Genomic DNA, 72,089 nt, shown 5'->3' on the forward strand with positions numbered 1-72,089 from the left:
GGTTTGGATTTCTTCATGGTTCAATCTTGGTAGATTATATGTGTCTAGGAATTTATCAATTTCTTCTAGGTTTTTCAATTTATTGGCATACTGTTGCTTATAGTAGCCTCTAATGATCCTTTGAATTTCTGTGGTGTCAGTTATAATGTCTCCTTTTTCATCTGATTTTATTTATTTGGGTATTCTCTCTTTTTTTCTTAGCCTGGTTAAAGATTTGTTCATTTTGTTTATCTTTTCAAAAAACCAACTTTTTGTTTCATTGATATTTTGTATTATTTTGTTACAATCTCATTTATATCTGATCTGATCTTTATTATTTCTTTTCTTCTACCAACCTTGGGTTTGATTTGCTCTTGGTTTTCTATACTTTAAGACTGTTAGATCATTTATTTGAAGTTTTTCTACTTTTTTGATATAGGCACTTATAGGTATAAACTTCCTTCTTACTACTGCTTTTGCTGTATCCCATAGGTTTTGGTATGTTGTGTTTCATTTGTTTCAATAAATTTTTCAATTTCCTTCTTAATATCTTCGTTGACTCACTGGTCATTCAGGAGCATATTGTTTAATTTCCATGTATTTGTATAGTTTCCAGAATTCCTCTTGTTATTGATTTCTAGTTTTGTTCCACTGTGGTCAGAGAAGGTACTTGATATTATTTCAATTTTTTGAATGTTTTAAGATTTGTTTTGTGGCCTAACATATGTTCTATCCTTGAGAATGATCCATGTGCTAAGGACAATGTGTATTCTGCAGCTATTGGATGAAATGTTAAGTAAATAACTATTAGGTTCGTTTGGTCTATAGAGCATGTTAAGTCCAATGTTTCTTTATTGATTTTCTGACTGAATGATGTGTCCAATGCTGAAAGTGGGGTATTGAAGTATCCAGCTATTATTATTATTATTATTTTTTTATTTTTTTTTTTGAGACGGAGTCTTGCTCTGTCGCCCAGGCTGGAGTGCAGTGGCGCAATCTCGGCTCACTGCAAGCTCCGCCTCCCGGGTTCACGCCATTCTCCTGCCTCAGCCTCTCCGAGTAGCTGGGACTACAGGCGCCCGCCACCACGCCCGGCTAATTTTTTGTATTTTTAGTAGAGACGGGGTTTCATCGTGGTCTCGATCTCCTGACCTCGTGATCCGCCCGCCTCAGCCTCCCAAAGTGCTGGGATTACAAGCATGAGCCACCGCGCCCGGCCTCCAGCTATTATTGTTTTGGGTCTATCTCTCTCTTTAGCTCTAATAATATTTGCTAAACTGGGTGCTCCCAAATTGGGTACATATATATTTACAATCGTTGTATCCCCTTCCTGAATTAACCCCTTTATCACTATATAATGACCTTCTCTGTCTCTTATTATAGCTTTTGTCTTGAAATCTATTTTGTCTGATATAGGTATAGCTATTCCTGTTCTTTTTTGGTTTCCATTTGTGTGGAATATCTTTTTCCATCCCTTTTTATTCAGTATATGTCTTTATTGGTGAAGTGTGTTTCTTGTAGGCAACAGATTATTTAAGGTCATGTTTTTTATCCATTCAGCCACTTTATATCTTTTGATTTTGCTTTCTGGTTGTTTTGTGGTCTTCTCTTCTTTCCTGTCTTTATTTTAGTGAAGGTGATTTTCTCTGGTGCTTTTTATTTTTTTGTGTATTCGTTGTATGTTTTTAGATTTAATGTTAGCATGAAACTTGCAAATACTATCTTATAACTCATTGTTTTAAACTGATGACAACTTGATGCTGGTTGCATAAACAAACAAGCAAAAAGAAAACTAATAAAAACTACACTTTAACTTCACCTCCCCCTTTTTAAACTTTTTGTTGTTTCTATTTATATCTTACACTGCCTATGTCTTGAAAAGTTGTTGTAGTTATTGTTTTTGATTGGCTCATCTTTTCATTTTTCTCCTTAAAACATGAATTGTTTACACACCACAATTATAATGTTATAATATTCTGTGTTTTTCTGTGTACTTACTATTATGTTTTGTACCTTCAGATGATTTCTTATTGCTCATTAACATTCTTTTCTTTCAGATTGAACTCCCTTTAGCATTTCTTATAAGGCAGGTCTGATGTTGATTAAATCCCTCAGGTTTTGTTTGTCTTGGAAAGTCTTTGTTTCTCCTTCATGTTTGAAGGGTGTTTTCACTGAATATACTATTCTAGAATAACAATTTTTTTTTTCCTTCAGCACTTTAAATATGTTATGTTGCTCTCTCCTGGCCTGTAAGTTTTCCACTGAAAAGTCTGGGGCAGATGTATTGGAGCTCCATTGTATGTTACTTTTTTCTTTTCTCTGGGTGATTTTAGGATCCTTTCTTTATCCTTGACTTTTGAAAGTTTGATTATTAAATACCTTGAGGTAGGTCTTCTTTTTTTTTTTTTTTCGAGATGGAGTCTTGCTCTGTCGGCCAGGCTGGAGTGCAGTGGTGCAATCTCGGCTCACTGCAAGCTCCACCTCCTGGGTTCACGCCATTCTCCTGCCTCAGCTTCCCAAGTAACTGGGACTACAGGTGCCTGCCATAACGCCCAGCTAATTTTTTGTATTTTTAGTAGAGATGGGGTTTCACTGTGTTAGCCAGGATGGTCTTGATCGCCTGACCTCGTGATACGCCTGCCTCGGCCTCCCAAAATGCTGGGATTACAGGCATGAGCCAGTGCACCTGGCCGAGGTAGGTCTTCTTTAGGTTAAATCTGCTTGGTGTTATAAAACCTTCTTGTACTTGAATGTTGATATCCTTCTTTAGGTTTGGGAAGTTCTCTTTTATTATCCCTTCGGATAAACTGTCTACTCCTATCTCTCTCTACCTCCACTTTAAGGCCAATAACTCTTAGATTTGCCCTTTTAAGGCTATTTCCTAGATCTCATAGGTGTGCTTCATTCTTTTTTATTCTTTTTTCTTTTGTTTCCTCTGTGTATTTTCAAATAGCATGTCTTCAAGCCAACTAATTGTTTGTTCTGCTTAATTCTGCCATTAAGAATTCTGATGCATTCTTCGGTATGTTACTTGCATTTTTCTTTTTTTCTTTTTCGAGACGGAGTCTCGCTCTGTCGCCCAGGCTGGAGTGCAGTGGTGCAATCTCGGCTCACTGCAAGCTCCGCCTCCCTGGTTCATGCCATTCTCCTGCCTCAGCCTCCCACGTAGCTGGGACTACAGGTGCCCGCCACTGCGCGTGGCTAATTTTTTATATTTTTAGTAGAGATGGGGTTTCACTGTGTTAGCGATGATGGTCTTGATATCGTGACCTTGTGATCCACCTGCGTTGGCCTCCCAAAGTGCTGGGATTACAGGCGTGAACCACCATGCCCAGCCTGTTACTCACATTTTTCAACTCCAGAATTTCTGCTTGATTATTTTTTGATTGTTTCAATCTCTTTGTTAAATGTATCTGTTAGGATTCTAAATTCCTTCTCTGTGTTATCTCAGATTGCTTTGAGTTTCCTCAGAACAGCTATTTTGAATTCTCTGTCTGAATAAACACATATCTCTGTTTCCCCAGGATGGTTCCTTGTGCTTTATCTAGTTCATTTGGTGAGGTCATGTTTTCCCAGATGGTCCTGATACTTATGAATGTTCATTCGTGTTTGGCCATTGAAGAGTTAGGTATTTATTCTATCTTTGCAGTCTGAGCTTGTTTGCACCTGTTCTTCTTGAGAAGACCTTCCAGGTATTTGAAGGGACTTTGGTGTTGGTATCTAAGCCATATCTACGGTAGGGCACACCTCAAGCCCAGTAATGCTGTGGTTCTTGGAGACATGTAGGGGTTCTGCCTTGGTGGTTTTGGATAAGATATGGAAGAATTCTCTGGATTACCAAGCAGTGACTCTTGTTCTCTTCCCTTACTTTCTTCCAAAGAAATTGAATATTTTTCTCTCTGTGCTGAGCTGCCTGGAGCTGGGGGAGTGGTGACACAAACACCCCCGTGGCCACCACTACTGGGACTGTGCTGAGTCAGACCTGAAGCCAGCACAGCATGGGATCTTGCTCAAGGCCTGCTGTAACTACTACCTGGCTACTGTTTGCATTTGCTCAAGGCCCTAGGGTTCTGTGATCAGCAGGTGGTAAAGCCAGACAGGTTTGTGCCCTTCTCTTTAGGGCAGCAATTTCTCTCAGGCCCTGGGTGGGTCCACAGATAGTGTCAGGGAGCCACCACCGGGAGTCAGAAACCTTAGAAATCTATGTGGTGCTCTATTCTACTGTGGCTGAGCTGGCACTGAAACCACACGACAAAGTCCTTCCCACTCTTCCCTCTCCTTTCCCCAGGCAGAGGAGTCTTTCCCCATGTCAACCATCATGACAGGCCCACAGGGAGCAGTGCCAGGCTACTGCCAATGTCCACTTAAGCATCAAGGACACTTTAGGCAGTTTGTGGTGAAGGCTACCAGTCCTGAATCTCTCCCTTCAGGGCAGCGGCTCCCCTCTGGCCCAGGGTAGGTCTAGAAATACTGTCTAAGAGCCAAGGCTTGGAATCAGGGATCCCAAGAGGCTGTTTGGTGCTCTACCCTACTGTGGCCAAACTGGTATCTAAGCTGCAAGACAAAGTCCCCTTTACTCTTCTCTCTGCTTTTCTCAAGCAGAAGGAGCCTCCCCTTGTAGCCACCACAGCTGTGAATGTGCTGGGTCACACCTGAAGCCAGCACATCTCAGAGTCTCACCCAAGGCTTACAACACTGCCAAGTATTCAGGGACCAAGAGCTCTTTAGTTAGAAGGTGATGAATCCTGCCAGGACTGTGTCTTTCCCTTCAAGGCAGTGGGTTCCCTTCTGGCCTAGGGTGTATCTGAAAATGTCATTTAGGAGATAGGGCCTGGGATGGGGCCCTCACAACTCTGCCTGGTGCCTATCCTACTGTGGCTGAGCTGGTATCCAAGTTGCAAGACATAGTCCTCTTTACTTTCCCCTATTCCCAAGCAGAGGGAAGGGGCGTCTTTTAGAGCTGTGAGCTGCACTGCCTGGGGTTGGGGGAGGGGTGGTGCAAGCACTCCATTAGCTGCCTCAGCTGGTGTCTCACTAGGTCACATGCCCCCCAAGTCTACTAGCTCTGAGCCCAACACAGCACTAGGACATACAGTCCTTGTGGCCTAGACTGCCTTTCAAGTTTATTTAGAGCACTTTAGCCCATGGTGGCCAGGCTTGCTGACACTCAGGTTTTGACCACTGGGATGGGCGATTCCCCTCTGGCTAGGGCTTGTCTAAATGCTCCCTCTGTGGGTGTCCGCTGAGTTCTGTCTGGCGTTGGCAGCACTGAGTTGCAATGCAAAGTCCCACAATTGCTGTACTCTCCCTCCTCCAAGCATACAGATTTCCTCTGCACAGTACATGTCTGCTGCTGGGGGATGGGAGAGGGGTAGCATGGCAATTCAAGACTGTCTTTTCTACCCTCTTCAGTGTCTCTTTCAGTGATATTAAGTTAAAACTAGGTACTGTGATCACTCACTTAATTTTTGTTTCTTATGAAGATGCTTTTTTGTGTAAATAATTGTTAAATTTGGTGTTCCTGTGGGGAGGATGATCAGTGGAGGATTTTATTCAGCCATATTGCTCTGCTTCCCTCCCTTTTTGTTTTTTGTTTTTGAGATGGGGTCCTGCTCTGTCACCTGGGCTGAAGTGCAGTGGTGTGATCATAGTTTACTGCAGCCTTAAACTCCTAGCCTCAAGTGATCTTCTTGCCTCATGATCCTGAGGAGGTAGGACCACAGGTGCATGCCACCATGCCCGGCTAGTAAAAAAAAAAAAAAAAAAAAAAAAAAAAAAATTGTAATAGATAAGGTCTTACTATGTTGCCCAGGCTGGTCTTGAACTCCTGGCCTCAAGCAATTCTCTCACATCAGCCTCCTGTGTAGGTGGGATTACAGGCATGAACTACCATCCCCAACTTAGTTTTGTTTTTGTTTTATGTATTTTGAAGCTCTGTTATTAGGTTCATAAATGTTTCAGATTGTTATGTCTTCATATTAAACTGACCCTTTAATCATTATTAAATTACCCTTTTTATTTCTGATATTTTTGTTTTAAAATCTTCTTTCTGAATTTAATACTAGCATTGCAATTACAATTTGTTTCTTGTTTTTTTTTGTATTAGCATTGTATAATCTTTTCCTATCCTTTTACTTCAAACTTCTTTGTGTTTTCATATTTACAGTGCGCCGCTTGTGTGCAGTGTATAGTTTGATGTTGCCTTTTTATCCAGTCTGACAACCTCTGCCTTTTAGTTGGAGTGTTTAAGCCAGTTGTGTTGAATGTGATTATTGAGATCACTGGATTTAAATGTGCCACCTTGCTATTGTCCTCTATTTATCTCGTCTATTTTTGTTTCCTTTTTCCTCTTTGTCTTCTTTTGAACTAATTGAATATTTTTAAAACTCCATTTTATCTTCTCTATTGGCTTATTAGCTAACATTTTTTGTTTTAATTTTTAAGTAGTTTTAGGGTTTTGTGTGTGTGTCTGTGAAGTGAGTGTATTTTTAAAGTTATCACTGTCTACTTTTATGTAATATTATGCCATTTCACATATAGTATGAGAACCTTACAATAATATTCATTCATTTTTAAACTCCCAAATTTGTGCTAATTTTGTCCTGCATTTTACTTAACATAGGTGTTGAAATCCCCATAATGTGTTATTTTTGCTTTAAACAGTCAGTTTTATTAAAAAAATAAAAAATTCCTCATATTTACCCATAGATTGACAATTCATGGTACTTTTCACTTCTTTGTGTCGATTCAGACTTCTACTTCACGCTATTTCTCTCCTGCCTGAAGACATCCTTTAGCATTTCTTATAGTGCAGGTCTGCTGAGGATGGATTCTTTCACCTTGTTAAAAGAAAAAATCTTAGACAAATTACATTTAATAGAGTTTAATTGAGCAAAGAATGGTTCAAGAATTGGGCAGCAACTGAAACAGAATAGGTTCAGAGAGACTCTAGCACAGCCATATGGTAGGAGGAAATTTATGGACAGAAGAGGGAAAGTGATGTACAGAAAACAGAAGTGAGGTACAAAAACAGCCAGATTGGTTACAGCCCTGCATTTGGCTTATTTGAACACACTTTGAACAGTTGGCTGCCTTTGGTTGTGTGGAACTCAGTGATTGGCTCATGAGTAGGTTATACATCCAGTTAGGTTAGAGTTCACTGTGTACAGAGAAACTGTTAGGCCAAACTTAACATGTGTAAAGAGGCAGCTTTAGGCTAACGTTAACAACCTTTTGCATGCTGAACAAGTTTTTGTGTCGACTTATTTTTTAAAGATACTTTGGCTGGCTATAGAATTATACATTAATTTTTTTTCTTCTCTTAGTTCTTTAAAGATGTGCTGCCACTGAACTCTGGTTTACTTTGTTTCCAACAAGATGTCTGCCATTATTCTTGTTCCTCTACATAGAATGTGGCTTTTTTTCTGTAGCCACTTTTAAGATCTCTTTTCTCATTGGTTTAAATCAATTTGACTATAATGTGTTTGGTGTAGGTTTATTCATGTTTATTGTGCTTGTTGTTCCTTGAGCTTTTTTAGTCTGTATTTAGAGTTTTTGTTAAATTTGGAAATTTTCTAATCATTATTTCTTCAAATATGTTTTCTTTTTCCTCCCTCCCCACTTCATGGTCTCCAATTATATGTATTTTGGTCACTTGAGGTTGTCCCACAACTTGCTGATGCTTTGTTCAATTTTTTCATTGTTTCATTTTGGATAATTCTGTTTCTGTATTTCTGAGTTTACTAGTATTATGTAGTTGCTCATCTGTTAATCTCATCTAGTGTATCTTAAAAAAAAACCCTCAGATATTGTATTTTATAATTCTCTGGGTTCAATTTAAGTCATTTTAACATTTTCCATGTTTCCATTTTCCAAGCTTAAATGTAAAGTAATTTCAGCATGTAAAAATAATTTAGATTTTTACCTTGTTGGGTGCTGATTATTTTGGTATTCTGTAGATATTCTTGATCTTTGTTCTTAGATGCACTTCAGTTACTTGGGAACAATTTCTTTCAAAGCTTGATTTTTAAGCTTTGTTAGAGATCAGCTTTTTCTCCAGAGATAATTTTGAACATTCCTGAAGCGATATCCTTCTAAGTACTCGATGCCCTGGGAATGTTATTCCCTCCACCGCTTTCCACCAGGCTCTTAGAAACACAAGCGATTTTCTCCTCGTTTGAGCTCTAGGGATTTTTTTTTTTTAATCATTCAGATGTTTTTTCCTGGCCCTTGGTTGGTTTCTCCCTGTACATATATTGATCATTACTTAGCTGAAGACAAAAATAGACCTACCCACAGATCTTCAAAGCTTTTTCTCTGAGCAGCTCTTTTCTCCACACTCTGTCCCGCCATCTTGGCCTCAGTGGACTCCCAGCTTCATCAGCTGAACTCAGACCACTGGGTTTTGCCTCGCTCTGCTTGAGCCTGTACACTTTTTCAAGGCAGTAAGCTGGGGCACTCATAGGGCTTACATCCTTTGTTAATAAGGGATCACTAACCTGCACTGCCTGATGTCCAATGTCTGAACCCCCCCGCCCACCACCCCCTACACACGTGCACACACACATATACATACTAGTTTTTTGTTGTTTCAGGTGGGATGGTAAACACAGTTCCTGTTACTCACTTTTGGCCCAAAGTAGAAGTTCAGTGTCATAATTTTTAGCCTGTGTTTTTTGGCTGTATAGTTTTTGCTGATAATATATTTTAGTTACTACAAAAAAATTGACCATATAAACACATTGCTAAGGTCCCTCCCAGAATTTTGGAAGGGGTTGGTACAAGTGAGGAGTTTCTGAAACTTAAACATTAGCTTCACAGTAAATCCCTATTTGGGTCTTATTTAGGAAAAAAGGAAGGACAAGAACTAGCCTCAATCCAGCCCAATCAGACTTCCCCCACGTGCAACGAGGCCAATGACAACCAATGATGGAGGCAGTGTTTACAAGGACCAATCTCTTGACGGATCATTTAAAAACTCTTTAAAGATTCAGGGAAACCACCCAGCCAGAATGTTGCTATCAATACCCGGTGGATCTACTGTGTCTCCAAGGTAAGGCAGCTTGGAGTCCAGGTGGCTCAGGAGGGGATAGAGATATGGGCCATCCATCCAAGAGATTGCTCACCTGCATGGAAGAGGTCTCACCTTACTCCTTGAGCTGAGTCTGTATTGCATGCCTATATATTTTTTGTCCTAGCTTCGAGTTTCTGTGAATTGCGTGGTGTGAGAGCAAGCTGATATCGGAAACTTGACAGGGTGACTATATTCAATAATAACTTAATTGTACATTTTGAAATAACTAAAAGAGTGTAATGGGATTGTTAGTAACACAAAGGACAAATGCCTTGAGAAGCTGGATACCCCATTTTCTATGATGTGCTTGTTTCGCATTGCACGCCTGTATCAAAACATTTCACGTTCCCCACAAATATATACATGTCCTAGGTACCCACAGAAGTTAAAAGTAAAAAAATTAAAAAAAAAAAGAAACTTGGATAGAGGTTAAACTGAGATACACTATAATCAGGATAATATGATTATAGAACAAATCATGAAACTAACAATTTAAGCTAAACAATTTAAATTACAGCTAACGACTTAGATTGTTGTCATGTGTATAGCTGGTGGTGCAAGGACAACTTTTGAATTTTGAAATTATATAGCTAGTGTGTTTCTTTTGAGAGTTCTCAAGGTTCATGAGCATGTAAGCTTTTCATCATTGTTAAGAATAATAATAAACAGTAATAAATTAATAGCGATAATAAAAAATATGTTCTTTAGCCATCTTCTCTGAAGCAAGAAAGGAATCTGGCAGCCTCTCAAAGAAACTGTGAAACCCAGGGAGGTGGGAGCAAGACTGCTGCTAACCTCTTTGGTGCCTTTGTGCAATTAGGAAAAAGTGCTGCCACTGGGCGATGCAACCTCATGGGTGCATGGCTTGGCAAGGGGAGCTCAGTTTGGAGTTCAGGCTCCTTTGTCTCCTGGACTGGGCAAGGTTGCGCAATAAATAGACTACAAAATTGTTGGTGAAGTACCGGTTGCAGGATGCTGCTTCAAGTCTCCTTCCTTCAGTCCTAGCCTCTGGCTGGCCTGTTTGGCAGGCAGAGGAATGACAGGTCAGTGAGAGATTTGTTGATTTAACAAAAGGATGAAAACTTGACTATGAAATCCTGAGCCCATATAAATATGCTGCAGAGGAATGAGAACAAACTGTCCACAAGCAACAGGATTTTAGAGCTTGAAAGGATCTTGTAAATAATGCAGTTCTTTCCTTTGTACCTTTACTTTACAGCTTTGGAATCCCAAAGCCCAAAGAGGAAGTGAGGAGCCCCAGGTCCCACCATTAGGTAAGCAGCAGAGTCTGGGAAGGACCTGGGTGTTGTGATTCTAGCCCATGTTCTTTTCATGACCCAGCATTCAACCATCAGCAATTTGTTTTCCAATATTTACCACTTTTATAAATTAATATATGAATAGATTTTCTTCCAGTGTGCTTCTTAGACTACAATTGATCTTGAAAATACACATAAAAATGTAAGTTCTCTGATTCAAGGATTACAGGACTTCCAAACATCATTTATAGTATTTGAAAAACTGCAATTTTAATTTCCATGGAAATTGTGGCTTCTAGCAGTAATAATTCCATTACTCTTGATGAACCAACTGAGTTAACACAATTTGTGTTCAAAGATGTCCTAAAAGGCTGATGTAACTTTATTATCAGTACATGACTTTTAAAACTATTATAGCTATTAAAATAAACAATGAGAACATCTTCTAACATCACTCTAATATGATTTCCTGTTCTTCCAGGTCAGGTGGCAAAAGTTTAATGAGGAATTTAATTGCTTAATGAATCAAATAGGTCGTGTTTTTGCTCCAAGGGTTGAGGTAACACTAGTTCAGATGAAATATTAGAGTTTGGGTTAGAGAGTTTTACCTTCGAGGAATAAGATGTGCTTTAGAAATCATTTTCAGGTCCTCCAAATACTTTATTGTGCATACCTTCATACCCTTACTAATTACTATGCATTAAAATCCACCAACCTTAGAGCTAGATTTCATTTTAGAAATATTTTGTTATCTCATTTTACCCAAATGGCATACAGTAGGGCAGCCATAACAAAGTACCACAAACATGGGGTCTTAAAACAACAGAAATTTATTCTCTCAAAGTTCTGGCTAGAAGTCTGACATCAAGGTGTCAGTAGGTCCACGCTGTCTCTGAAGGCTCAAGGGGTGAGTCTGTTCTATGCCTTTCTCTTAGCTTTTGGTGTTGTCAGCAATCCTTGATGTTACTTGGCTTATAGACACAGCTCTCCAATCTCTGCTTCCGTTGTCGCATGACATTCTCCTGGTGTGTGCCCTTGTGTATCTCTTCCTCTTCTTACAATGACACCAGTCATATTGGATTAAGGGCCCATCCTACTCTAGTATGACCTGATCTTAACTAATTATATCTGCAAAGACCCTATTTCCAAATAAGGTCACATTCGTAGGTACCAGGGGTTAGGGCTTGAGCATCTCTTTTTGGGGAACACAATTCTACCCACTGCAGCATGTACCCCTACTGCTTCTATGAATACAGAACTTTAGAGGCCGTCATTAATTACCAAAGCTTTCTGTGAGGCTCTTTTTGTTGGTAAAAGTAGGATGCAGATGCAGGGTACAGTCACATACATACACCATTACTGTCCTCAGAAGGCTTACAGTCTCATAAAAAAACTGATCGTAAATCAACCTGTAGCTATTCATTAGAAAAAGTCCTTTAAGGCTTAGTCCATTTGGACTGTTATAACAAAATACCTTAGATAGGTAACTTATAAACAACAGAAATTCATTGTTCACAGTTCTGGAGGCTGGGAAGCCCAAGATCAAGGCAGCAGCATTGATGTCTGGTGAGGGCCTGCTTCCTCATAGATGGCACTTTCTATGAGTCTTCACGTGGCAGAAGGGGCTAACAAGCTTCTTCAGGCCTCTTTTATTATATAAAAGCACTAATCCCATTCATGAGGGCTTTCCCTTCAAGACCTAATTATTTCCTAAAGGTCCTGCCTCTTAATCCTATTGCATTGGGGATTAGGTTTCAATATATGAATTTTGGGGAGACGCAAACTTTCAGACCATAGCATGTAGTGACGGGAAATGCCAGGAAAACATGGTTTACATAATATGGATGGGGGGCCTCTCTGAGGATATGACATTAAACTGAGACTTGAAGGATGGCAATGAGTCAGCCATGGGAAAGATAAGGAGAATGTTCCAGGTAGAGTTAACAGCAAATACTAAGGCCCCAAGGCAGGAAGGAGCTTACCACTTTCCAGGGACTAAAGGAGCAAAGAGGGGGAGATGACAGAAGATGAGATTAAAGATGTAGGCAGGGGCCACATCTTTACTCTTTAATTGCCTAATGGGCAATGAATAGCTTCCAAACTTTTTTACTGCAACCCTACAGCTAAGAAATACCTTTGACACACTACCTGGTCCATAGACGCATATATACACAACTGGACAGTAGATGGGAAGATAGTGAATCGTTGTTAGATTTTTTTGTTGCCTTTTGGAGGTAGCATCTCCGGATCTCAAGGATTGTGCATGGGAAGGTGAAAGGATTCCAGATGATGCTCAGCAACTGGGCTTGAGTAATTGTGTTGAAGGTGGTGCCAATAAATGAAATAGCCTGGAGGAGGAGAAGGATTTTGTTGGGGAGGGTGTGGCTGAAAATAAACAGTTCCATACTTGACATACTATGTTTAAGATACCTGGATAGTAGTAGGAAAGCAAACTAACTGGCTGTTTTCTTCTATACTCTCAACACTCAATGTAGAAAACTTCACATCAGGTCACAAAAATGTGTCAGGGTATTTCTACAACAACCAATTCTCCAGCAGACACCAACTGGGTGTCCTGAATTCAGCTCAATTCTGACACTCTAACCTAGAGTCAGATCCCACAGGTTAGGGCTCAGTCCCACAAGACAACCTCCTATTTCCGATGCCAGTTGAAAATCCCAGGTTGTGACTTGTGCTTATAATGACTGGGTACAAATTGGGGGTTCCCATGACCCCCTCCTCAGGTTCAATCATTTGTTAGAGCAGCTCACAGAACTCAGGAAAGTGTTTTATGTTTCCTGGCTTATTATAGAATACATCACAAAAGATACAGATGAATGGCCAGGTGGAAGAGGTGGCGTGGTGGCACACATCTGTAACCCCAGCACTTTGGGAGGCTGAGGCAGGAGGATCATTTGAGGCCAGAAGTTTAAGACCAGTCTGGGCAACATAGCAAGACCCTGTTTCTATTTAAAAAATAATAAAAAGTTAAAAAATGTATAAAATATATATAAAGGAAGAGATGCATAAGGCAAGATATGAGTAAGGTGTCTTGGAGCTTCCATACCCTCCCTGGGTGTGCTAGCAACCTGGAAACTCTCTGAATTCTATTCTTATGGTTACTATGAAGGCTTCATTATGTAGGCATGAGTGATTAAATCACTGGCCATTGGTGATCAACTCAACCTACAGCCTCTCTCCCCTTCCTGAAGGAGGGTGGTGTGGGGGTGCCGAAAGTTCTAACCCTCTAATCACATGGTTATTTCTCCTGGCATCTTGAGGCTCTCCATTAGTCCCCAGCTGGGGATCATCTCGCTAGCATATAAAAAGATACTTATAACTTGGGAAATTCCAAAGGTTTTAGGAGTTCTGTGCCCTGAAACTGGAAGAAGACCAAAATATGTTATTTCTTCTTATAAATCACAATATCACAGTTACTGAAGTCAAAACCCCAGAGATTATCACTTAAATAAAAGGAAGCAAGCTTCTTTTGCTTCTGTCTTGTTGCATAGCTCTGAAACCCAGTCCTGCCTTTTGTAAGAATGAGTGAGTGTGTGTGTGCACATGTTCTGTGCTGAAGGGCTTTTCTGAGGTAAAGCGAAGTTCATGAGCCAAGGCTGAGCTGAGCTGTCCAAATTGGTTTCAGCTGACGGCCTTTGTTAGTGGAGTTTGAATTCCTGCTGTCTGTCTTGTTATTTTTTTCATTTTCTTTCCAAATTCATTTCTGGAGCTTGGGGCCTCAAAAATAACAAGTTGTTAAAATGACTGAGTATGCTGTCTGGCTCCATCGAGCCCAACTTCCCCCGCTATGTGTCCTAAGCAGGACTGTGAGTCCTTATTTTCCAGATCAAGCTCAGGGGAGAAGTGGCGGGGAACCAGGTCTGTTGATCCTCGCTCAGCTGGGGGAGGAGGGTGAGGCAGGTGGGGAGGAGGGACATGAAGGTTGGGAGGGCAAGAACATGGAGGTAAAATGGTGAGTCAGAGGCAGGTGGAGATGCTGGCAAATCCTGGCTTATGTTCCAGAGCATTCTTTAGCACTCTTAAGATGGAACTGAAGTCTGGAATTGCAGAGCGGAAGTCTTTCGGTAACAGAGGCCTCTTTGTTCTGGCTCAGATCCTCCTGGACCACAGTCACCTGAGGAAGCCTGCCCCACACAAAGACAAGACCTCGCCACACAGCATCTGTCTTCTTCAAGATCTTCCCCCACCAAGGTGTGTCTCCAGACCAAAACCACAGTCAGACTGAAGCACAGCTCAGTGCAGAGGAAATACTGAACACAGAGAAAAAATGGCAAGGCCCTAAATAGTAGGTTCAGCAGGCTCCAGGGGCCGAGTGTGGAAGTGGATATTGAGGGCTTGGAACTGGTGTTGGGAAGAATAGAAGGGTGGGAAGGTGAGAATTTATGCACATGGAAGCCCTCCCAGCGAAGACACCTGGGCCCATCCTCACTGGTGCCCGGTTGCTTTCATAGCTGCGGACACAACTTGGGCCCACAGTTAACGAGGAGGAAGGCAGAGCGCGCTGAGCAGAGCACCAAGGAAGAGAGCTCGGCTAGCCGGGAAGTTCCGAATGGATTTATTTGGTGAGTCCAAGGAACCCACTGCCTCCACGGTGTTCCTCCAGGAGGCTCCTCCCTTCACTAAGGCAGCAAGGAGTGCGCTGGTGAGGGGAAGGTAGGTATTTTTCAGAGGCTCGGGGGTGGCTGAAGGCTGGGGCTGACCCTGGGCCATGTTGCCTCCAAACTGGCCTCCCTAGTGTCAGTGGGTGTGACACCAGTGGATGCAGTTAATCCAATAGGCAGGGGAAACATCAACGCTGGTTTCTAATGATAAGGACGGCAGTGCTTTCTCAGTAGACTTGACGTGAAGGAAGTGCTCCTTCTCCCACAGTCCATCTCTCAGTGAACAATTTTGCCATCAGGCAGCAGCTCAGGCCAGAAAACTGCAGCCAGTAGCCCGAAGTCATGCCCCGACTGCCACCAAGTCCTGCTGTTTGTGAACGTTACTCACACGTGAGACGTCACTCTTTCCCCTCCTGCTGCAGTTCAGGTCCTCATCAGTTCTCATTCCGATTCTTCCTGGAGCCTTTCTCCCTCCCTATGTCTAACCATTGTACACAATGGTCTTTCACAACTGCAGGCTGCTCATGCCACTCCTCTGAAGAAAATCTTTCAGCGGCTTCCCAGTGCCCTCAGGGCAAAATCCCAGCTGGGGTGTGACATGCCAGGGGCGATGACTGAGGCCTTCCAGCCACCCCAGACCTACTGGGCTACCTGGAGGAAGTTGGCCTGCAGCTGGGGAGAGTGAGGCCGACACCTGTTGGTGAGCACAGCTGAGGAAAGAGAGAGAGAGAAATTGAGGACATTTTTTGCACTAGGATCCAAAATGCCCGAGGCCTGCAGCATCCCTGGATGGCCTGGTTATAAGAGACAATGAATTCCCTTTTTATTTTGGAATTCACCTAATTTGAATTGGGCATCACTTACTTCCGTTGAAAGAGTCCTAATTCAGGCCCTATCAGTTGCTCCAACCTGCGTTCCTGTCTCTTTCTGTTGATGGCAGACTCTGTGCTCCACACTCTGCTCCTACCACGTGGCTCCCTTTCCTGCCCTTGCCTTCTCAGCTTGGAATGCTCTCTGTGCCCCACTGCCTCCAATCCCATGCATACAAGTGCAAATTCCACCTTTCCTTCAAGGCCCACGAAGAGTTCCCTCAGATATGATCAAATGGTTAGCCATGGTTTCCTTCCCTGCACATTGCAGCTTTAGCCTAAAATATTCTGACATAGCAAGTGCTTCATGGTGCACAGAGAGCTGTGGTCTCTCAGGAATGAACACACCGTGCTCAGACTGCAGTGCTAACAGTGCCCCCAAGACAAGACAGGATCCACACCATTTATCATAGAAATTGATTTTTCTCCAGCATGTATTACTAAGGCAGATCCATCTTACTTTGAACTTGGAATGTGCTGCAGCACAAAAATCACAATAAGTATTCAGCAGCGAGGTCAGTCGAAGGTACTGATGCCCAGAAACATAAATTGTTTCATTCTGATCTCAGTGAGACTCAAGAGTGGCTCTGCAGTTTTTGCACAAAAGTCCTTCCAACTATTTGAGCCTTTTCTTGCATGTTATTTGGCGTCTAAGAGGAGGCTTAAGAGCCATAGCCAAGACCTGCCAGTTCACAAAAATTTTACTAGCCTGTATTTTTTTTTTGAGACAGAGTCTTGCTCTGTCACCCAGGCTGGAGTACAATGGTGTGATCTCGGCTCACTGCAGCCTCCACCTCCCAGGTTCAAGTGATTCTCCTGCCTCAGCCTCCCGAGGAGCCGGGATTACAGGCGTGTGCCACCATGCCTGGCTAATTTTTTTGTACTTATATGAGAGACAGGTTTTTGCCATGTTGGCCAGGCTGGTCTCAAACTTCTGGCCTCAAGTGATCTGTCAGTCTCAGCCTCCCAAAGTGCTGGGATTACAGGCATGAGCCACTGTGCCCGGCCAAGCCTGTACTTCTTTTGAGCTTATGGATTGAACTCAATTTTCAGATAATCCAACCCAACCCAATATTGTCCATTGTAGCATTCAAGGATTAAAGTGGGAGCACATTGCTAAGGTTATTCCAGCTTGGATTCTGTGAACCAAGAAGATGCTTCAGGGTACATAGAAGTTTGCAGAACTTAGTACGTCTAATTATTGTCAATAAGACCAATGTAAAAACCACTGTCACGCACTGAGTCTGTTTCCTCTTTTGTCAAGGAAGGAATAATATTATCTACCTTGCAGGTTTTTGTAAGAATTAGAAATAATACTTGTAAAGCACAGTATCTGGTAGAAAAAAGATAGTATATGATTGCTGTTATTATTATTAATATTACCAGTTACTGTTTATAACTCAGAGAGTTATAAACCAAATACTAAGGGGGTGCCATGGAAGAAGGAGAGAAAGGCTTCATGAAGGATTTGTGGATTTGGAAGAAAGGAAGGATGCATAAAGTTGGGCTTCTAGGGCTGGGTGTGGTGGCTAATCCCAGCACTTTGGGAGGCTGAGGTGGGCAGATCACGAGGTCAAGAGATTGACACCATCCTGGCCAACAAGGTGAAACCCCGTCTCTACTAAAAATACAAAAATTAGCTGGGCGTGGTGGTGCGTGCCTATAGTCCTTGCTACTTAGGAGGCTGAGGGAGGAGAATCATTTGAACCTGGGAGGCGGAGGTTGCAGTGAGCTGAGATCTTGCCATTGCACTCCAGCTTGGCGACAGAGCGAGACTCCATTTCAAAAAAAAAAAAAAAAAAGCTGGGCTTCTATAGGTGAAGGTGAGAATAGGCCTTTTGGTCACAGGTCTGGCTCTCGTCTGGAGAACATTCTCCCTGCTCTCAATTCTTATCTTATGCAGAGAAATCTGCATTTATTCAAATTGTTCCCTATAAGTAGTGTATCATTTTTCTCTCAGAGCTTTCAAGATGTTTTCTTTGTCTTTAGTTTTCAATAGTTTGATTATGATGTGTCTGGGTGAGATTTCTCTGGGTTTTTCCTGATAGGGTTGCTGAGCTTTTTGTATCAGTAGGTTTGTGTCTTTCACCAAATTCAGGACATTTTCAGCAATTATTTCTTCAAATATTTGTTTTACACCACACTCTTCCCTCTCCTTACAAAAGTCTGATGACATGAATGTTAGACCTTTTGATGTTGTTCCACAGGTCTGTGAATCAACCCAGGGACTCATTCTTTTTGATCTTTTTTCTCTTTTTTGCTCAAATTGTATAATTTCTATTGATGTAGCTTTACATTCACTGACTCTCCTCTGTTGTCTCCACTCTGCTTTTAAACACCTTTAGTGAAGGGGCTTAAATTTAAAATTTCAGTTACTGTATATTTTGAAATTTTCCATTGGCTCTTCTTTCTATCTTCTGTTCCTTTGCTGACATTTCCTATCTTTCTGTTCATTTCAAGAATGTTCACCCTTACTTGGTGGAGGACTTTGATAATAGCTGCTTTATGGTCTTTATCAGATAATTCCAACATCTGTGTTATCTCTGTGTTAGCATCTGTTGCTTGTCATTTTTAATGGAAATTGAGATATTCCTAGTTCTTCATATTCCAAGTATTTTTGAATTTAATATTGAAGTTTTTTTTTTTTTTGAGGCAGAGTCTTGCTCTGTTGTCCATAGTTCACTGCAGACTCAAAGTCCTGGGCTCAAGCTGCCCTCCTGCCTCAACCTGCCAAGTAGCTAAGACCACAGGTGTGAGCTACTACACCTGGCTAATTACAATTTCTTTTTTTTGTTGAGATAGAGTCTCCCTGTCTCCCTATGATGCCCAGGGTGGTCTCAAACTTTAGGTCCCAAGCAGTCCTCCTACCTTGGCCTCTCAAAGTGTTGAGAATTACAGGCATGAGCCACTGTGCCTGGCCTAATGTTGAACATTTTGACTATTGTGAAAATTTAAGTATTGTTAAAACTCTGAGGTGTATACGGATATATTTTCTTTGGGATTTGCAGATCCCTGCACTGGTGCCAAATTAGGTATCATCAATTAAGATGTATATTAAAAGTCAATTGAAATAGTTCACCAAGTAAGGGTGAACATCCTTGAAATGAACGGAAAGATAGGAAGTGTCAGCAAAGGAACAGAAGATAGAAGAGCCAATGGAGAATTTCAAACAAAAAATGCAGTAACTGAAATTTTAAATTTAAGCCCCTTCACTAAAGGGGCTTCAGAGCAGAGTGGAGATGACAGAGGAGAGTCAGTGAATGTAAAGCTAGATCAATAGAAATTATACAATTTGAGCAACAAAGAGAAAAAAGATCAAGCAGAAAGTTCTTCACCAGTCTTTTGTGGATTGTGGTTTTGGTGGCAGGTGCTTTTCCAAAACTTTGCAGTGCTATTCAGATCTGTCCTACATGTGTGCCACCTAGTGTCCTGTCTGACACCTGGTTGCTGACTTAACCCTTTGATTCAGCTCTCAAAGTCATTTCTTGGCTAGTTAGGAGCAGATCCATGCATGCACAGCTTGACCATGAGCCCAAGAGTTCATCAACAATTTTATGGGATTGATTTTCCACACTCCTTTCTCTGTGTGATTTCTTCAGTACTTTCCAGTTTCCTGGGGATCTCCTTTTTTGTATTCCCCCCAGAAAGCTGGGTTTTATTGACCCTGCTCTGTTGTTCACGCCCACAACTGCATCTGCATTCAGGGCCAAGTGCTGGGAGGACAGAGAGAAAAGAGCAATGGGGATTTGCCCCACCTTTTGGGACTGTTGCTCCTCTGATCAGAGAAGAAGGTTCCCCTCCCTAACAGTTTTAGGTGTCTGGGGCCCCCTTTGCCACCACGGTCTACCAGGACACCTGTTTACTGTTCCTGAAACTTGGAACTCTGCAGTGATGCCCACTCCTCCTCTCTCTACCCCTTCACCCTTCCCACCCCACCAAGGCCAAGCAAGGCTATTCTGGAGTTTAAAAAAAATGGTAAGCTCTCCACTGGTTTGGTGGTGCTTTGAGAGCTGATCCTCCTCCCCAGTCCTTTTCTGTTTTTCAGAGTTCCTAAGTTGCATTCTGTTCAGGTTTTATAACTATATTCAGTGGGGGAGAGCCAGAGGGGTCTTGCTTATGTCATTTCCCCTAGAACTAGAACCCCACTACCCAGAAATCCACATTGCCAATATTTTGGAGTCTTTTTGTGCACTGTATATTCTGGACACACACACTCACTGTTGAAATCACACCCTATGTACAGTTTAGTCATTTACTTCTTTCAATATCATTGTGAGAATTTTCCAAAATATTATTAAAATACGAATAAAATATTTTAAATCTGATTTCAATGTATATTTGTCATTGAAATGTTAGCAAAGGAGAAAATCATAAACAATAAAACAAATATGTAGTCCACTACGCAGAAATAACTCTTAAAATTTTGATGTATACCCTTCCAGGCTTCTAAACACTTTACATGTTTAAATAACTGTGCATACTACTCTGAAAGTTGCTCTTTTTTTGAGCTTGATAAATTGTATTAGGTTGGTGCAAAAGTAATTGCAGTTTTTGCACCAACCTAATATTTTCCATACTTTTGAATAATCTACAGGACATTTTAAAAGGCTGCACTGTCTTCTGTTACATACATGTATTAGAATACATTTGACTCTTGAACAACACAGGTTTGAACTACATGGATCCACTTTTATGTGGATTTTCTTCTGCCTCTGCCACCCCTGGGACCAATCTCATCATTTCTTCCTGCTCAGCTTACTCAATGTGAAGACGATGAGGATGAAGACCTTTGTGGTGATCCACTTTCACTTAATGAATAGCAAATACATTTTCTCTTCCTATGACTTTTTAAATCACATTTTCTTTTCTCTAGCCTATGTTGTTGTAAGAATACAGAATATAATACATATGACATGCAAAATATGTGTTAATTGACTGTGTTATTGGTGAGGCTTCTGGCCAACAGGAGGCTATTGGTGGTTATGTGTGGGGGGAGTCAAAGTTATACATAGATTTTTGACTGTGTGGAGGGTTGGTGCCCCTAACCCCCATGTTGTTCAAGGGTCAATTGTATATTTAAATAACCGGAAATTGTACATTTAAGTTGCTTATAGTTTTTCGTGTTAGAAGGGAGAATTTAATTTTAGCATTTACAGAAGTGAATCTTTTTATGCATGCCTACTTTTATTCTTAGGAAAAATCCTAACATATAATTGCTGGGACAAAGACATCATATACTTATTGCCAAATCATCCTTGAAAAGATTGTACCTATTTAGAATATTACTGTATCCCTGCACTTATGCCAATTATTATTCTGGAGTCTTTTGTCCAGTATACACTCTTTTAAAATATATTCTAATCTAAGAGATTAGTATAGGCCATTTTAAAATTCCACTTAGTTACTATTTTGTATATATAGTAGTCCCCACTTATCTGCAGGAAATATGGTCCAATATCCCCAGTGGATGCCTGAAATCTTGGACAGTACTGAATTTCCATTTTAGCTAAGCACTTACCACACATGATGGCTATAACTTTCACAGTTTGAAGTTCGACAGTAGAACTTACACAAATTTCTTTTTCCTTCTTCACAGTCTCACTAATAGGAGACTTTGTTTTGTTTTGTTTTGTTTTGTTTTACTGTAGATCTTAGCAATCTCAGCATGCAGTTTTTATTTTTCCTTATTAAGTCAGGAAACTTCACCCCTTTACTTAAGGGAAACACTTTATGCCTCTCTTTAGCATATCCAAACTGCCAGCATCACTACGATTGGAGTTTGGGCCATTACGAGGTAAAATAAGGGTTTCTTGAACACGAGCACTGTGATATGTCAGCAGTCGATCTGATAACCTAGCTGGCTACTAAAAGACTCACGGGCGTGTAGTGTAGACAGTGTGGAGACGCTGAACTAAGGGATGACTCATGTCCCAGGCAGGACCAAGTGGGACACTGAGAGATTCCATCATGCTGTTCAGAATGGTATGCAACTTAAAAGTTATTAGTTGTATATTTCTGGAATTTTCCACGTAATATTTTTGGACTGAGGTTGACCATGGGTAACCAAAACTGCAGAAAGTGAAACTCCTGGTAAGGGGGGACTACTATGGAAAATTATTTTTTGATTGAATAATATTTCACAATGTGGATGGAGCATTTTGTTATTATTGGAATTTTTTTGTGCCACTTTACATAATTCTGTTATGAATGTATGACTCTATCACTGTCAATCAGCCATCAATCATCTATCTGGCATGCCTTTTTCCACAATCTAATTTTTTTATACTTAATGAGACAGTTTATATACAGTAAAAAAAACCAGGCAGAACTAATCTATGCCATTGGTAATCAGAATAGTAGTTACTCTGAGGGGTTAATGACTAGAAGGAAGAGAGGGAGGGGTTAATGACTAGAAGTGAGCAGGCAGCTTGCTTGCAGGGGCTAGTAGCATTCTATTATTTATTTATTTTTTCCTTTTTTAAAATTATACTTTAAGTTCTGGGATACATGCGCGGAACGTGCAGGTTTGTTACATAGGTATACACGTGCCATGGTAGTTTGCTGCACACATCAACCCGTCATCTACATTAGGTATTTCTCCTAATGCTATCCCTCCCCTAGCCACCCACCTCCTGACAGGCCCTGGTGTGTGATGTTCTCTTCTCTGTGTCCATGTGTTCTCATTGTTCAACTCCCACTTATGAGTGAGAACATGCGGTGTTTGGTTTTCTGTTCCTGTGTTAGTTTGCTGAGAACAATGGTTTCCAGCTTCATCCATGTCCCTGCGAAGGACATGAACTCATCTTTTTTTTATGGCTACATAGTATTCCATGGTGTATATGTGCCACATTTTCTTTATCCAGTCTATCATTGATGGGGATTTGGGTTGGTTCCAAGTCTTTGCTATTGTGAAGAGTGCTGCAATAAATACACATGTGCGTGTGTCTTTATAGTAGCATGATTTATAATCCTTTGGGTATATACCCAGTAATGGGATTGCTGGGTCAAATGGTATTTCTAGTTCTAGATCCTTGAGGGATCGCCACACTGTCTTCCACAATGGTTGAACTAGTTTACAGTCCCACCAACAGTGTAAAAGCGTTCCTGTTTCTCCACATCTTCTCCAGCATCTATTGTTTCCTGACTTTTTAATGATTGCCATTCTAACTGGTGTGAGATGGTATCTCATTGTGGTTTTGATTTGCATTTCTCTGATGACCAGTCATGATGAGCATTTTTTCATGTGTCTATTGGCTGCATAGATGTCTTCATTTGAGAAGTGTCTGTTTATATCCTTTGCCCACTTTTTGATGAAGTTGTTTGTTTTTTTCTTGTAGATTTGTTTAAGTTCCTTGTAGATTCTGGATATTAGCCCTTTGTCAGATGGATAGATTGTAAAAAGTTCCTTGTAGATTCTGGGTATTAGCCCTTTGTCAGATGGATAGATTGCAAATATTTTCTCCCATTCTGTAGGTTGCCTGTTCACTCTGATGATAGTTTCTTTTGCTGTGTAGAAGCTCTTTAGTTTAATTATATCCCATTTGTCTATTTTGGCTTTTGTTGCCGTGGTGTTTTAGTCATGAAGTCTTTGCCCATGCCTATGTCCTGAATGGTATTGCCTAGGTTTTCTTCTAGGGTTTTTATGGTTTTAGGTCTTATATTTAAGTCTTTAGTCCATCTTGAGTTAATTTTTGTATAAGGTTTAAGGAAGGGGTCCAGTTTCAGTTTTCTGCATATGGCTAGCCAGTTTTCCCAACACCATTTATTAAACAGGGAATCCATTCCCCATTGCTTGTTTTTGTCCAGTTTGTCAAAGATCAGGTGCTTGTAGGTGTGTGGTGTTATTTCTGAGGCCTCTGTTCTGTTCCAGTGGTCTATATATCTATTTTGGTACCAGTACCATGCTGTTTTGGTTACTGTAGCCTTGTAGTATAGTTTGAAGCCAGGTAGCATGATGCCTCCAGCTTTGTTCTTTTGGCTTAGGATTGTCTTGGCTATACAGGCTCTTTTTGGGTTCCATATGAAATTTAAGCAGTTTTTCTAATTCTGTGAAGAAAGTCAGTGGTAGCTTGATGGGGATGGTGTTGAATCTATAAATTACCTTGGCAGTATGGCCATTTTCATGATACTGATTCTTCCTATCCATGAGCATGGAATGTTTTTCCGTTTGTTTGTGTCCTCTCTTATTTCCTTGAGCAGTGGTTTGTAGTTCTTGAAGAGGTCTCTCACATCCCTTGTGAGTTGTATTCCTAGGTATTTTATTCTCTTTATAGCAATTGTGAATGGGAGTTCACTCATGATTTGGCCCTCTATTATTGGTGTATAGGAATTCTTGTCATTTTTGCACATTGATTTTGTATTCTGAGACTTTGCTGAAGTTGCTTATCAGCTTAAGGAGATTTCGGGCTGAGACAATGAGGTTTTCTAAATATACAATCATGTCATCTGCAAACAGAGACAATTTGACTTCCTCTCTTCCTATTTGAACACCCTTTATTTCTTTCTCTTGCCTGATTGCCCTGGCCAGAACTTCCAACACTATGTTGAATAGGAGTGGTGAGAGAGGGCATCCTTGTCTTATGCCAGTTTTCAAAGGGAATGCTTCCGGTTTTTGCCTATTTGGTATGATATTGGCTGTGGGTTTGTCATAAATAGCTCTTATTATTTTGAGATATGGTCCATCAATACCTAGTTTATTGAGAGTTTTTATCATGAAGGGGTGTTGAATTTTATTGAAGGCCTTTTCTGTATCTGTCAAGATAATCATGTGGTTGTTGTCATTGGTTCTGTTTATATGATGGATTATGTTTATTGATTTGCATGTGTTGAACCAGCCTTGCATCCCAGGGATGAAGCTGACTTGATCATGGTGGATAAGCTTTTTGATGTGCTGCTGGATTCGGTTTGCCATTATGGAGGATTTTCGCATTGATGTTTATCAGGGATATTGGCCTGAAATTTTCTTTTTTTTGTTGTGTCCCTGCCAGGTTTTGGTATCAGGATGATGTTGGCCTCGTAAAATGAGTTAGGGAGGAGTCCCTCTTTTTCTGTTGATTGGAATAGTTTCAGAAGGAATGGTACCACCTTCTCTTCGTACCTCTGGTAGAATTTGGCTGTGAATCTGTCTGGTCCTGGCCTTTTTTTGGTTGATAGGCTATTAATTACTGCCTCAATTTCAGAACTTGTTATTGGTCTATTCAGGAATTTGACTTCTTCCTGGTTTAGGCTTGGGGGTGTGTATGTGACTAGGAATTTATCCATTTCTTCTAGATTTTCTAGTTTATTTGTGTAGAGGTATTTATAGTATTCTCTGATGATAGTTTGTATTTCTGTGGGATCAGTGGCAATATCCCCTTTATCATTTTTTGTTGTATCTATTTGATTCTTCTCTCATTTTTTCTTAACAGTCTGGCTAGTGGTCTATCTATTTTGTTAATCTTTTCAAAAAACCATCCCCTGGATTCATAGATTTTTTGAAATGTTTTTCATGTCTATGTCTTCTTCAGTTCTGCTCTGAGCTTAGTTATTTCTTGTCTTCTGCTAGCATTTGAATTTGTTTGCTCTTGCTTCTCTAGTTCTTTTAATTGTGATGTTAGGGTGTTGCTTTTAGATCTTTCCCACTTTCTCCTGTGGACATTTAGTGCTATAAGTTTCCCTCTAAACGCTGCTTTAGTTGTGTCCCAGAGATTCTGGTTCATTGTGTCTTTGTTCTCCTTGGTTTCAAAGAACTTATTTATTTCTGCCTTAATTTAGTTATTTACCCAGGAGTCATTCAGGAGCAGCTTGCTCAGTTTCCATGTAGTTGAGCGGTTTTGAGTGAGTTTCTTTTTTCTTTTTTTTTTTTTTTTTTGAGACAGTCTCGCTGTCGCCCAGGCTGGAGTGCAGTGGCGCGATCTCGGCTCACTGCAGGCTCCGCCCCCCGGGGTTCATGCCATTCTCCTGCCTCAGCCTCACAAGTAGCTGTGACTACAGGCGCCTGCCATCTCGCCCGGCTAATTTTTTGTATTTTTAGTAGAGACGGGGTTTCACTGTGTTAGCCAGGATAGTCTCGATCTCCTGACCTCATGATCCTCCCGCCTCAGCCTCCCAAAGTGCTGGGATTACAGGCGTGAGCCACCACGCCCAGCCTTGAGTGAGTTTCTTAATCCTGATTTCTAATTTGATTGCACTGTGGTCTGAGAGACTGTTATGATTTCCATTCTTTTGCATTTGCTGAGGAGTGTTTTACTTCCAATTATGTGGTCAATTTTAGAATAAGTGCGATGTGGTGCTGAGAAGAATGTATATTCTGTTGATTTGGGGTGAAGAGTTCTATAGATATCTATTAGGTCCTCTTGTTCCAGAGCTGACTTCAAGTCCTGAATATCCTTGTTAATTTTCTATCTCGTTGATCTGCCTAATATTGACAATGGGGTGTTAAAGTCTCCCACTATTATTGTGTGGGAGTCTAGTTCTCTTTGTAGGTCTGTAAGAACTTGCTTTATGAATCTGGGTGCTCCTGTATTGGGTGCATATATATTTAGGATAGTTAGCTCTTCTTGTTGCATTGATCCCTTTACCATTATGTAATGGCCTTGTTTGTCTCTTTTGATCTTTGTTGGTTTAAAGTCTGTTTTATCAGAGACAAGGATTGCAACCCCTGCTTTTTTTTGCTTTCCATTTTTTTGGTAAATATTCCTCCATCCCTTTATTTTGAGCCTATGTGTGTCTTTGCACTTGAGATCGGTTTCCTGAATACAGCACACCGATGGGTCTTGACTTTTTATCCAATTTGCCAGTCTGTGTCTTTTAATTGGGGCATTTAGCCTGTTTGCATTTAAGGTTAGTATTGTTATATGTGAATTTGATCCTGTCATTATGATGCTAGCTGGTTATTTTGCCCGTTAGTTGATACAGTTTCTTATAGTATTGATGGTCGTTACAATTTGGTATGTTTTTGCAGTGGCTGGTACTGGTTTTTCCTTTCCGTATTTAGTGCTTCCTTCAGGAGGTCTTGTAAGACAGGCCTGGTGGTGACAGAATCTCTCAGCATTTGCTTGTCTGTAAATGATTTTATTTCTCCTTCGCTTATGAAGCTCAGTTTGGCTGGATATGAAATTCAGGGTTGCAAATTCTTTTCTTTAAGAATGTTGAATATTGGCCCTCACGCTCTTCTGGCTTTTAGGGTTTCTGCTAAGAGATCTGTGCTTAGTCTGATGGGCTTCACTTTGTGGGTAACACGACTTTTCTCTCTGGCTGCCCTTAACATTTTTTTGTTCATTTCAACCTTGGTGAATCTGATGATTATGTGTCTTGGTCTTGTCGAGGAGTATCTTTGTGGTGTTCTCTGTATTTCCAGAATTTGAATGTTGGCTTGTCTTGCCAACATTCAAACAGATTGGGGAAGTTCTCCTGGACAATATCCTGAAGAGTATTTTCCAACTTGGTTCCATTCTCCCCGTCATTTTCAGGTACACCAATCAAATGTAGGTTTGGTCTTTTCACATAGTCCCATATTTCTTGGAGGTTTTGTTCTTTCCTGTTTATTATTTTTTCTCTAATCTTGACTTCATGCATTATTTCATTAAGTTGATCTTCAATCTCTGATATCCTTTCTTCCGTTTGATTGATTCGGCTATTGATACTTGTGCATGCTTCCCGAAGTTCTGGTGCTGTTTTTTTCAGCTCCATCAGGTCATTTATGTTCTTCTCTAAACTGGTTATTCTAGTTAGCAATTCATCTAATCTTTTTTCAAGGTTCTTAGCTTCCTTGCATTGGGTTAGAACATGCTCCTTTAGCTCAGAGGAGTTTGTTATTATCCACCTTCTGAAGCCTACTTCTGTCAACTTGTCAAACTCATTCTCCGTCCAGTTTTGTTCCCTTGCTGGCGAGGACTTGTGGTCCTTTGGAGGGGAAGAGGTGTACTGATTGTGGAATTTCCAGCCTTTTTGCACTGGTTTTTCTTCATCTTCATGGATTTGTTGACCTTTGGTCTGATGTTGGTGACCTTTGGATGGGGTTTTTGTGTGGACATCCTTTTTATTAATGTTGATACTATTCCTTTTTGTTTGTTAGTTTTCTTTCTAACATTCAGGCCCCTTCAGGCCCCTCTGCTGCAGGTCTGCTCGAGTTTGCTGGAGGTCCACTCCAGACTCTGTTTGCCTGAGTATCACCAGCAGAGGCTGCAGAACAGAAAGGATTGCTGCCTGTTCTTTCCTCTGGAAGCTTCATCCCAGAGGGGCACTCACCAGGTGCCAGCTGGAGCTCTCCTGTGTGAGGTGTCTGTCGATCCCTGCTGGGAGGTGCCTCCCCATGAGGAGGCACACGCGTCAGGTACCCACTTGAGGAGACAGTCTGTCCCTTAGCAGAACTCAAGTGCTGTGCTGGGAGATCTGCTGCTCTCTTCAGAGCCAGCAGGCAGGAATGTTTAAGGCTGCTAAAGCTGTGCCCACAGTCCCTGACTGGGGCTGCTGTCTTTCTTTCAGAAATGCCCTGCCCAGAGAGGAAGAATCTAGAGATGCAGTCTGGCTACAGCAGCTTTGCAGAGCTGCAGTGGGCTCTGCCCAGTTTGAACTTCTCAGTGGCTTTGCTTACACTGTGAGGGGAAAACTGCCTACTCAAGCCTCAGTAATGCCCTTCCCCCCACCAAGCTTGAGTGTCCCAGGTTGACTTCAGGCTGCTGTGCTGGCAGCGAGACTTCAAGCCAGTGGATCATAGCTTGCTGGTCTGCACGGGAGTGTGATCCTCTGAGCAAGATCACTTGGCTCCCTAGCGTCAGTACCCCCTTTCCAGGGGAGTGAACGGTTCTGTCTCACTGGTGTTCCAGGCACTACTGGGGTATGAAAAAAAACTCCGGCAGCTAGCTTGGTGTCTGTGCAATAGCCACCCAGTTTTGTGCTTGAAACCCAGGGCCCTGGTGGTATAGGCACCCAAGGGAATCTCCTGGTCAGCAGGTTGTGAAGACCATGGGAAAAGCATAGTATCTGGGCTGGAATGCACAGTCCAAGCATAGTATCTGGGCCGGACTGCACAGTCCCTCATGGCACAATCCCTCAGGACTTCCCTTGGCTAGGGGAGGGAGTTCCCTGACCCCTTGCGCTTCCTGGGTCAGGCGATGCCCCACCCTGCTTCGGCTCACTGTCCATGGGCTGCACCCACTGTCTAGCCAGTCCCAATGAGATGAACCGGGTACCTCAACTGGAAATGGCAGAAATCACCTCCCTGCTGCACTCATCTTGCTGGGAGCTGTGGACCAAAGCTGTTCCTATTTGGCCATTTTACCAGCCACCCCCTACAATCTAATTATTTATGTATTATAAATTTAAAGAATGAATTTACTGGATCAAAGATTATTAACTCTTTTCTTTTTGCAGACATATATATATGTATATATAAAGTATGATTTTTCCCTCATTATTAAAGCAGTACTTGTTCATTACAGAATGTTTAGAAAATAAAGTTACATATAAAGGAGAAGAATATCCCCCTGTGGCAGAGAAGGCTCACTTTACTGTCCACCAAACGTCTTGTTCCTTTTTCCATAATTAGTCTGGGGATAGATTTTGCAGTCCCTACCTCTCACCCACTGCATCTACATGTGACCAATGATGTGTGAACGGGTCACTTTCAAGCCAAGACTTTGAAGTTACTAGTGTACTTTCCTCAAGATGTTTTTCTGTCTGCTGGAAGGAGGCAATTGATAATTAGCCTCTAGGGGATGTGAGGAACCAGGAGGTGGAAGGAGTCTGGATCCCTTAATCACTGCATGGATGAGCGCCCCCTGCTGACTAGGACCCCTGGGTTTCACTGTCACATGAAACTGTTGGGTTAAGTCACTGGAATTTGGTGATTTATTCTTTAGAAAGAATCATTGTTAACATTTTGGTGTATTTTTTCTCAGTTTTTTTCCTATGCATTTTTTTCTCTTTAGATTGTGGAATAAAATTTTTTAAGGCTATTAATGTGTATTACCAAAATGCTTTTCAAAAATGCTGCTTTAATTTATACTCAAACAATACCATATGTGAGAATGACTTGGTCAGCATTGCTTGTTTATAGTTGCTGCATTCTTACAAATATTCTTATAACAACCTACTTACAAAACCCTTCTAAAATATGTGACAATCTTCTAGATACCTTATTTCTCTTATCAAACTGTAAAGTTTTTGAGATTTGATGTTTGAATGTCCTTCACTGTCATAATAGCTTAATCCATATTTGTTAAATGACTTTTAAGCCCAATGTTCAGAATGTTTACCAAAATCTATTTGAACATTGACATAATATAGTCCAGCAAATCATTGTTGGCTTATTAGTTTACTTTCAGAACCACATATTTTTTTTTGTCATCCTTTCAAGTTGACATTTAAAGGCTTGCCATTGATTACATCATTTTAGAGTCAGAACACTAAGCAGTTCTCTGAGCTCATCTGGCTTCCCAGTCTCCAGGGTCACTTCTGCTCCATCCCGTTCCTATTCATTGTTCACTTAATTATTCAACAAATATTTTTTCAGCACCTGCTATGTGTCAGCACCTAAGTTATGGCTGTGAACAAAACAAAGATTCCTTTCTCCATGGAGCTTACATTTTAGAGGGGGAGATGGATATTAAATAATAAACACAAAAAGTAAATTTAGGTATTAGTCCGTTCTTGCTATAAAAGAATACCTAAGTTTGGGATAATTTATAAAAAACAGTGGTTTATTTTGGCTCACGGTTCTGCAGGCTGTACAGAAAGCATAGTGCTGGCATCTGCTCTTGATGAGGGCCTCAGGGAGCTTCCAATCATGGTGGAAGGTGAAGGGGAAGCAGGCACCACATGGTGAGAGTGGGCGCAAGAGTGGGGGGAGGTGTCACACTTTTTAAACAACCAGATGTTGCATGAACTCAGAGGGAGAACTCAGCACCAAGCTGTTCATGAAGGATCTGCCCCCATGACCCAAACCCATCCCCGCAAGCCCCCCTCCAACAATGGGGATTACATTTCAGCTTGAGGTTTGGAGGGGACAAACATCCAAACTATATTGGACATGTTAGAAGATATGGAAGAAAAGAGGAAAATCAGGGTAAGAGGGAGGTTGCAGTTTAAAATACAGTGTGTGTTAGGGTAGGCCTCATCAAGACAGTGACATTTAGGCAAAGACTTGAAGGAGGTAAGGAATATCAAAGAGACAAATCATTCCAAACAAAGAAAACAGTGTGTGAAAGGCCTGAGGCAGGACTGGGTTGGTGTGTTCAGGGAGTAGCAGGGAGGAGGCACTGTGTCTGCCTCAGGGTGAGGGAGGGAGGTCAGGCCCGGGGTGTGAGGCAGTGGAGCACGGGAAGGGACATTCTAGGGCTTTGGCTCTTGCTCTGAGTGAAATGGGAAAGAGAGGAGTGACATGACCTGATTTAAGTGACATGCTGACTGCTGTGTTGAGAGTAGGCTGCAGACAGACAAGAAGAAAAGCAGAGAGCCAAACGGAAGAGATGACCATGGCTTGGATCAGAATGGTAACAGTGGCTACAGGGAAAGAAGCAGGAATTTGAATGTATTTGGAATATAGAGTCCATAGGATTTCCCAATAGACTGGATATGGGGGTGGAGGTGGTAAAGGTCTCTACAGGACAGGTAGAGAGACCTTTCTGAAATGTAAATCTAAATTGTAAATGGCTGAATACCTTGCAATAGCTCCGTTTCTCATTCACTATGAATAAATGTCAAACAAAACAAATAACTGACAATGTATAATGTAGCCCCATAATGTAGCCCACGACTGGTCTTATCTCTTTCTTGCGTTTTAAACTGATAGGAACATATACTACACTTGGTCTTAGCTAAAAGGCTGAGAAGTGGTGCCTTCTTGCACTTTCTACACTAGCCACAACCAACCACTGACTTGTCACTTTCCATCTCCACACCTTCTACAGTGCAGCTCAGGCATTTTTGTTTTCCCCCCTGGAAAGTCTTTCCCAACTTTTGGTGTATTAGTTTCCTGTGGCCACTGTTACAAATGACCACAAACTCGATGGCTTAAAACACAGGAATGAATTTGGTCACAGGATTGAAGGCCAGAGTCCAAAGTCAGAATGTAGTTCAGGCCGCACACCCTCAGAAGGTTCTGGAGGAGAATCCCTTTCTTGACTGTTTCAGCTTCTGGTGGCTGCCGGCGTTCCTTGGTTTGTGGCTGCATCACTCTGATCTCTGCCTCTGTCTTCTCATGGCCGCTTCTACTGTGTGTCTGTATCAAATCTCCCTCTTTCTCTCTCATATAAGGACACTTATGATTGGATTTAGGGCCCATCAGGATAATCTCCTCATGCCAATATCCTTAGCTTAATCACATCTACAAAGACCCCTTTTCCTTATAAGGTAACATTTACAGGTTGCAGGGATTAGGACCTGATCTGTGGGTGGCCTGAGTCAGCTTGCTATACTTGTTAGAGGCCTTATATCCCCAGCCATAGCACTTGTACACTCAGTTGTAGTGACCTATTTCTGAGCATGTGTACACACACAGATATTCCTACTTCTCAAGGTTTCTTAAGGCCAAGGATTACATCTTATGAATAATCACTGCTTTCCCCGCCCCCAGCAGTTTCTAGCTCACAGCTAATGGTCAGGACACTTTGATTGGGTGAATGAATGAAGATTCGTGAAGCAGAGTTTGTAACTGCTGTGTACTGTTGGGACTTCATAATTTTATGAAAATGAGATCAGGATTGGATTCCTCAGTTATCTGCACAGTGGCTTTTCTTTCTTTCATTTTCTTTTCGTGTCCAGCTGTTGCATTAGAACAACCTTATTAAATGAACCTGCTCCGTCTAGGATTTGGGTCCAGTTATAGCCCTTGATAAACATAGCAATAGTTGGATAAAAGAAGAATACATATTTTCCTTTCACTGGTATATAAAACCTAGAATGCAGAATATTTGCAGTTAGCTCTGGGTGCTAAGAAAGTTGATCATGCTGCCTATTGGAAACATAAGATCTCTGAGGGTTATAGGTGGGGAGCAGGGTATCCTGATAATACTCCTTCCTTTGTTATATGGGTGGTCATGATACTGGGTCAGGAGGTGGGTGGGACTGCCAGGGAGGTACTTGGGAATGGACTATGGCTTTGGCTTATTTGTATGCTCCTCTGCCTATTTGGGTTAGGATTTAGCTGGGGCACTGGTTGGCTTAACATGGTGGGACACCATGAGGGACACACAGGTCAATATAATCTCCCAAGAGTCTACTTACCAAATGGTTTCTGATTTTATTTCCATTGCCCTAGGGCTTAGTCACACGTGGCTACAAGAAGAGTAGGTGTGGTGGCTGAAAAGCAAATCAGTGTTGTGCTTTTGCAGTGGATTCTGTCTGTCCAGAAAAGGCACACTATTTAATTTCCCATCTTGGAAATTTTCTTCCTGTGTTCCCATCTTTTTCTTCCTATGTTCCTTTGATTATTGTGAGCCATGTTTGCAGATAGCAGTGACCTACTTTGCTACATTTTTGTAAATCACATTTATTATCAACCTTGATAGGGGGCCAGACGTACTCAAACATTACATTAGTTAAAAACACATGTGCTTTCAGACGCCTGTGGGGCAAACTGTGGCACACTTAAAAATTCTTGAGCAAAGTCTGGATAAATGAAATGGTAAATCCCCCCCGCTGTTATAGAAATGCAATGATTTATATTAATAGTCTGCCTTAATGCAGAGTCCTCTTGAATGAGTTCTTTTTATTTATATCCTCCTTCCTTGTACTCTAGCAGCTTGTCCCAAATATCCATTAGGTGGCCTCAAGGCTAGGGAACATGGATCTCTTTTTTATCATTGCAAAAATTCAAAACGTGTTGACAATGAGGGATTAGATGGAGAAAATGGAGTTAAAAAGGAGAGGGAAAATAACAGAGAGCTATAAGAAAGAGCTGTTTCAGCTGGACACCTTCTAGGTCCCTTTAAACTTGCTGTCACGTCTCATGACATTTCTGCAACAACTCTCACTAGAAACTAGTATTGTGGTCTCTTCTCTGCTGTGTGTGGGTAATTTAAAAGGGCCAGGAAGATCTTGAAAGCCTAGCCTCATTCCCATTAGAGGACAGGAGCAGAGTAGGAAGGAGCTGGAGTAGAAACAGAGCTGTCTAAATCCAAGAACACTGAGCCTGGTTTTGCCATCAGTGAGGACCCGCCCTTTGCATACGTATTCTCTGGGGCCCTCTGCTGTGACTGCCAACTGGCAGTGCTTACTGTCTTCCCATGAGTGTCTTTAGAGCCTGTCCCCTGTCACCCCGACAGAGGATGGTCTCTGAGTCCTGGCCAGCCCTGCAGGCTCTTATCTGGCTCCCAGCTCATGCTCAACCGGTCCCCACTCAGGAGAGCTCTGTGATGGGTTAAAATGAGGACTCTCCCTGAAAGGTGTTTGCATTTTAACAGGAGACACTTAAAAAAATCTAATTCTTACTATTATATTACAAACATTATTATTGTAAATACTACTAAGTATAACATATACACAGCTCAGAGCCCAAATTTTAAGTGTACAGCTTGAATTTTTGCAAAGTAAAACCACAATCCAGATGAAGACTGGTATGTTAGCAGCACCCTAGATGCCTTCCTTGTGCCATGTCTGGATCGCCTGGCCTGTTGCCAAAGGTGACTACTATTTTGATTCCTATAAGCACAGATTAGTTTTACCAGTGTGTGAACTTTATAGCACTGGAATCATAAATATATACAGTTGACCCTTGAATAGCTCAGGCGTTAGGGACAGTGACCCTCCACATAGTTGAAAATCCATTTATAACTTTTGACTTTCCGAAAACTTTACCAATAGCCTACTATTGGTCTGAAGTCTTACTGATAACACAAGCAGCCAATAAGCATATTTTTGTATATATATATTGTATACTGTATTCTTACAATAAAGTAATCTAGAGAAAAGAAATTGATAAAGAAATCATAAAGAAGAGAAAATATAGTAACTATTTTCATTACGAGGAAGAGTATCATCATAAAAGTCTTCATCCTTATCATCTTCACATTGAGCAGGTTGAGAAGGAGGAGGAGGAGGGGTTGGCCTTGCTGTCTGATGGGTGGCAGAGGCTGAAGAGAGTCTGAGTCTAAGTGGACCTGTGCAGTTCAAGCCCTTGTTGTTCAAGGCTCAACTGTGCTTTTTTGGATTTTTTTTTTTTTTTTTTTTTTTGCTCAAACTGATGTCTGTTAGAGAGTTATCAAGGTTGTTGCTAGCAGCTGTATTTGCTCTTTTTGTTGCTGTATAATATTCCATTTTGTGGGAAAACTTCATAATTTACAGACAGTCCCCAACCTCAGATGGTTTGGCTTAATGGTTTTTCCACTTTATGACAGCATGAAAGCAATGTGTGTTCAGTAGAAACCATACTTTGGGTACCCATACAACTATTCTGTTTTTTGCTTTCAGTACAGTATTCAATAAATTACATAAGTTATTCAACGTTATTATAACATAGGTTTTGTGTTAGGTAGGGGATAGGCTAAGCTACAGTGTTCAGTAAGGTTAGGTGTATTAAATGCATTTTTGACTACAATATTTTCAACTTATGATGGTTTAATTGGGACATAACATTGAAAGTCGAGGAACATCTATATTTATCCATTCTATTGTTGATGAACATTTAAATTGATTTGGGCCACAATGACTCACACCTGTCATCCCGGCACTTTGGGAGGATGAGGTGGGCAGATCACTTGGGGCCAGGAGTTCAAGACCAGACTGGCCAACATGGCAAAACCCTGTCTCTACTAAAAATACAAAAATTAGTTGGACGTGGAGGTGGATGCCTGTAATCCCTGCTACTTAGGAGGCTGAGGCAGGAGAATTCGCTTGAACCTGGGAGGCGGAGGTTGCAGTGAGCCGAGATCATGCCACTGCACTCCAGCCTGGGTGACAGAGTGAGACTCTGTCTCAAAAAAAAACAAAAAACTTCCTGTGAATATTCTTAAACGTGTCCTCTGATGCATGTAGGAGCAGGATTGCTAGGTCATAGAGTGAACATATATTCAATTGGGTAAATATGGACAAGTTCCAGAGTGGTTCTACCAAGTTACTGTCCTACCAGCAGTGTACGAGTCCTAATAACTACATACCTCATCGCCAGTATGTGGCAGTGTCTTTTTTTTTTTTTTTTTAGTTTTAGCCATTCCAGTGGGAAGGTAGTAGTGTTTCATTTGGTTTTAATTCACATTTTCATGGCAACTAGTGCTATTGAGCATCTTTTCATAGACTTATTGGCCTTTTGTTTATTCTCTTTTGTGTAGTGTTTGTTTAATTTGGAATAGATTTCAACAGATGGTCTACTTATCTGTATATCCATGTACATCACATATATATGTGTGTATATAGCTATATCTAGATGATATGTAGTCAGATATACATAAATTTCTGATAAAAATGTAATTGAGATAATTAGTATATACTTGTAACTGATTGAAAATTGGCCCTAATTCTCCACCTTTCCCTGTAACCACAACTTTTGCAATATAATTTGAAACTCCTCCCATCAAGAGGCAGTGTTAGTTCCCTCCAATCTTTGCTGATCTTTGACTTGTTTTGGCTGATAAGATGCATTGGAAGTGACAGTGTGCCAGTTCTAAGACCGGGCCTCAAGAGGCCTTGTGTACTTCCTGCTGCTGCCATGGTAACAGGCTGAGGTTAGCCTGATGGAGACTGAGGAGTGCTGAGGCACCCAGCTGATAGCCAGCACATTCTTATTAAAGAAGAAACATTAACATTTGGTAAATGAACATGGTATCATATTTTAATCTGTATTCCTTTGATTACTAGTAAGATAGAACATTTAAAAATCTATTTAGTGTTCTTTGCTTCTTCATATCCTTTATACATTTTCCTCTTGGAGAATTCATCTATTTGTAGAGCTTTTTAGGTAAAAAGAATATTAACTCTTTGTATTGTATACAGAAAAAATGTTCTCTAGTTTTTTATTTCCTTTTACATTTTATTTATCAACTTTTTATATGCAAAAAGTTTTAACTTTTTTTTCCACATCAGTTGGGTAATGTGCCTACATGGTAACAAGCCTTGAAGGAGGCACATTTCACACATGAGTGTGAAAACCCGGTTATCATGCTTACCAATCACAAAAAGATCATTTCAACTTTTTATGTTGTTAAATGTATTAACATGTTTCTTTTAAGTCTTTTTTTTTTTTGGTGCAATGATAAGAAAAATAGTTCCCTCTCCAAAGTTATATAGTTATTTACCCATCATCATCTATTAGGAAACACAAATATTCAAAGGAATAAATCTCTACTTGCACAGCATGGAATTGATGGGCAATTTAAGAAGATAATGTGGGCATGAAGCCAGTATTAATTAGGATGCTTTCATATGCCAGTGACAGAAACTCTGCCTCAAATTATTTAAAAATAATGACATCCTTTAGCAGCTCAACAGTTTTTTCCACAAACATGTTTGCTTTGTTTTTTTTTTCTTTCTATCACAATGCCATCCTTGTGCTGTTGCCTTTGTCTTTAGGCGGTTCTTTTCACCATCACACTGTGGCTGCCCGTGGTCAAAGGGCAACAGGCTTCCTTGTCCTATCCAGTGAAAAGTGAAGTGTTTCTCCCAGTCATGGAATGTATGCTCCTCCCTTCAGTGTAACTGGGTCATCTAAGGTCATGGACTCACCCTTAGACCAATAATTAGAGAATACTAATTAAGAATCATCTTAGATCAATCAGGATTCCCTTTGGGAATGAAAATTAGATGATTAAATATCTAACAGAATTGAGGTTTGGACAGGAAGGAGGAAAGGGAGAACAGATGTTGGACAGGTCACTGAGAGTGTTTGCTCCAGGTCCTCTGGACATCCCTCAAATTGGGTGCCACTTCCCAATTTGTAGTCTTAAAAAATGTAGCCATTTCCCACATAGTCTAAAACAATTATGGGTTTTAGAGTCAGCTGCCCCCTGGTTTGAATTCAGGCTCTGCCATTTATCATCTGTGGCACGTGATGTAAGTTATTCAATCTCTTTACATTTGTTTCCCCACCTGTAAAATGGAAATAATATCTATCTTGTCTGGCACATAGTAGATCTTCAATAAATTATTATTTTTTATTATTATGACCATTCATAAATCAGCTCATAGTTCCAGTTTCCGTAGCTGTTTTTGTCTTATGACATTTAAGTCAATTTGTGGCTATGATGCTATATTCTATCTGCTTTGAGGCCAGTTTTAAACACCGAGCTGGCTTTTCTTCCCAACCATATTTTCACTTGCCCTTCCACTGTCCTTCTGTTTCTCTTGAACTTCTATGGGCTTGGGTGTTTTCTGCATTTTATACATGAACGGCATTGATTTTTTTTTCCAGTGAATTATCTCTGACTTACAGTTCTGAGGGTTAGCATATACAAAAAATGATTCTATGGTGAAGTTACCAACTCTCTAACATATTTTAAATCATCTTTTGGTTTAATAATAAAAACCAGCTCCCTTTTCCCATTTTAAATTACATATGTAAGCCGAGTTCTTTAATTTATATCACCTCATGCTTTTCATGTGAAGCTGAGCTTCTTTGAAGCATCACCTGTTTGTGCGTGTGTGTGTGTGCGTGCGTGCTTTCCCCCAGTGTGACACAAGGTAATCTGTCATTGTGGCAGTGAAGAATGAGTCTCATAGATAGCAGGATGGAGAAGCAGAAAGTCTCCTTGTGCTGGCATTCTGGGCTGATGACCTGGGGCCCTTTCACACGTCATAGCAGTCAGCACTAACACTCGGGTCATGACCAAATGAAGTGTCTGCAGCTGGCAGCCGTGATGAACTGGTCTGGAGCTGAGGCATACCTTTGTTTTTCCTTCCAATGATGGGAGTGACTGCTTCCCCCTTTAACAAAACAATACATGAGCCATCTGGGCCTCCTTCACATATCCTGAAACACACCACACCCACTGGCCTATGGGGCGATTGCTACCTTTGCACAAAAGCAACGTGCCCCCCACCAATATTTTCAGAGGCAATTGGATCTTTCTTCCCTCACTGTGTTTTCTGTTTCTTCCTCAAGGGAGATATCCCATTAGTCCATAAGATTGGAAGGCAGTATAGACAAATGATTAAGCCTACAGGCTTAAACCGGCCTGCCCATGTTACTAGCTGTATGGCCTTGTGCAAGTTAGTTAACATGTCTGAGCTTCAGTTTTCCCATCTGCATAAAAAAGAAAACAGTACCCACCACAGAGTGTTGTTGAGAAAATGGCTTAGGGGATCCTGTACATTGTTTAGAATGGCTCCTGGCATGTAAATACCAGGTAAATACTCCACAGGTGGGAGTGTGGATAAGAGTTGGGTTTTTTTTTTTTTTTTCCCTGCCATCAGGGAAATTTATGGAAGATTTACACCTGCTTACTCACTTGGGAATTCTTTTACTGCATCTTGCTCTATTTTTAAGTTGATTTTTGTTCAAACATCCAATTCTGAACACTGTGTTTTGGAGACCAGTCAACATCACTCCATTACTCTGCGGGATGGCATTAATCCTTTCAGAGGAGTTATGAAGAAGCACATCTTCATTGCTTAATAGAGAAAAACAGCCTACCTATTTAGTGAAAAGCCTTATTGTTTGTAACTTCCATTTTCCACTCTTGCTTTGTCTTTTACAGGAAAAGCTAACCTTTTGATTTGTATCCTGCAGAGTTTTATGAGATCCTATGTGCTAGATCATCTCTGTAGCAGAAAAAGGGCTTAGAGACAAGTCTGGGCAGTGAGTGAGAGGGAAATAGTTGTTCTTCTTTGAGTCTCACTGGACCATGGAAGCCAAGTGTGTATTGGAGGAGGCTGGTTGGCGTAATCAAATGGCGTTGATTTGATTTGATCCAAATCTTGATCCCAGAACTGGGCAAAATCAAAGTTGGTGCTCCTTACTTTCTATCACTGTTTCCTATAATTGCCTAAGATTTGGAACACAGCTACACATGCAGCCTCATCACATTTTTACAGATTTAAACCAAGTGTCAGCAAATTACGACCCATGGGGTCAAATCCAGCCAGTCACCTGCTTTTTGTAAATATAGTTTTATTGGAACACAGCCATGGCTATTCGTTTAAGTATTGTGTGTCACGGCTTTTGTGCTGCAGCCGCAGCATTGAGTGGTTGTTGAACAAATGGCCTGCAAAGCATGTGATATTTACTATCGAGCTTTTTCCAAAGTTGGTCTTGGTTTAAACAATTCCAAGTGGATTCCTTTTTATCCCTTTTCTATCCAATAAGGGAACAACAAACTCATCATTCAATGATTTAACGTTTCTGATTGCTTCTAGTTTTGTAAACTTTCCCCAGCATGTGATGATGTGAGGCAGGGAAGTCCAGTCGTGTAGAGGGCAGCTCAGCCTTGGATAAATCAGCTCTGAGCACTGCCAGTTACTAACTCCATAAGCTTTGAGAAATTGCTTAATCTGCCTAAATTGATTTGTTCTCATTTATTCACACCTTAAATTAAAAATACTTACTGAATACCTACTGTGTGGCAGACACTGTTCTACGTGTTGAAGACATAGCAGTGAACAAAACAGGTAAAATCCACAACCTCATGGAGTTGTCCTTCCACCAGGTGGAGGCAGACACTCAAAAAAGAAGTAAAAGTTTGTCGTAGAAAGATGACAGTAAGTGTCATGATGAAAAAGAAAGCAAGAAAGGAGGACAGGAAATTTCAGGGCAGGGAGAGGGTGGTTGTGGGGCTGCAGTTTTAGGTAGGGTGGTCAGGGAAGCCCCAGTGAGAGTGAGATTTTTGATTGAAAACTGGAAGGAGGGAAAAGAGGAAAGTAGTGGAAATATGGAAGAAAGAACATTCCAGGTAGAGGTGTCAAAAAGGACAAGACCCTGAGGCAGAAGTGTATCCAGCACACAGAAGGAACAGCAAGCAGGCCAGAGGGCCTGGAACAGGTTAAATGAAGGGGGTCTAGCAGGAGAGGAGGCCTGAGTGATCAGTGCTGGGGCCATCAAACCAGCATCTGCTGTTATTGTAAAGATGTTGGCTTTTACTTTTAATGTGATGGAAAGCCAGTGGAGAGCCTTTTGAAGAAAGAGGGACTTAACCTGATTTAATTTTAAATGTTTGGTTTTTTTTGCTGTTGTTGTTGTTTGTTTGTTTGCTTTTTGAGACAGATTCTCACTCTGTTGCCCAGGCTGGAGTGCAGCGGCTCGATCTGAGTTCACTGCAATCTCTGCCTCCCAGGTTCAAGCGATTCTCCTGCCTCAGCCTCCTGAGCAGCTGGGACTACAGGTGCCTGCCACCAAGCCTGGCTAATTTTTGTTATTTTTAATAGAGATGGGGTTCACCATGTTGGCCAGGCTGGCCTTGAACTCCTGACCTCAAGTGATCCACCCACCTTGGCCTCCCAAAGTGCTGGGATTACAGGCATGAGCCATCGTGCCTGGCCTAATTTTAAATGTTTTAAATGGTCCACTTCTGGCACTGTGTTGAGAAGACACTGGGTGTGGGGAGAGTGGGCAAGAGTAGAAGGCGTGACCAGGCAGAAGGTGACTGAAAAATTCAGGTTAGAGATTATGGGGGTTCAGACCAGGATGGTTGTGGTGAATTGGAAAGATGTGGTTGGATTCTGGCTATATTTTGAAGGTAGATCCAACAGGATTGCTTGACAGGCTAGATGTGGGGTGTAAGAAGTATAAAGGTTTTTGGTTCATACCTGTGGAAGAATGAGACAGCAGTTGGGGCAGGTTTTGGGGAAAGATAAAAAGTTTGATTTTGGATGTGCTCAGTTTGAGACGGCCATTAGACAAATGGGAATATTAAGTGGACAGTTGGATTTATGAGTTGGGATGCTGGAAATTGACATTATGGAGGGGTGCTTTATTGGTAATGAATGGTAAGGGTGTGACCGTGGGAGTGAGTGGCTGAGGTAGATCTTAAGGACCTGAAAAAGATCATCCACATGGGTATTAAAATCACCAAGAATTTTGATACAAGTACTGCTGAAGAAAGTGGCAGTCAGCCAGACTCAAAACTCCTACAAGAATTAGGGCAGTAATGTTGGGTGGGGGGCTCAGTAGATGACTGCCATAGAGGGCCAGTGGATGGGAACAGTGCGATGACATAGGACATGCAGCCCAGGGGAAGGGGCTTAGGGAAGAAAAGGGATCTAGAAATGGCAGTGAAGGGCAGAGGACAGCTATCCTATCCCTGAACAGTGGTTGAAAAGGCATGAGAGAGAAAATGTCCAGCACTTAAATCAGCTGCAGGAGAAGCAGCATCCTCAGGCTTCAGTTAGAGCAAGAGGTGAAGGAAATGAGCCCAGAGGTGGCTGAGAAGAGAGGTGACTTTCTTTTCTTTCTTTTTTTTTTTTTTGGAGATAGAGTCTCACTTTGTTGCCCAGGCTGAAGTGTAGTGGTGCAATCTGGGTTCACTGCAACCTCTGCCTCCCGGGTTCGAGTGATTCTCCTGTCTCAGCCTCCTGAGTAGCTGGGACTATAGGCACCCGCCACCACGCCGGCCAATTTTTGTATGTTTAGTAGAGACGGGGTTTCACTATGTTGGCCAGGCTGGTCTCAAACTCCTGACCTCAGGCAATCCGCCGGCCTCAACCTCCCAAAGTTCTGGGAGTACAGGCACGAGCCATCGTGCCTGGCCAACGGGTGATTTTCTTGAGGACTCGTTGTGTGATCCAGCAGGCACGGTGGAAGAATGTCAGAAGCTATGGGTGGATAGTTGTGGGAAACAGGGGTCAGAAAAGACATAGAGATGCTTTGGAGTCCTGGGCTTCTTATGGTGGCTGATGTAGCAGAGATAAAGGATCTGATGGTGACAAGGCAGAGGGTGTAGTCAGGGTGTGAGCAACAGGAGGAGGAAGGGCAAAGAGGTCTTGCCAGAGCACTCTGAGTCCTGCGGCCCCCCTTGGCTCCTGCAAATGGAATTGCCAAGGCTGGAGTGGGTAAGGTCTACCTTGTGGCATGGGGCTCTTCCTCATTCCTGGAGTGGGCGATGCTCCCCCTTGCCTTCTGCCATCAGAGTCACTGAGGTCATAGCAAGGAACAGAAGTCTAGCTTTGGAAAAAGAGCTTGCTGGAAGATCTCTCATGGGCTGCAAGGGCTGTCTGATGTTGGCAGCGGGAGCTCTCTATACCTCTTTCCAGTCTCTGCTGCTAAGACTTAGCAACCAACTTTCAGTCTCTCTTGCTGTCAGTTCAAATTTGGGCTTTTGAATGGCACATTCGACAGCACCAGGTGGTAAAAGCATGTTTCTTGGGAAGTTCCATTTCTGGATTGTGGGGCAAAGATCGGGGAGTTCAGGTGATTGAAGATGATTGTGAATTGGTCAGATACTTGCCAAAGTGTCTAATTCAGTAAACTTAAGCATCTCATCTGGAAGTGTGTCTGTGGGGTAACAATAGTATTCTTCTCATTCAGTTGAGCTGAATGAAATAAATATATAGACAGCACTTCGTACAGCACCTGGTATCCAGTGGGTACTGTATACCTATCAGCCATTAGTTTTAGAACCATGGGGTCTGGTAATTTGTAATCTTGCTGAGGGACAAGTTTGAATTGTTCCTGCTGTGTGTGAATCATTGGGCTCAGGAGGAAGTTGGGGATGGGGTGTGTGTGTGCTGGACAGGATGGGAGTGCTGAGGTCTTGCTAGGTCCCCAGCAGGACTCCCAGCAATGAGCACTGACATTTCAGCATGCCTTTGTTGTTCTTTATCTGGGTCTGAAGGGTGCACACTGCATTTCTATTTGTATTTTATTGCTTTTTATTGGGGAAATTCTCCTATAGAAACTCGCTTGAACATGGGGACCCCTGATGGTCTGGGGACTCATTCTCTGCTAATGCCAAAGGCCTCGGTCAGTCTCCTTTGGTGCCGTCTGCTATAGCAGCCCCTTCATCTCTCTGACCTTTACGGCTGACCTCCGCTAGCTTCTTTTGTGTGGTTTTCCACTTAGTTTCTATTAGGACAGCTCTTGAATGTGAGCAGCCATGCATTCACCCCTGGATGAGAATTTTAGTTAGCTCTTTTATTTGGTCATTTAGAATTTATTGGCTTATGTATCTATCCGAGCACTTGTGGATAAATGTGGGGATGATGCATGGGTATGCCCTCTATTGTGTGCTTTAAAGAGATCATAAATGTGTCGATGGAAGTTGTATGATAAGAAAAATGAGGTTTGTGCTGAAATAATTTGGGTTCCCACTGAGAAACCTTGAGGGCACCTAAATGTACTAAGTCTGTAATGTATTATTGAAGAGGAGACTATTCTCATTCAGATCACAGTGATTTGCAGCTGCTGCAAGGTCATGGAGACCCTTTGTGTGATCGCCTCTGGATTGTCCCAGGTAGCAGAGAATGCTGAACTGCTGATATCAAATGCTGATTTTTCTGATTTCTTGCTTTATTGCTGTGGATCTTGCTGTAAAACATGGGCACAATTTTGGGGAAATAAACTGCTATAGACTTGAGGAGAAAAAGCCCTAAGGCATTTTTTTTGACATGAGCCATAAATAAAATACAGTGGTAACTCAGAAAATAGATGGCTATAAAAATTCTTTGAGCATGTTACTGATGGTATTATTTGATCATCTTCCAACAATTTATCCCATCAGATGTCTGAAAAGAGTAGAGAGGTGACCAAAGACAGGTGTTTTAAAATAGATTATTTTGAAAATGTTGGCATTTTTATGCCTACCCGCCAGTGACAAATTTTCTAAAGCCACGGGAGTTTTCCTCATAATTATTTATGACAAGTGATGAGCCTACAATAAAGTCTCTTATCAGTACTCATGTTCAGTCAGGATTGCCACTGAAGGGGGCATGGAATATACCGGTTTGTTCTCTTTATACTATCATGGTGTTTTGTTACTTCATTCTCTCTGGTTTTAAAGGATTTCATGGCAAAATACCTACCTTATTCCTTTAAGTGGATTTTAAAGTAACCATGCTGTGAAAAATACTGCATGTTTATTATGAAGTATTTTGATTCCATTTGCCTGATTCTTGGAAGAGGAAAATTTATAAAGTTCTGTTATCAACTTGAATGGAAAAGAATCATATTTTTATTACGTAGAAAAAGTCATTAGGGTAAACAGGACATAAGCATTAGACTTTGTGTATGGATAAATATTTCAATTGTCACACACCACAAAACATTGCACCCATAATACACAATTAACTTAACTCTAGACTGAAAAGCAGAGGAGTCTAGTTTATTCCTGGCCCTGTGTTGGGTCCCTCTTCTCTGACCTGGCTATAGCCTGACACCCTCCATGCTATCTTGTGGCAATTCAAAGAGCTCCTGGGCCATGGTGGGGTAACTTGCAAAGCAGCTTTCTCACAAGCCATTGAGAGAGAATGGACAGTGTTCTAAATGTAGATTTGGTGTAGGATGCAATTCTGGCATCTGGATGGCCCTTCCTGAGTGGGCCAGGGCTGTTTTCACATGCAGTTGTCAAGGCTGGTGCTGGCATGCAGACTAGGGCTGCATTAGCCCCAGGGAGGCAGCGACCATGTGGCCCGCCCACAGAGATCCCTATCCACCTGCAAGACGGCAATGTTGGACTCCAAGTCCACCTCTGTGCACCTGTCCCAAAAGAATGCAGCTGCCATTTGTGTGAGATTTGACATAACTTCCCCCAAAGCCAGGATATGATAATCCCCATGTAGATGTAGTTGACATCTACGTGAGAGCCTCAAGACCGTTCCTATCATTTTTTCCCATCTGACTTTCCCACCTCCAGGCCTTTGCACAGACTCTCCCCTCTGCCTGGCACATGCTTTTCACCAGCCCTTCTCCTGGCTACTTTCTACTTGTCTTTAAGAACTCAGCTTAAATTTCCTTCCCCTGGCAGCCTTTGGAGCCCCCAGTCCTGACTGAGATGCTCTTCTAATCCCCCACACTTCTGTTAGTGAAGCCCTTCCTGCTCCAGAGTGAAACTTTGGTTTGTATAACTGCCTCTCCCACCAGGCTATAAACTATTTTCTCTGTACGTTCAAACACTGCTTCTCTTTTACATTTAAATATTTAACTCATCTTGACTTTGTTTTAGTGTAAAATGTGAGGTAAGGATTTAACTTTATTTTCCAGATATCACTTACAGAAGAATCCTTTCCTTAGCCTTTTCCATATCTACACTGAGAAGATCACGACATATCATCCAAAATTTATTGAGAGACCTCTACGTGCCAGCCACAGTGGTTGATGCTGGGGATGCAGAAATGAGTAAGGTGCTGCTCCTGACCTCAAGAGGCTTCCCTTCTGTTTGAAAAGACATAAATATAAACAAGCATTCATTGGATTATATGAAATTGTCATCTTTGTAGGTCAAAAATGGTCAAATATTGGCAATTTCACATGGTTTAACCCAATATAATACAAAATAAACACAATGTTTTAGGTTGCATTTCTCTGAAAATGGAACCCTAGAAAATATACACATAGATGGTTTATTTGGAAATGATTCCAGAAAGAGACTCAGGAAAGGAGGGAGAACCAATACACAAGGATGCTTTTTGGAGCTGGCTGGTGCTCAGGCCACCGGTGTTTGAGCAGCTGAAACGTCCATGGAGTTTTGTGAAATGTGCCTCAGCAGGGTCTGCACAGGGGACAAAGGGGGAAACTTAATCCACAAGGGGCCCAGAGGGATTAGTTACCTCCCTCCAGTTCTTCTGGTGGCCCTGTGTGTGTGTCCAGGGGGTTTCTGTTGATGTGCCAGTCTTGGTATCAGAGAAGGCATGGAGCAGGAAGTGAGAGATAAGCAGAGAGGGCTGAGTGGAAGTGCGGGTCAACTACACCTGTGTGAAACTGATCGAGTGGTCTGAGATGAGTTGCTGTAGCAGTGGCTGCAGTGAGGGATGGGGCTGAGAGGATGTGAAGAGATGCTGGGTTCAAGTGATAGTAGTGGTATATCCAAAGAGGAATGGTTAATTCTATGAGAGTTTGACTGGGAGGAAGTAAGGAGTAGTGACTAAGGAAATGGAGGGAACCTTCAAGGATTCATTGGCACCAGCGTGGGGGGCTGGGAGTGGGCATTCTGGGTGGAGGGAGCAGAATGAAAGGACACAGCACACTGGGGGAGCTTGGAGTAGATTGACGTGGTGGACACGGGGCTGGGCGATGGGGTGTGACCAGAGAGCTGGGCAGAGGCCAGAGCAAGAAGAGAACTTGGGGGTGTATGAATTTGCTAGGGCTGCTGTTACAAAGTACCACAAATCAGCAGCTGAAACAACAGAAATTTTTTGCCTGTAGGCTGGAAGTCCAAGATCAAGGTGTCAGCAGTGTTGGTTTCTTCTGAGGCCTGCGAGGAAGAATCTGTTCCATGCCTCTTTCTTAGCTTCCTGTGGTTTGCTGGCAATCTTTGGTGTTCCTTGGCTTATAGAAGCATCACCCCAATCTCTGCCTCCTACCCTCTTTATACAGAACACTCTTCCTACAGTGCTGTCTCTATGTGCATGTCTGGGTCCAAATTTCCCCTCTTTATAGGGACACCAGTCACATTGGGTTAGGGCCTACCCTAATGACCTTATTTTAACTTGATTACCTCTGTAAAGACCCTCTCTCCAAAAGAATGTTACACATTGAGGTACTAGGGGTAGGACTTCAGCATGTGCAGTTTTGGGGAAATCAGGGAATCTGCTGGGAGTCAGAAGCTGAACAGAGCCACCTCTGCTGGTCTTGTTGGGCTGTCAGTTTCCTTTGTCTTCCCATGTTTTGCAGGGAGCTGCAGGTGTTGAGTGCTGCGTCTTACACCTGGGCTCGTTTCTCTTCCAAGGATCTTACTTGCATGCGATGTTGCAAGGCAGTTCTGTGGGGGTATATATTTGAATAGGGTTTTTAGAAAATGTCTTCAAACATACGAATCTGCAACATCTTTCTGGGGCTAGATCACTCTTTGGTCAAATTTTATGCCATGGATTCGCCATGATTCTCTTTATTTCTGGGACTTTTTAGAGGGTTATTTTGTGTGTGTATGTTGTTAAAGAAGAAGGCTGGTGGTAATGAAATTGGGTTTTATTAGATACTGCAGAGCTACTTACTGACAGGCTTTAAGGCAAGAGTGGCATGATAAGATTAGTGTTTTTCAAAGATCGTTCTGAAAGCAGCATAAAAAAGGGATTTGAAGAAATCAAACTTGGAGGCAGGGGTGCGGGCAGATGACTCAGGCAATGATTCAGGCACACAGCAATGAGAGCATGAACTAAGACTTGGATGCATGGAAGAACCCCCAGGAGCTTTAAAAACGTCCCAGTGTTCAAGCCCCACCTCAGACCAATTAAACAATCCCTGGAGGCTGGGCCCACACACTGGTGTATTTTTATTGACGTTCCCTAGGTAATTCCAATCTGGGGCCAATGTCATGAATCACAAATCTAAGGCAAAGCAATGGGGAAGGTCAATGGCAGATAGGGTTAAGAGATTTTAAGAAAGTAGAGTGATGGGCAGAAAACTAAGTAGAATGAATCTGGTGTCTTGCTTACTTAGGTGTTACTCTAGCTACCAAGTATAAATTATACATTTCTAAGGAATTAGAATATGCTGAGATACACTTAACACCAAAATTATATTAAATATGACATAATCTTTCTTTGATTCAGAAGGCATTTTGAGACCTGCCTATATATCTCTAGGACACTGTTACATACATAAATACACTTGTCATTAAACACTACACTAGATGTCCACATATAGAAAGAAAGGATTGCATCACAAACTACAGCCATCCACATCTTCCTTGACACCATTTCACCCACATCAGTGCCCTGCTCAGAACCTTTAGTGACTCACCAGTGTTTACAAAATAAATTCCAAATTCCTTGCCTGGAGATTCAGGACTCAAGGCTTCCACCCATCCCACAAATAAACCTACTGCTCAGCCAGCCTATTTTCTATGGGTTTTAGGCTACTTCCCTGTGATAATTAGTATCAATATTGGGTGTGTGATATACACCATGCACTGTTCTAGGCACCAAATACTGTATTCTTTCTAGTTGTCATAACAACACATATGGTTGGCTTTATTGTCTATCTTACATGTGAGAAAACTGAGGTTCAGTAATGTTATGCAGCTTGCCAAAGTTTTCATAGCTAGTAATGAGCAGAGCTGGGATTTAAATCCACGACTAAAGCCCATGTCATTCCCACCACACTACACTGTGCTCCAACAGCAGCACTTCAGTTTCTGCCGTTTTGCACGCTGTAATTTCCTTCTGATGTGGCCCTTCTCCAGTGCTGTGCTGGTTAATGTTTATTTTTTTTATTTTTATTTTTTTTTTGAGACGGAGTCTCGCTCTGTCGCCCAGGCTGGAGTGCAGTGGCGCAATCTCGGCTCACTGCAAGCTCCGCCTCCCGGGTTGACACCATTCTCCTGCCTCAGCCTCTCCGAGTAGCTGGGACTACAGGCGCCCACCACCACGCCTGGCTAATTTTTTGTATTTTTAGTAGAGACGGGGTTTCACCGTGGTCTCGATCTCCTGACCTCGTGATCCGCCCGCCTCGGCCTCCCAAAGTGCTGGGATTACAAGCGTGAGCCACCGCGCCCGGCGTGGTTAATGTTTAATAGCTGGCTTTCTCAATGTAGCTTTGACATGAATGTTGGTTGACATTTTAATTTACATTAATGAGCACATCAGAACTTGACTGTTTATCAACGATGTGAGGGACTTCTTTGCTGAATCAGATAATAATTTTTTAAGCACTAGAAGATTTCTTCCTTTTTTGGGATCATTTGCAATATAACAACTACAGATATGAAATATTTTTAGGTTTCTTCTGCATGGTTAATATTTTTCTATCACTTTCTCACCTCTAAACAATCAACAAAACAACAAATCAAGCCATGCTTTGTGGGGTTTGCAGATTTCTGTTGTGTCAATACTCCTGCTATAAAGTTAGGAAGAGATGCACGGAGACGCACTCTTATGTAGTATTTCCACTGTGGAGATGCAACCGATGTAAATAATCTCGAGAACAGAGATAACAGTAAAATATAGTAAAATAGTTAGGAAGTGATGAGTTCTGAGTACTGCCTTTTTAAAAATTTTTACTTTAAGTTCTGGGATACATGTGCTGAATGTGCAGGTTTGTTACACAGGTATACATGTGCCATGGTGGTTTGCTGCACCCATCAACCTGTCATCTGGGTTTTAAGCCCTGCATGCGTTATGTATTTGTCCTAATACCCTCCCTCCCCTTGCCCCCCACCCCCGACAGGCCCGGATGTGTGGTGTTCCCTTCCCTGTGTCCATGTGTTTTCATTGTTCAACTCCCACTTATGAGTGAGAACATGTGGTGTTTGGTTTTCTGTTCTTGTGTTAGTTTGCTGAGATTGATGGTTTCCAGCTTCATCCATGTCCCTGCAAAGGACATGAACTCATTCTTTTTTTATGGCTGCGTATTTGCTGCCGTTTAAGATAGAATTTATTCATTGTAAATTTCTATAATTTAATTTTCAGTAGCCGCCACATTTAACAACTGCCTCACAATATTTCTGAGAATGTAACAATCAGCTCTCAGGAGACAGTGTGAGCCAGCTCCAGCACACCACTGCTTTCCCTCTTCCTCCCCACTGGCTCAAAGTCTACCCAGTCTTCAAAGTCCAACCAAAACTCTAGCATGCTAGAAAACCTACCAGGTACATCCTTTCTTTCCTTATTGCCAGAAAAAAAGAAGAAAAAGAAAACCTACCATGTACAGTCATGCATCATTTAATGATGGGGATTATGTTCTGAGAAATGTGTTGCTAGGCAATTTCGTTGTTGTATGAACATCATAGAGTATACTTACACAAATCTAGGTGGTATAGCCTGCTACACACCTAGGCCATGTGGTATAGCCTATTGCTCCTAGACTACAAACCGGTATAGCATGTTACTGTACTGAACACTGCAGGCAACTGTAACACAATGGTAAGTATTTGTGTATCTAAACACAGAAAAGGCACAGTAAAAATACTGTATAAAATATAAAAAATGACATGACTGTACAAGGCACTTACCAGGAATGGAGCTTGCAGGACTGAAAGTTGCTCTGGGTGGGTGAGTGAGTGAGTGGCAAGCGAATGGGAAGGCCTAGGACATTACTGTACACTATTGTAGACTTTATGTATACTTAGGCTACAATAAATTTCTAAAACAATTTTTCTTTCTTCAATAATAAATTAACCATAGCTTACCATCATGTTTTTCACTTTATACACTTTTTTCCTCGTTCTTTTTTAACTTGGCTTTTTTGTAATAACACTTATCTTAAAACATAAACATTGCACAGCTGCTCCAAAATATTTTCATTCTTTATATCCTTATCTTATAAACTTTTTCTTCTATTTTTAAAGTCAAATTTTTTAGCTTTCTAATCTTTTTTGTTAAAAACAAAAACACAAACGCACATATTTGCCTAGGCCTCCGCAGGGTCAGAAGCATCAGGGTCACCGTCTTCCACCTCCACATCTTGTCTCACTGGGTCTTCAGGGGCAATAACACGCATGAACCTGTTATCTCCTATGATAACAATGCCTTCTTCTGGAATACCTCCTGAGGGACCGGCCTGAGGCTGTTTTACAGTTAGCTTTAAACAAATAAAGTAGAATGAGTATACTCTAAAATAATGGTAAAAAGTATAGTATAGTAAATACATAAACCAGTAACATTGTCATTTATAATCATTGTCAAGTATTATGTACTATACAGAATTGTACGTGGTGTCTTTTTGTACAACCAGCAGCGCAGTAGGTTGGTTTACATCAGCATCACCACAAACACATGAGTAATGAGTTGCACTGTTACACTGGCTGGCTACAATGTCACTAGGCAATAGGAGTGTTTAAGTTCCATTATAATCTTCTGGTACCACCATCGTCTATGCAGTCTGCATTGACTGAAATGTTATGCAGTGCACGACCTCCCCACCAGGCCTTCTTTCGACCTAAATCCTTCTGAAATCCTTCAACCCTTTTAGCTGACACCAGTCCTTAGCCCTTATCTTACACTATTGCTCCATGCTGTCTTTTGGTTTGAGTCAATCTGTTTCACCAACATTTTCTTTTTTTGTGAGAGAGAGTCTCATTCTGTCTCCCAGGCTGGAGTGCAGTGGCGTGATCTCTGCCCACTGCAACCTTGGCCTCCTGGGTTCTAGCGATTCTCCTGCCTCAGCCTCCCAAGTAGCTGGGATTACAGTCTCCCACCACCACTCCCGGCTAATTTTTGTATTTTTAGTAGAGTCGGGGTTTCACCATGTTGGCCAGGCTGGTCTTGAACTCCTGACCTCAGGTGATCCACCCATCTTGGCCTCCCAAAAGTGCTGGCATTACAGGCATTAGCCACCGTGCTCGGCCTCTTTCACCAACATTCTGACCACCTGTGAGGACAGGGAGCTTGCCTAGTAACCATTGCACTTTCTGACGATACTTAGCATCATCTTCACACATGCGGCACTTGATACTATAATATTGATCTAGTTGCTTTTTGGATGAATTACCCACATGCAGTTGTAAAATCTCTATTTGTCCCCACCTCATAAAGTTGAGCACAAAAATACCAATCTGGTTCCAGGTGAACGGGAGTTTATTTGCCTAGCTCAGACTCTGCTGACTTCAGGGGCTGCAAAACTTGCTCAGCGTGACCTCGGCATGCACTGTTCACATCTCCAGACTCACTTTCTTTGAAAAGATCATCTTTGGCTTTCAGAACCCTGGCAGCCCACACGCAGGCATCATTACCGTACAGCATTTCCTGCCTCCCTTGGGTCACCTCATCCTTTTCTTAGGCAGGAGTTCTGTCTACCTGTTGAATTTTGAATGAAAACCCAATGGACGGAAGCTCTGCGCTGAATTCTCTATTTTGTTCCTTGCTGAGCCTCCATGAATATGAAATACCAGCACAAAGGGGAGAGTCAGCAGGTAGAGATCAACACTATCCATATTTAATGGAGAGGGAGTCTGAGTTCACAGGTGGAAGAGCCAAGTTAGAAGAAGGCCAAGTTCAATAACTTGCCCGTGCTCACTGAGTGAGTGTCTAGCAAAAAAGGAATGAATATCTTAAGACAAACTTCCAGGATTTGTGCTTTAACGTAGCACCATCATTTTAATGCCTAAGGAGAAGGGAAAAAGAGAAAACAAGCAAATAAGAACGGGAAATAACTATTGGTCATCAGAAAATGTCCCTCATCTGCAATGGAGTACAAAAGAGGGGCCAGGGGCCCACATCCTTCACCAAGAATCTGAGCTCTCTGTGACTTGGCGGCCCAGACTCTCCAACCCAATTTCTCTCTCCTTAGGAGGAAGACACGGAAACGCTCACAATCTCTACCCTCTACTAAACAGCCAAGGTGGCAGGGCAGAGCTTCCTGGAGCCCAAAGCACAGGAGTCTCCCTACTGGTCCCCAAAAGTGTGACTTTCAATGTGGAACCCACAGTGATACTGGCCAGTGGCTCTTGGTAAGGCTCTCCCAATGACTGCATGTCCCAGCTTTTTCTTCTCTGGTCCCAGTGGTTTTTGACATCTTCCCAAGAAACTCCTCTGGTGGCAGCATGATCGGTAACAGTGGCTTTAGTCACAGCACCTGCAGTTCTCAATAACTGTTCCTTCCAGAAGCCCCCTTTGGGGTCCCCGACATCTCTCATGTGTCTCCAGCCTTCTCTAAGAGGTGCCAGGTTTCTCTGTAGCTGGGCAGCCATCTGTTAGCACCAAATATACAAATATATATATTCTTATAATAACCACATCGACAAATGAAACCTGGGTTCCATCATCACTTCTATTCCTAGTCACACATACTCCTTTTGCATTGGACATAGAAGCACCAATGAATATCACAACCCAGAAAGATCGAACACATTTTTAACCTATGTTCAGTCAGACTATAGGTTGCATTCTTGTTCACATAGCTGCTTGCTTATTCAAATAGCTGATCCATTCTCCAACTACCCTGATATTTACTGAGCACCTAGTATGTGCCAGGCACCATGGCATGGAGAATTAGACCCAATCTTCCTGTTCAAGGTGCTCACAGTCTGGTAGTAATGATGATGATAATAATAATAATAATAATAATGGCAAATACTGATAGAATGTTTAGTATGTGCCATTCCTCAGTAGCATGAGATAAATACTATTATTCTACCTACTTTACAGATGAGATAAGCAAGGCTCAGAGAGCCTGAGTTGTCCACGTTCACACAGCTAGGCAAGTAAATAGACAATATTTCATGTCGTAGGCCCATGACACAGGGAAGACCCACGTACATAAAGCGTACTCAGATTAAGGTGTGATTCAAACTTACCGTGCTTATATACTTGCATTTAATTCTAATTATCTATCTACTATATACAGACATCTAATTCCAGGATTTTTCAGAGGTAATTAAATTTTAAAAAGAAGGAATACTTATTTTAAAGAGAACGCCACAGGGAGGCACTAACAATAAAAATGAAGTGTTCATTTCAAATGAGAAAAATGTTCAGTTTTAGGGTTAGCGTGACCTTTAATTTACATGTCTTCCAGTGCTTCTGGCAAAACTCAACCCTCTTTCTGGAGAAGTGGTCTTTACAGTGATGAATTAGAAAGGGCCAGAAAGATCTGTGATTGCTAAAGAACTCTCAGGAAACCTTTTCAAAATAGGAAAGACCAGACACATGGAGCCAATTTCCTTCCACGTGGAAGAAGGTCTGCAGACATAGACAGGAGAGAGTCTTGAAGCAGCCGAGCTGCTCTTGACACTGTGGTGTCTGCTGAATGCCACCTCCCTCTGTTGTGCTAACACTGGCAGTTTTATTCACCCAAAGGTATACCAGGTCTCCTTGCACTGATCTTTTGAGAACTGACAGAGGGCATTGGAACCTAATCATAGGACCAGCAGCTTGAGAGGCTTAATAAATACACACTCTGGCTATAGCCAGATGACGAGGGATGATACCAAATCCCTCATCAGCTCTCTCAATTCAGCGAAGAAGAAAAATCAATACACTGCAAACCCCCCCAGGTTTCATGGGATTGAAAGAAGTTCTTCCGCTGACATATTCCGCCGTTTGTTGTGCTGTCCTGGAGAGGCAGCCCACAGTTTGGTTTCTGTCTTCTTTTGGTATTCTGCTTTGGCGATCAGCTAAGAATCCTCACCATGATGAGAACTGAATCCTCCTCGTGGTATTCTTCCACACCTGTTTGGGTTTTTCCTGTCAGAAGTTTTTCCTGTCAGAAGGAACAGAGGATGGTGCCAAAAGGAAGAAGCTTCATGAGCTATTGGCAGCAACTCCACACTTATCTCTAGAAGAAAAGACTTTGCTTCCAATGTGCTTTTGCAAAGCAGTAATTCTTCACTGACGTCTTCCTAATCATATTTTCCCTAACTACAAATAGTTACAGTTAATCTTTTTAAGTAACAAAGGACATTTAACTAAAATAATACTTTGTTTGATACTAAGAGATTTGGGGCTTTTGTCAATCTGTTTGAACTGAAGTATGAACCACTGTGTCATTTTGGCATTAATCATAATTCCTTGCCTTCCTGGCCTCTGGCAGATAATGAAGCATTTTCACATATATTTTGCTATTTTATTCTTCAGACAACTCAATTAAGTGATTAGGTCAGGCATTATATTCCTTAGTTTGAAGATAAGAAACTGATGCTCAGTAGGGTTAGGTATATCTGAACCCCCTAAGTGGCAGAGCTGGGATTGGAATCAATGTTTAATTCGCAGCACATATAGATATGCAAACATGTTTGTTTGAGACAGGGTCTCACTCTCTTGCCCAGGCTGGAGTGCAGTGACGCAAACACAGCTCACTGCAGCTTCACCCTCCAGAGCACAAGAGATCCTCTCACATCATCCTCCCACGTAGCTGGGACCACAGGCACGCACCACCATGCCTGGCTATTTAAAAAAATTTTTTTTGTAGGGACAGAGTCTCACTTTGTTGCTCAGGCTGGTCTTGAACTCCTGGGCTCAGATGATCCTCCTGCCTTGGCCTCCCAAAGTGCTGGGATTGCAGGCATGAGCCACCATGGCTGACCTCAAGCATGTATTTTTGTATCATATATTCTGATTTTTATTTTATTGTATTGGACATATATTTTATTGCTTAGGGTTTCCTATGATTCTCTGAAGATTTCACAATATAGGTACGACCTCCTCAACAAGATTATGAACTCTCTAAAAGCGGGGATCCTGTCTCGTGAGTACGTGGAGTTCTGTACAGGAATGATGAGAGTGTGGTACATATGGGCATAGGGAAAGGCACTAGACCAAGAATCCAGAGACTGAGGTTTAACCTTGATGATCCTGCACACTGGCTCTGGGACAAAAGGCAAGCTGCTCACCCTCTTTGTTGCCTATGAAGTGGGGATCACAAATACTGAATAGACAATACAATACACAACAGCGAAAACACAGTAAGACAAATAAAATGTTTAATAAACATGCAGTACATTAAATTGTTGTAGGAAGTGGGAACTTACCATGCACATATGAGGTATAATTTGTTAAAAATTTTTCACTGTAGAAACTTTAAAACACATTCAAAAGTAGGGAGAATAGCATAATGAACCCTCCAGACTCCATCTCCTAGGTACAATGATCAACTCGAGGCTTAACTTCTTCAATTTCTACCCCCATCCGTTCCCCACCCACGCTGGATGACCTTGAAGCAAATCCAAGACATCGTATCTGTATGTTTCCTAGGGCTGCCATAACAGGTGGCTCGAAACAACAGACATTTACTCTCTCCCATCCCTGGAGGCTAGAAGTCTGAGATCAAGGTGTCATAATTGGTTCCTTCTGGGCGCACTGAGGAAGCATCTGCTCACACCTCTCTCCGAGCCTCTCGTGGTTGCTGGCAGTCCTTGGGGTTCCTAGGCTTGTAGATGCATCACAACCTGCATCTTCATGTAGCATTTTCCTTGTGCTGTTGCTGTATCTCTTCTCTTCTTCTTTTTTTTTTTTTTGAGACGGAGTCTCGCTCTGTCGCCCAGGCTGGAGTGCAGTGGCGCAATCTCGGCTCACTGCAAGCTCCGCCTCCCGGGTTCACGCCATTCTCCTGCCTCAGCCTCTCCGAGTAGCTGGGACTACAGGCACCCGCCACCACGCCCGGCTAATTTTTTTTGTATTTTTAGTAGAAACGGGGTTTCACCGTGGTCTCGATCTCCTGACCTCGTGATCCCCCCGCCTCGGCTTCCCAAAGTGCTGGGATTACAAGCGTGAGCCACCGCGCCCGGCCGTCTCTTCTCTTCTTACAAGATGCTTGTCACAATGCATTAAGGGCCTACTCTACGCCCGTATGATCTCATCTTAACTAATTATGTCCACAATGACCTTATTTCCAAATAAGTTCACATTCTAAGGATCCAGGGAAAATGTGAATTTTGAGGGTTACTATATTCAATCCTCTTCAGCTGGAAATATTTCTGTACACGTCTCTGAAAGAGGACTATTGCAATAAAATAAAGCCACAATACGATGGTCACACCTCAAAAAAGAGCCATAATTTCCTAATATCATCAGGTATCTAATCAGACATACATTTTTCCAAGTTTGTTTAAGGCAATATCCTCATTATTTGATACACGTCCTAAAGATCTTTTAATCTACATCACACCTACTTTTGTTTTTCTTTTGCTGTATGTTTTGTTGAATAAACTGGATTGTTCATCATATAGTTTCCCATTTGACTTTTGCTGCTTGCTTTCCAGCGATAGCCTCTCAAGGTGATTGATGGCTGATATGGTTTAGCTGTGTACCCACCCAACTCTCATGTTGAATTGTGATTCCCCAGTGTTGCAGGTGGGCCTGGTGGGAGGTGATTAGATCGTGGGGGTGGTTTCTAATGGTTGAGCACCATCCCCCTAGTGCTGTCTCGTGATACAGTTCTCAGGAGATCTGGTTGTTTGAAAGTGTGTAGCACTTCCTCCTTTTCTCTCGCTCTTTCTCTTTCTCCTGCTCCACCGTGTGAAGATGTGCCTGCTTCCCCTTTGCCTTCTGCCATGATTGTAAGTTTCCTGAGGCCTCCCCAGCCGTGCTTCCTGTACAGCCTGCATAACTGTGAGTCAATTAAACCTCTTTTCTTCATAAATTACCTGGTCTCAGATAGTTCTTTGTAGCAATGTGCAGACTAACACAATGGAGTTTTAAAACACGCTGGGTGCAGTGGCTCACACCTGTAATCCAAGCACTTTTAGAGGCTGAGGCAGGCGGATCACTTAAGGCCAGGAGTTCCAGACCAGGCTGGCCAACATGGTGAAACCCCGTCTCTACTAAAAATACAAAAATTAGCTAGGCATGGTGGTCCACACCTGTAAACTCAACTACTTGGGAGGCTGAGGCATGAGAATCACTTGAACCCAGGAGATGGAGGTTGCAGTTAGCTGAGATTGCACCACTGCACTCCTGCCTGGGTTACAGAGTGAGACCCTGTCTCAAAAAAAATCATATGAATTCATGGATTTAATAATATTTGGTATTTTTTAATACATTGCAATTATTAACCTATTAATACTCAGATAGATCCCTCTTTAGCCAGTTGGGCCTTCAGGTTGACTCCCGAATTATTTGTTTTTGTCTTTGACATGGGGCCTTAATAATCTTTGGTAGTAGCTTCCTTACTTTGTGGTATGACAAGATGTTCTAGGCTTATCTTATATGTTTCCTGCTCCAGACTCAGAAATTTAAGAAACCTTTGTTCCTTTTAGTGAGAAAAGATACTTAGAGACCACAATCTGGGCTCTAGGTATGCTGAGCACACTGAGTTAGTCATTGCTTCTAGGTCTTGTCAGTAGATAGAGGTAGGGATTCTTATTTCAGATAAAATATATTATTAGTTCTGCCAGTCATGGTGGCTCACACCTTTAATCCCAGCACTTTAGGAGGCTGAGACTTCAAGTGGGTGGATCACTTGAAGTCAGGAGTTCGAGACCAGCCTGGCCAACATGGCAAAACCCCATCTCTACTAAAAATACAAAAATTAGCTGGGCATGATGGCAGGTTCCTGTAATCCCAGCTACTCGGGAGGCTGAAGCAGGAGAATCACTTGAACCCAGGAGGCAGAGGTTGCAGTGAGCTGAGATCGCATAGCTGCACTCCAGCCTGGGTGACAAAGTGAGACTCTGTCTCAAGAAAAAAGACTATATATATATATACACATATATACGTATATATATATTTACATATGTGTATATATACATATATACGTATATACATATGTATATACAAATATATACGTATATATGTATATGTCTATACATATATACATATATACACACATATATACATATATACACACATACATATATACATATATACACATATATACATATATACATATATATATTAGTTCATAGTAATAGTTAAGATTAAAATTAAAAAATTTAGAATAAGAGGCTTTTTAAAACCACACCAATTGTACATCAGTATCTCCTTTCTTTCAAGCTAAAAATCTTGCTTCTCAATGACAACAAAATACTCGTCTGTTTTTTCCCCACAGTATGTACATAATATTAGAAAAACTATACCAACACTACACAATCAATAATTTGATTACAGAAAAAAAGTATAAGATTATTTTTCAGTTCTTTTGTCATTAGGATATGTCCCACTAGAGATGTATGGTCAAATAACTGGGTTTTAAAGTCAGTTGTGAATCCTCACCTACCATTTCACTCACTTTCTTTTTCTTTTACTGATCATAGATACCATTTTTCTGTAAAGTGGCATTGCCCAGTGAGTGTTTTCTACCACCAGGGCAGGCTACCTGACCTACAGACCCAATTCTTCAGCCGTCATCAGTATTACTTAAAAAAAAAAAAGAAGATATTATAATCAAAGGAAGTTGGCAGAGTCTTATGATGGGCTATTATGTAGCCATTCAATGTGGTATTTGTGAAGAGATTGTGTTGATGTTTGAAAGCATGTATAATAAAAATGGGGAAAGCAGGTTGTAAAAGTATGTACCCAGGAAATGAATTCTGAAATCTCCTATCCATACAATCTAACAAAAATTAGGCATACCTTTGTAAAATATAATATTTTAACATTAAATGTACCTGTTTTGCTACTCAAAAATAAAAGTCAATTGTAAAGGTACTTTCATTGTTATTATGCCACCAACTGGATACACATTTAGGCTCATTCATTTCACTTTACTTTTGATTTTATGTTTTGTAAATTTTCATTTTGTTGTATGATTATATGAAGTATATATTTGGTCTGAAAGTGACATCACAAAATAAGGCCCATTCAATGAAGTCCAAATTTTCTCTTCCCTCTCTCTTGTATCCCTTTCTCCTCTTTCCCGTAAGTAACATTTTATTCTTTTTATTTATGGCTGCTGCACCATTTAGATAATATAAGCAAATACTTATAAACTATCATTCTCTTTTCTTTATAAAAATATAAATCTTTTAATATTCATCTAGTTTTTTTTTACTACACTGTTTTAAGTTTGGTCTCTCTGTCACTGCTCTGCTCCCCTGACTGGTACATACTTGGTATTTAGGAAAGCTTGAAATTGTGTGTTAATGGTTACCTTTATATTAGTATCTTTACATAAAACCCTTAGTTACACGTGTTTTTTGGCTATTGTCTGTTGGTTGTCTAGTAAGAGTGATGTTGAAATTAGATCGTGACAACTTCATCCCATACACCTCCAGCTTCTGATCTGAAGTCATAGCTTTTTACTCCTAGTTAATACCTAAATGTAATTAGTGAGTTTATCCTCCTTTTCATACATGATCCTCATTCTCCCTCCATAGTTGAGAGATGTACATTACTTACGTTGTCAGAGTGTATAGCCATTATGTACTACACTGTCTCCTTTACAGCCACCAATCCTTATGTTGATGTCTCTCCGTATATTTAGTAGATGCCTTAGGAATGTTTTAATGGAAACACATTCCTTGAGTTCTTGAATGTTTGTAGTTTTTTTATGGTCTTTGTATTTGTGCGTCAGTTTGTTCGGATATCAAATCCATGACAAGATGTGAAGTCATTACATTTTCTATCCTTGTGTTGCTTAAATATGTTATGTAATTACTTTTTCGCATAAAGCATTATTGTCAAAAAGTCTGATGATATTTTGATTTTGATTTCCCTCAGAAGTTACTTGGTTCTTTGGCCTGGATGCCCAAAGATACTTGTCTTTTCTTTTTTAAAGGCTAATTTTACTAGAATTCATCATTCTAGGCCAGTATTCCTAGGTATATAGTGATATCTCATTATGCACTTTTGTAGTTTCAGGAAAGTTTTAATTTTTTTTTTATTTTCGCAAAGCTTTACTGAATTATAGTTTTTAGTATTTGATCTGTTTCATTACTTTGATTTTGTTTTTCAAGGACTTACACAGTCTTGGATCTTGTCTGTCTTCTCTAATTGTCAATTTTCTCAAATTTCTTTTACCTCTTCATTTCTTTTTTATTTAAAAAATGTCCTGCCTTCCTTCTTATATTTCTCTTAAGGCATGCTTTTGTGTTACTTATGGCTTGGTCTTTATTTCTGAAATAAAATTTTTTTTTGTTTCTAAGTACTAATCACCTCCTTTTTATATCTTTTTTTTCTCATCACCTAATTTATGAGTTTTTCTAATTCTTACTTGTTTCATAGATTCTATTATTTTCTTCCTTTTCATTTTTAAAATAGTAGGTTACAGTTCACTCTAATTGCCCAAAGGGATGTTCTGATCCTTATTCATATTTTCCTTAGAATAACTTTGAATGAAATCAACTATAATCCCCCCTCCCCAGCTTTTTTTGGTCATTTCTTTAAGTAAAATGAGTTTCCTTGTACTTTTGCACAAGAATTGAGGGAAGACTGGGCCAGAATAGTATTTTTAGAATCAGGCTTTGGAGTTTTCTCTTGTGTTGTATTTGTGAAGTGATCAAAACCTTCTGAGATCTGAGACTCTCCCTCACCTGCTTTTAACTGGGCTTTGTCTTTGCATTTCCCTATTGTTATTCTGTTTGATTTGGACTCTCCTCTTAGCAGTTTCTCTTCAGAGTGGGGCTTTCTCTTGGAAGAGAATTTTAGTTTATTATTTTTGAGAGTTTCCAGAACCCAAACTGCTTAAGCACATCCAAATTTTAAAACTCACTGTGGTCTCCTTGGACATACTTGCAAATTGTAGCTTTGCAGAACCCCTTTTCAGTTTTGGTTACCAATCTCAGGATTTTGGTATTGCTATTCTTGTTGCTTTGCATGTTCTTATGAAAGCATACTGTTATGACTGCCATCTCTCTATAATCCCCTCACTGTAGTTTAGCATTCCTCTTATTATAAATTGAGTGTGTTTTCTATACATTTAAGAGCCATTTTGCATTCCTTTCACTGTGAACTGTGTGTTTATATAGCTCTCTAGCCTATTTTTCTTTTTTAAAAATTCAGATAAAATTCACATAAAATGTAATTGTTTTCTTAATCTTATTGTAAGTTTGTTCCTTGCTAGTATATAGAAACACAGTTGCTTTTTATATATTCATCTTGTATCAAGGATTTTTAATATGTGATCACTTCATGACTGAACAGAGATAGCTTTACTTCTTTTCTAAAGTGAATGCCTTCTATTCACTTTTCTTGCCCAGTTGCCCTGGCTATGACTTCCGTTACAGTACTGTATTAAATAGAAGTATGGCTATCCTTATCTTCTTCCTGATTATGGGGGATATTTTCCGTCTTTTACCGTTAAGTATGATGATGGTGTAGGTTTTTATACAAGGCCTTTATTAGGTTGAGGAAGTTCTTGTCTATTTTTAGTTTATTGTTTTTTTTTTTTTTTAATCGTGAAAGGGTGCTGAATTTTGTCAAACGCTTTTTCTGAATTCATTGATATAGTTATATTATTTTTGTTTTTTATTCAATTGATATAATGTATTACAATTATATAATGTATTACCAATTATCAATTTTATTCAATTGATTTTAATGTATTGATTTTTTTTTTTTTTTGGATGTTGAACCAACCTTTATTCCTGGGATACATCCCACTTGACCATGGTGTATAATCCTTTCCATATGCTGTTGGATTCAGCTTTCCAGTATTTCATTGAAGATTTTTGCATGTGTATTCATAAGAGACATTGGTTGGTAGTTATCTTTTTTTGTAGTGTCTTTGTCTGTCTTTGTTACTTTGGCCTTATAGAATGAGTTGGAAAGTGTTCCATCCTCTTCTATTTTTTGGAAGAGTTTGAGAAAGATTGGTGTTAATTCTTCTTAAACATTTTGTAGAATTAGTCAGTGAAGACATTTAGTCCTGACCTTGTTTGAAATACTTTGATTACTGATTAAATCTCTTTACCTGTTATAGGTCTATTCAGATTTTCTATTTCTTCTTGAGTTAGTTATGGTAGTTTGTGTGTTTCTAGAAATTTTTTCATTTATCTAATTTGCGGACATATAATTATTCATAATATCATTTTATAGTCCTTTTTATTTCTGTAAGGCTGGTTGATAGCAATGTGTCCTCTTTCATTCCTGATTGTAGTTTTCTCTTTTTCTTCATCAGTCTAGCTAAAAGTTTTTCAATTTCTCGGTATTTTTAAAGAACTAATTTTTGGTCATTGATTGTCTCTGTTGTTTTTCTATGTTCTACTTTGTTTATGCCGGATTTAATCTTTATTACTGGCTTCCTTCTTGCTTTGGGCTTATTTTGCTTTTCTTTTTCTAGTTCCTTAAAGTAGAAAATTAAGCTATTCATTTGAGATCTTACCCTTTTGAAAAGCAGGCCTTTAAAGCCATGAATTACCATGTGAGCACTGCTTCTGCTGCATCTCATAGATTTTGCTATTGTATTTTTGTTTTCATTCATCTCAGTGTATTTTCTAATTTTTCTTGAGATTTCTTCCTTGACTCATTGGTTGTTTAGAAGTGTGGTATTTAATTTCCACATACTTGTGAATTCTTCAAATTTCCTTCTGTTGTTGATTTTCAATTTTATTCCATTGTGGTTGGGGAGCATATTTTGTATAATTTCAATATTTTAAAATTTACTGAATCTGTTTTGTGGCCTAAAATATGGTCTGTCCTTGAGAATAATCCATGTACTCTTGAGGAAAATGTGTATTTTGCTGTTTCTGAGCGAAATGTTTCATTGATATCAGTTTAAATCTAGTTGATTTATACTGTTGTTGTAGTCATTTTTTTCTCTGTTGGTCTTCTGTCAAGTCATTCCATTATTAAAAGTGAGGTAGGAAAGTTTCCAACTATTGTTGAACCATTGATTTTTCCTTTTAATTCTGTCAATTTTTGTTTTTTGTGTTTTAGGGCACGATTGTTATATACATATATGCTTATAATTGTTATATTGTATTGATGTATTGATCATATTCCCATTATATAAAGTCCTTTGTCACTGTGACACTTTTGGTCTTGAAGTGTATTCTGATACTAGTATACTCATTTTAACTCTGTTTGCAAATAATATGTTTTCCTGTCTTTTGACTTTCAACCTGTGTTTGCCTTTCAAACTAAGTGAATCTCTTGTATATAGCAAATAGGTGTATCATGCTTTTTAGTATCCATTCTGCCAACCTCTGCCTTTCCATTCAATAGTTTAATCTTTACATTTAATATAATTATTAATAAGAAAAGTACCCTTCTGCCATTTTTCTATTTGCTTTCTAGTTGGATTATCTATTTTTATTCCTTAATTCCTCAATTACTGCTGTTTTGTGTGTTAAATATATATTTTCTAGGACACCATTTAAAAATACCCTAATCTTTCTTTTCTTTTTGAAAGATAATTTGGCTAGAATTCTTGGTCGACATTTTTTTCTTTTAGTACTTTGAATACATCATCCCACTGCCTTCTGGCCTCCATGGTCTAATGAGAAATTGTTTTATTTAGAACACCTTGTATGTGGTGAGTTGCTGCTTTTTGTTTTCAAGATTTACTCTTCAACTTTCAACAATGACGTGTTTGATTTGTGTCTTGGTATATATCTCTTTGAGTTTATCTTAATTCGACTTTGTCGGCTTCTTAGATGTGGAGATCAATGTTTCTCATCAAATTTAGGAAGTTTTTGGCCAATATTTTTTCAATTATTCTGTCTTTCTTTTCCTCTCTCTCCTGATACTCCTATTATGTATTTATTGGTATGCTTGATGGTGTCCAAAGTGTTTCTCAGACTCTTTCCTTTTTCTTTCTGTTCTTCAGATTGGGTAATCTCAATTGATCTATCTTCCAGTTTACTGATTTTTTCTTTTGTTTGAAATAATTTGCTGTTGAACCTCCATTGTAAAACTTGAAGTTTCGTTATTGTACTTTTTAACTCCAGAATTTCGATTTGGTTCCTTTTAATAATTTCTATCTCTTTATTGATATTCTTTAATTGGCAAGACGTTGTTTTCATGCTTTCATTTAGTTCTTTATGCATGGTTTTTCTTAGCTCCTTAAAGACATTTAAACAGCTGATTCAAAATCTACCTCAGGGACAATTTCTATTGATACTTTCCCCACTGTGTATGGACCATACTTTCTTGTTTCTTTGCATACATCATAATTTTTTTGTTGGACACTGGAAATTTTCAATATTATAATGTGAGGATTCTGGAAATCAGACTCTTCATCTTTCCCACAGTTTCTTGTTTCTGCGTGTTGCAGTTACTGTTTTTAGTGGTTTTCCTGAACTAATTTTTTAAAAGTCTGTATTTTTATCACTTGTGACCACAAAAGTGTATGTTCTGTTACCTTAGTGTTCAGCTAATGGTTGGATACAGAGTTCCTTACATGTTTTGAAATAAAAAAAATCTGCCAGTCTTTGTAGAGGGGCACTATGTGTGTGTTGGGGTACAACTTCAGTAAACAGCTTTGTTTTAGTCCTCACTTTCTGCTTATGCAGAGAGGAAAGTCAGTCAGAGGCAAGAGCTTAAGGTGTGTTTAGGTCTTTTCGGAACACGTGCCCTGTCTTGTTTGTGTGTGGTCTTCTAGATTACTAGAAATATGTTGGAGCTTTTTGAAGACCTTATTCCTCAATACATACAATTCCTCAGCCTTTTCTTCGAAGCTTTTTTGTTAGTCTATTGTTTGCCCCAACTGTTACCCATTGCTTTGCATAGCAGCAACTAAAACATTTGCCTGTAAATGTTTTTGATAAATGTCCCTTGGGTAGCAGTTATAGTGTTCAGTGAGTACCAGTTGGGTGATCAATCTGTTCTCTCACTTGTTTCTGGATTTTGAGTCACAGTGAGAAAAATTTCCCCTCTCCGTAATTCTAGAGCAATTGACCAATGTTTTCTTATGGTATTTGTATAGATTTATTTTACATTTAAGCCTCTAATCCACTTAGGTTTTAACATAGTGTGTGGTGGGGGAAATGTATCCAATTTTATATCTTTCATATGGCTATTTAGTTATCCTCTCTGCACTTACTATCTTTTCCTACTGATTTGAGATGCCTGCTTTATAATGTACCAAATTCCCGTGTGCCATTAGTTCTAAGTTGGTTTTCTATTCTGTTCCATTTGTTTCTCTAGTCTTGTGCTGATATGACACTGTTTTTCATTATAGAGGCTTTATAATGAAAAAAGTACTGTACTCCCCAAATTGTTTTACTTTTTTTAGTTTTTTTTCTTCTTCTGGTTATTCTTGCTTGTTTGCTTTCCAAATGAACCTTGTAATAAACTTGCTTTGTGCCAGAAAAAAATTATGATGATACAGATGGTCCCTGGCTTACAGTGGTTCAACTTACATTTTTGACTTTACAATGGTGTGAAAGCAATACACATTCAGTAGAAACCGTACTTCTAACTTTGAATTTTGATCTCCTAGTCTAGCAATATGCAATGAGCTGAAGCTCTCAGTCAGCCCTGTGATCATGAGGGTAAACACTCCATACTCTACTACTGTGTTGCCAGTGTTTTTTGGATACTGTGATTTGTGTTTTTGCATCCCATCATGTCTACAAAACATTCATTTTTATTTTTGTTTTATTTTCCCTCCATTTCCTGGTGATGAGACAAAATATCCATTTTTGACTTACAGTATTTTCAAATTACAATAGGTTTATCTGGATGAAACCCCATCATAAGTCAAATCTGTATTTTATACTGGGAGTGTGTTTTGTGTATATATTATCTTCATAAGATCTGATGTGCCAAAACATATGTCTCTGAATTTCTTCAAGTATGCTTTTGGAACTTTAAGGGGTATTTTGTAGTTTTCCTCATAGAGGTTTTGGGCATTTCTTATTACATTTGCACACAGGTATTTTATTTCATATTTTGAGGTCATAGATGGGGGCATTTTCTTCTACTTAACTGATTTTTGTTTCTCTATATGAAACCTCTTAATTTTATAATCCGCTATTTTGCTGCGATTTCTAGTAGTTTTCCCATTGATTCTTGGGGTTTTCCAGATATAAAAAATATCAGCTGCTGGGATATATATTTGGTGGCTTTACAAGAATTGTGAAAACCCCATGTTAACAAAGTTCTGGGAGTTGGTATTCAGTAATAAGACCCATTAATCAAGTTATTCTCTCATATGCTTCAGCATTTTCTAAGATGTTACTTTGATTTTAGGCCTAGATCAGCCTCTTGCAAATATAATTTGTTTTTTCTTTTGAGACAAGGTCTCACTCTGTGACCCAGGCTGGAGTGCAGTGGCGTGATCAGAGTTCACTGAAGCCTAGACCTCCCAGACTCAGGTGATCCTCTCACCTCAGCCTCCCGAATAGCTGGGACTACAGGTATGCACCACAACGCCCAGCTAATTTTTGTATTTTTTGTAGAGATGGGTTTCACCATGTTGCCCAGGCTGCTCTTGAACTCGTGGGCTCAAGCGATCTGCCTGTCTCAGCCTCTCAAAATGCTAGGATTATAGGCGTGCAACACCGTACCTGGCTGCAAATAGAATTTTTAAAGTAGCATTATCACAACTATCTTAGTCTGTTTGGGTTGCTATAATAAACTACCCTAACTTGGTGGCTTATAAACAACAGAAGTTTATTTCTCACAGTTCTTTAAACCAGGAAGTCCAAGATCAAGGCTCTGGCAGTTTCAGCATCTGATAAGGGCCTTTTTTCTGGTTTGTAGATGGTGCCTTCAAGCTGTGTCCTCACATGGTGGGTGGGGCAAGGCAGTTATCAGGGGCCTCTTCCCCGCCCCCCATCACGTGCACCCCCCACCCCGAGACAGAGTCTTGCTCTGTCACCCAGGCTGGAGTGCAGTGGCGTAATCTCGGCTCACTGCGACCTCCGCCTCCAGGGTTCAAGGAATTCTACTGCCTCAGCCTCCCGAGTAGCTGCGATTACAGGTGCCCGCCACCACACTTGGCTAATTTTTGTGTTTTTAGTAGAGAACGGGGTTTCACCATGTTGGCCAGGCTAGTCTCGAACTCCTGACCTTGTGATCCACCTGCCTTGGCCTCCCAAAGTGCTGGGATTCAGGGGCCTCTTTTATAAGGGCACTAATTCCACTCATGAGGGCTCTGCCCCTTTGATTTGATTACCTCCCCAAAGCTCCACCTCCTAATGCCATCATATTGGTGACTGGGTTTCAATGTATAAATTTTGGGGGTGCTCAAACATTCAGAACATGGCAACGACTCTTTATATCCTCAAAGACACATATGTACACAGTCATACATGATCATCTATTTTGCTTTTGAGAAATAAATGTATGTACAGGGCTGAATACATTCTACCCAATGAGGTCACCAGGTAAGTTAGTGCAGTATTTTTGAAAATGCTATGAAACCCTTCACCTATAATTTGACAAAGCTGAGGTGATAGTTCCTTAAATTTTCCTACCATTCTTTTAAATGCAATTTTGTGCCTATCATTGCTTTTTAATCATAGTAATCCAATGTCACTACATGAGAGTTTGCTATCCCATTCTAATTCTGAGAAAACAGAGGCTCAGAGGCTAGTCACCTAGCTAGGAGTGGAGCAGAAATCAGAACTCAAATTTCCTAAGTCTTAACGTTCATTCTTTCCAAGATCTCAAATACCTGCAAATCCTGCTGCTGCTTTTACAGCCCATTTCTTACCTGTCCTCAGAGGAATCAGGAAACAGCTGCTCAGCATCCTCTATTATAATATTCCTTCATATGCATGAATTCTGTGATTTTGTTCCCTTCCAGCTTCCCCTTCAGCAGATTAAATAGCCCTGATTCTGTTCCTTGTAGAGTTTATCTTCCAACTCTTTTGTCAGTTTTAACAAAGAGGTTATGACCCTTGGGTTCCTGCTCAACAGAGATCTTCCTCATTATTTTGTAACCTTTATACCTCCTTCCAGGGAGAGTTAAATAAAGCCTGTGGATTTTTGATCTGAATGTCTGGCAGGCGCACGCTCACACGGAAAGGTTTCCAGCAGGGCTTGCTGATGAAAACCTCACGCCAACTACGGAGTCTCATTCATGGCAAATGAAAGGTGGTGGCACCTCTGCTTATCCCCAAACCCACAAATGGGAACGGTGAAGGTCCAAATTCCAGAGCAAGTCCCATTTTGGCAGGAAGAGAGGTTTTAATGAGAATATTTAGAAACTAGGAACTGCTGGCTAATTACTTCGGGTGAACAATTCTTCTGTGGAAAGGCACCATCCTTTCAGCTTGCTAATCATGTGTAAAAATTACCCCTGACCCAGAATTTCATTATTGCACCTGAACCAGCCTGAAAATTGGAGAAATTAAATGGCATAAAATAGAAGCAATAAAAAGGAGAATAAACCTTGAACGTTAACAGCTACACAGTGTTCTGGATGCTAAAGCACAAAGCATGTCAAACACACTTCAGTGGATTTTAAGAAATCCACCAGATGCCACTTGTCCTTCAGCATCCTAGGGCTCTCTTCCTAGCCTCTTCTCTCTGTACCCACAAAAATGGTGCCCGATTTGGATAATGACAGGGTGCTTTTTATCTTCCATAAACTACTACTTGCTTTTTCTCCTTCGGGGAGTGACACGTGGCTGATATCACTGTCTTTCAGAAGAAATTGATTCATGAGTCAGAGAAATGGGTTCAAGTCAGCCTTTCATGGATGACACCAACATCTGTTATGAAGGGAACCTTCACAGACCTTTGATAAAAGGAAGCTGTGGTACAGTGGAGAAAGCACTGTTTGGGAATAAAATGGCCTTAGTTGGAATTTTTGCTCTGCCATTAAATAGCTGGATACCTCAAGAAGTACTTCTCTGAGCCTCCAAATCAGAGTTGCAAACTGGATCTGGCCTGTGCATCAGTTTTCACCTGCAGACATCTTTATTTTGGCTAACAAAATGTTTTATTTTTTTTCCATAGTCCCCACCACTCCCTGGAGGTCAGACTTAGCTGGCTTCACACTTTGACGTCACCCACCTGGCCCCCGTAGTGTGCCATCGCTCATCTCTGCGATAAATCTTCTTAGAATAAATGTATCTATGTTTCCCTAGTTTGCTGTTGCTCACTTGAGGTTGTAATTTCCTAAAGTCAGGAAACTATTTAACTTATTTTCTTCTAGCACAATATTAAGGGCAAATTAGTACTTAATAATTACTCATTGATAACGTTTGTGTGTATTCACATACACCTTCTTTTTTCCCCTTGTTCTTTCTCGCCTTTCTGGGAAAACCTAACAGTGGTTAGAAAGCACATTTGGGGACTGGGCGCAGTGGCTCATGCTGTAATCCCAGCACTTTGGGAGGCCGAGGTGGGTGGATCATGAGGTCAGGAGATCGAGACCATTGTAACTAACATGGTGAAACCCCGTCTCTACTAAGTAAAGTACAAAAAATTAGCTGGGCATGGTGGCACATGCCTATAGTCCCAGCTACTCAGGAGGCTGAGGCAAGAGAATCGCCTGAACCCAGGAGGTGGAGGTTGCAGTGAGCCAAGATCACGCCGCTGCACTCCAGCCTGGGCGGCGGAGCAAGACTCCATATAAAAAAAAAAAGAATGAAAGTGTGTTTGGGGAATGGCCATAAGGTCAGATTTTGTTTTACTTGGACTTTCCCTGCTCCGGTTTGGACCTTTCATATATTTAGAGCCACAAATGCACAGGTATCTGTGTTTGGAAGGAAATTGTTTTGGGCTCTTTTTGTTAATTGATGCTAGCACATTGGGTTGTGATGAAAGGAGATTAGATGTGCAAGTAGAGCAGAGATGATCCCAAAGGTTATCTTGCTCAACACCTTTGTTTTGCAGAGGGAACAACTGAGCCCCAGATAGGGCAAGTGCCTTGCTTTGAACCCCACCCCAAGGGCTAGAGCCCAGTACTCACTCTGTTGAGCTCCAGCTTCTATGTCTCATCCACTCCAAAGAGGCTGTATTCTGCTTGGGTCTTGGCTCAAGACATTCATGTAAAGCTAATTAAATCTTTTAAATTGAATACCTATACTGAGTTGCTAAAATTGCATTTTTAAAAATGGAGGTAATGATGTGTTCTTATAGAACTAAAAATCTGTAGGCTAAGTTTATTTTCTCAAAAGATTTGTGAGTCGAGTCACAGAAACCAGATGATTAAAGAAAGTAAAGATTAATTCAATTATCATAAAATTCTGTGTATTTAATCACATTTTGAGATAATCATTTAGTTATGGTAAATGCTTTTTGCTTCCATTTTCCTTTATTTTGTTTAGTATGAATTATTTTATTGTTCCCAAGAGGATATAACTTTACAATGAGTTAAAATGTTACATTGCATTTTCTTTTATAACATGGAATTCAACTATATTGCATCTAATTCACTTGTGTTCACTTAAAGGCTGGATTATTTAGTGTTTTTCAAGTTACTAGAAATATAACTTCTCTTTTTCCTCATTCTCTTTTCCTTTCCTTTTCTCCTCTTTTTCTTCATTCTTCTTCTTTCTCCTAAAATAAATCCTTTAGCATTCTCTCCTGCTGGCAAAGGTCTACAGAGCTGTAGCATATGAGAGCCAGAAGGGGCTGTAGAGATTCTCTTGTTGGGGGCTCCTGACCTGTGGTTCACCCACACATGTGAAGTCCTAGGTGGGCTTTGGTGAGAAGCCCAAGAACTTTGAAATTGTATGCAAAATTCTGTGTTCATATGCACTTCTCTGGGAAGAGGGTCTATTGGCTTCATCACATTCTCAGAGGGGTCCTTAACCCCAAAGGTTAAGTAAGAGTCACTGATGAGTAGAACGATGCCTCTAGAAATCCAAATAACTCATTCAGGATCACATGACTATTTGGTGACAGAACCGGGAGTAGAAAGTAAGTCTTTTGGATTCCAACACAAGGTTTATTCTGCTACGCCAAGAAAGCAGTTTTAACGAAGTTTTATATATAGTTGTTATGGCTCCTTAAATCCATATTTCATGGATGGCCTAGGAATTAGAAAAAAAGTACTTATAAAATCAGATTAATTAAAACATCTTAACCTACACAGACCAAAATGCTTTCTAAATTCCAAGGGCTTTAATTCCTTTCATAG

At 40.7% G+C, this 72,089-nt stretch overlaps 2 non-coding genes across 2 annotated transcripts; both read right to left on the minus strand.

The window, feature by feature from the left end:
- Positions 1-31,422: 31,422 nt before the first annotated feature.
- LOC115831397 lies at positions 31,423-31,619 on the minus strand. The gene has a single exon (XR_004026902.1). It is a non-coding gene; the product is annotated as a U2 spliceosomal RNA (small nuclear RNA).
- A 5,174-nt stretch (positions 31,620-36,793) lies between these two features.
- On the minus strand, positions 36,794-36,897 carry LOC115831379. Its single transcript, XR_004026893.1, has one exon. It is a non-coding gene; the product is annotated as a small nucleolar RNA U13 (small nucleolar RNA).
- Positions 36,898-72,089: the final 35,192 nt, after the last annotated feature.

The sequence above is a fragment of the Nomascus leucogenys genome, chromosome 18, assembly GCF_006542625.1.
Source record: "Nomascus leucogenys isolate Asia chromosome 18, Asia_NLE_v1, whole genome shotgun sequence".
Taxonomy (NCBI): Eukaryota; Metazoa; Chordata; class Mammalia; order Primates; family Hylobatidae; genus Nomascus; species Nomascus leucogenys.